This window comes from Cryptomeria japonica, chromosome 7 (genome assembly GCF_030272615.1).
Source record: "Cryptomeria japonica chromosome 7, Sugi_1.0, whole genome shotgun sequence".
NCBI classification, from domain to species: domain Eukaryota; kingdom Viridiplantae; phylum Streptophyta; class Pinopsida; order Cupressales; family Cupressaceae; genus Cryptomeria; species Cryptomeria japonica.
Genome location: NC_081411.1, coordinates 841220505 through 841292593, shown reverse-complemented (window position 1 = coordinate 841292593; position 72089 = coordinate 841220505). Strand labels below are relative to the sequence as shown.

General features: G+C 35.2%; 1 protein-coding gene across 1 annotated transcript; it reads right to left on the bottom strand.

Moving 5' to 3' along the window:
* Positions 1-25149: 25149 nt before the first annotated feature.
* LOC131857029 (uncharacterized) lies at positions 25150-50623 on the bottom strand. Its single transcript, XM_059209017.1, has 3 exons — positions 50374-50623; positions 26473-26712; positions 25150-25169 (listed from the first exon to the last, which is right to left on the bottom strand). The coding sequence occupies exons 1-3, from the start codon at positions 50621-50623 to the stop codon at positions 25150-25152; spliced, it is 510 nt and encodes a 169-aa protein (XP_059065000.1).
* Positions 50624-72089: the final 21466 nt, after the last annotated feature.

Below are 72089 nucleotides of genomic sequence, written 5' to 3'. Positions count from 1 at the left end.
TGACATACTGTTGAATAAAATTACAGAGGAAAGGAAATTGAAGAATATAGAGAAATTATATGACACTCTGACAGTTGATGAAAAAGAACAAGTAGAAAACAATGTTATATTGCATATGGATATGTATAAGAAATTTTTTATGGAAGTAGTAGATGAAGTACTAGATGAACTATTTAAGGGACTAGAAGTAAGGAGACAAGCAGTAGTAGAACTTGACAAGAAAATAAAGATAGAAAAGCTACTTGCTATATACCTGGTGAATTCACCCAAAGAAATTGATGACTTAATTGTTGAAGCCAACCAGTCAGTATTTTCTACTGCACACCGGCACATTGCTTTAATGGTTGGAAGAGTTAATGAGGTAACTAAGGAGACAGAAAATGCATGGGACATTTTCCTAGTGGAAAAAGAAAAACAAGAAGAATATATAAGTCAAAAACCTATAAAGGTATATTAGAAAGAAAGAGACAAGGGTAAAGGTAAAGTTGGTGGACCACCCAGTATCAAGGTTAAAGACAACTTACCCCCACCTCCTTTGATTACTCCACTGGTAAAAACAATAGCTACAAAAGATCAACCAGCAGTTGAAAGTATGGATGTAGAGGATGTCAATCCTAATCTTGAAGTCTTATATACAATGGATGTTGATACTCAAAAGATCAACATTGTGGTAGATAAAGATATAGTTGATAAGACTAACATGGCTAGTGAGCCTCCGGTAGCTGAGCAAACTGATAACACATAGGGGAAACCGGCAGATGATAAAGAACAACAAGTAGAAACTCAGACTCAGACTAAGATAATACAACAAACAAAGAAACAAACAGAGAAAAAGGCTCTGAAATAGAAACAACAATAGAAATAGGAACAGGTTCATAAGGAAATAGTGCCACCAGCAACTGGAGAAATAGAAAAACCATTGCTTAAGGAAATACAAACACAAACAGACCTACCAGAGGTCAATACAAGCTTGGTTACTTCCACTAGCAGTACTCAGAATGTAGGTTCCTCATCAAGCTACAAATCAACTAATGTGACTGAAGTACTATTGGATTCAATTAAAAAGATAACAGATTGCAGCTCACAAGCTTATAAGGCAATAGATGACACAATACCAATTTTGAAGGTAATTGCTCCTAACTATAATATAGACAATAAAGATTCTTTAGGAAAACAAGATACCTTGTGTAAATATATCACAACAAACATTGAGAAAATAAAGGAAGAGACATTGAAGGACAAATTGGAGATTGAAAAGCAAAAATTCTTTGATGAGTAGATAAAGAAGTGTACTAGAGATTTTGACACACTTCTACTAGAACTGTGTAATTTATTGAAAGAATACAAAACTCTGTACAAAGACACCTGTAAGACAAAATTTTTGACTATAGATATAGATAAGAAGATGAGCAAGGCATAGGATGAAATCAATAAACTTGCAGATAATTTTGTTAACTCACCTGATACATTATCAGTTTTTTAACAGAAGATAACAAATTTTGAATAATTACTTAAATTGGAAAGAGAAAAAGAGAAAATAGTGAATAAGGAAAAGCATCTAAGATTAAAACTAAGTCCAAGATTGGACTATCTAGCATCATTATGGAAGGAAATATCTGAGGCACTAATACAAGGACAGAAAACACCGGCAGAGCATTTGCAGCATCTCACCGATACAGTTAAAAGAACAGAGATAGTAAAAAGTTTATGGAGAGTATAAACATGATTTTGGTAGATCTATTTCAAATTGTAACTACTCAGTTACAAGGTTGAAACTACAAACTCTACTGACATCTTGACAACCTTTGTCATTGATACCAAAGGGGGAGTAGTGGGATGAGAAAATTCAAATATCACAGGAATCATATGCTCAGGGGGAGCACACATTTTTGGTAACTTTTTGGACTTCACATTTTTGGATATACTTTTTGAAATTTCTCATGAGTGTTGCCATCAATGCCAAAGGGGGAGATTGTTGGCATATGCACACTCCAATGAGACATTGTAGCTGATTGAAAGTTTTGTCATTGATGGCAACCTTACAATCCTATCATACTGACAAGGCATTACACTGGCAAGATAGTTCACCGGCATCAACAATCACACTCTACACCGTCACTCAGGACACCGACATTGACACAGAGAAAGGAAGTATACCGGCACAAAGGCTGACATGATTTTGTTATATTATATTTTTTTTATTATTATAAAAAATTTGTAAGCTGACTTGACATGTTGTAAAATGACTCTTATATATAAAAGAGATCATTGTAGACTTTTTGGAATGAAGCTATGTAAGTGATGTAAGCAAAATATTAAGGCAGACCTATTATGTGAAATATAGGTTACAGGGTTTATGTAAGAAGCAGAGTAGCAACCGGTATTAGATCATGCATTATAGATGTTATTGTAAAGCAGTACAAGATATTGGATTTGTACAATCTACATTGTAAGTCAGTGAGACTTCTCATTGAGCAGTGAGCTCTAGGTAGTTGGCCTTCCTACATGTGTAGGCCCCTCTTGTAAGTAATATTCTCTTATTGGCTAGTAAGTGGATATTGTGGGTCACAAATCCCACTGAGGTTTTTCCCACATTGGGTTTCCTTGTTAAATCCTTATGTCATGGTGTGCTTTTCATGTGGATGTTTTTAATTCTGTTTATTTCATTATTTCTTGCATACTGGTACACTATTATAATATGTTCTGCATGTTTTAAGTTAAGAAATTCTATATACCAGTTAGATACTAATTCACACCCCCCTCTCAGTATCTGTGGGAATCCTAACATAGAGCACTTAGATGGAGACTCCAAAGGCAACCGGTAGTCAACCCAAACTAGCTGACATTACCAGTCCCATTGACCTCCAGTCTGCAAATGAATCAGAGCTGTTGTGGAGCATTAAGCTTGCTCAAGAGCGATTGGATTCTCTAAGGAGGAAAAAAGAGGAAGATGTTATCTACACTATGGTGGAAACACTCACCAATTTGATACCCGATACGAACCTCCCTAGTACCGATTCCTCACTTTCCCAATTAAAGCTTCTATGTATAGTTGTGGAAGACTAGGTCCAAAGCTTGTAAGAAGTTGTAGAAGCAAATGCCAAGAAGGAGCATGAAAAGGATCTGAACATTGCCTTGGTGAAGAAGTTCAATGAGCTTAGGTCAGAACTTCAGAAGGAATAGAAGGATATCAAAGATGCAATGGATGAGGGAAATCTACTACTTAGCAAGATTTGTCAACCTCATCTATTCTGTGATGATGTGCTCACTCGAAAGGACAAACTGCAATCTAATATGCAGTCATTTATTAGCACCTTCAAGATGCCATATGATTCATTCTCCACATATGGACAAACTACTCACTGGTTTCAACTCCAATCTGCAAGAATTGAAGCAGAGATAAGCAACCGGACATGTAATTTGTAGGAACTTCAATTGGTCCTACTGCCAAGACTGCAAGTTCTCTAGAAATGCTACCTTAATCTAGATGCCCTAACAGTCACTCAAGAGACGAGTACCATGGATGCCATGGAGAAGTAGGTTTATTAGATGCAAATGGAGAATGAGGTTGCTACCTCATTGCTTGAATCATGATCTTTATCCATGAAGTCATTTATGCAGGATTTTAAATCAGTTTTTGACAAATTTCACTCTTTATTGTCATAAACTCTTATTTTGTTAATGCTAATAGAACAGGGGTTCTTCAGTTGTACTTTGTCATTGTTGGCAAAGGGGGAGTAGTATTTGTATTTAAAATTTTGATGAGGAATAGTATTATGTATTTAAATTTTGATGCATGCTATGTATACTTTATTGTCTATCTGTGTAAGAAAGTAGTATACATTGTATTGTTTGCAAAAGGGATAGTGTATATGCTTAGGGGGAGTAATTTTGTTTATGGCATAATTTTGTTGTAAAACACTTAGATGTCAAAATTTTTCCTAAGTGTTGCCATCAATGTCAAAGGGGGAGATTGTTGGCATTTTTTATGATTATGTTGTGATTGTCATTGATAGACACACACTTGCTATAAGATCACTTTGTGAATGTATGAATTATGCTCAACCGGTATTATGTTGTAGTCTTTAGACTATCAATGTTATGTAGAAAGTCTTTACTGATCTCAAACGGTATAAAGACCCAAGCGGCATAAGGAGATCAAGCGGTTTGAAGATCTCAAGTAGAGTGGAGCAAAGGAGCCAGAAGCAGCAGTTATCAGTTTCCCAGTATTCAATTTTTGTCAACTAGAAATCTGTTTGAATCGGTATTACTCTAACTTACCAACTGGTAATACTCTATGATGAGTTACCAACTCGTATATTTTTGTGATGAGTTACCATCCACCGACACTTTGACGGTGATTTTGTGTCGTGTTATCAAATGTGTCTAGATACAATGAACCTAGGAACTTACAATGTAATCCTATTGGACCGACATGAAATCAGATTCCTTTTAAGGACATAATATCTAGGGTTTTGTGTGTGATAGAGAGTATGTAAGTATAGCTATTAGGTTTTGTAGTGTTTGTCGAACTTCTTGAATGTGCGATCTTGAATGAGAAGATCAAGTCTGTGAGCTATAACAGAGTGAGGAGTTACTGAAGACTGAAGTAATGCTAAAATGCATTAGCTATGAGCTACAATGGATCTAATCAAGCAGACTATGCCATTTGCTAGATCATTCACTTGTTGATTACGCACATCTTTGACAAGTTAGAAACCCTTAACCGAGTAGGCCCAGAAAAGCCTTTGTAAATCCTCTAACAAGGTGGTTCACATTTGTGGATCTGAAATCCTCTCACAAGGTAGTCTTTAATCGGACTTATCTCCTAACAAAGATTGAGATTCCTAATAGGATCTGTTTTGGTAAAGAACATTGTATGACCTTAACCAGTTTGACCTTAACCAGTCTAGGTACTATTCTGGAGATAGTTACTTGTGAGTTTCATCTCACTATGGTTTTTCCCATTTGGGTTTTCACGTCAAAATCTCTTGTGTTATGGTGATTGTGCTTCTCTAGGTGAATGCATTGTTTGCTATTTTGTTTGCATGTGTGTTAACCTATTTGTTTGCTAAACTATTTTACAAGTTTACTGCTAGACTGTTAAAGTGTTTAAGTACAGTACTTTTTGGTATACTAATTCACCCCCTCTTAGTATTCATCAACAGTTCTAATAGAGGGACCGACAGTTACATAGACTACACCAAGTGGCAAAGCCACCAGTGTAATTGAGGATGTTATAAAGGATAAATATTTAGAAGGGAAGACAAGGGAATCCGACAGGGAACCAGTAGTTTATCCATCATTTTTGTCAATTGACACCTCATAGTTCAAAAAGAAAAACATCACAGAGATGAGTACTACTGAACTCATGATTATGGAAACACAAAAACTAATGAAGGATTGATCCACAGATAAAGGGACTATTGATCAATCAATCACTATTTTACACCGACTGGTCCCAGAGTGTAAGATTAGAAATGAAGTGAGCCCATCCGACAAGCTTAAGATAATCACTGAGCATATTTCAAAGGATTTTCAATCCTTACAACAAATCTCAAACCGATAAGCACTAGAAAGGTTTACTTAGGCTAAGAGAGTTGCATTTGATCAGGTAATCAAAAATGAGAATAAAAAGATTGATGAGAAGCTGATACTAATAGAATTATTTGAAGCAATGCACAAATATATATAGGGTATGTTGTAATATTGAAATACTTACAACTAATGTGGATAAAAAGAAAATAGAAATTTAGGAGAAAATTGCAAGTATAGCTAATTCTTTTGACGAACTGATTTCATTGACTACATCCTGTTGTTCACCAAAAGTGATAACCCAAGAACACCTGCAAATCTATCTATGAGTTAGCCAATCTCAATCAATGAAACATAACATAGGATCCTAATGATCCTCCTACACTTCAGGTTCTGGTCCTAGGGGGGGGACACCCTTTTGATGCATTGAATACAACAATCACAAACATAAGACTGCATCAACAATGAGCAGACAAACCATTCCACAAGCTCACCAAATTAGGTAACACGTACAGATGGGTTGGATATTATACAAATAATAGGTGAAATAAAGATTTGGAAGGATAGAACATTAACTCCTAAACATAAAGGGAAATAGATTTTCTTTTAAAATGTATATCTGATACCATCCCCAAATCTGTCAAAGACCAGTGCTTTGTTCATTAGGCAATAGAGTCACACATAGAACTACAAAATGGCAATCATAGCTGCAAATTTGTTCTCCTTACAAAATATCCCTACACTAATACCTTATAATAATGCATTACTCAATCCATTCACAAAATTATCAGATCTGGGACACATTCCATTGTTTATGACTAATTATAGAATTTAAACTCTTCATTGAAGAATGCCTACAAACAATCATACAATCTCCTTGAGATGACAAATTATAAGCCTCCTTGAGGATTCAATTCATAGCAATGAAATATATGCATAGAGACAATATCATGGGAAATTTACTCATGCCTGACACAAGTAAGACCTGTAACTTAGAAAACAATTTGTCATCTTGTAATGTAGCCTCTATGCCCTAAACAGATCCATAGAACTTTACAAGTTTGGGTCAAGAAATTCAGAAAATGGAAGACATGAACGCTAGAGCACTTCTCACAGAATTTTGGAACCCTTACAAAATGAGAAGAATTGAGAATAAGAAGAGGAGGGAAAGATCAGATCTGCAATCGAAATTGCCAAGTGTCTATTTTCTCTAACTGAAATTCTTTACCTTCTTCTTTCCCATGGAAGCTACTCTCGAAATATCCCATATTTGTTAAAATTAACTACCTGATTGGATTCCTCACTCCGAGAGCTTTCCAGCAATATAAAACACTTAATATTTTGAACAAAAATGAGACCCTGAGCGAATTAATCATTTATGTGTGCACATCATTTAAATTTTTGAATTTTCGATATAGTCTACACTATATAATTAACATGATTTTAATTTTAATTTTTGCTCCTTTTGTGCCTAACACCTTGCCACATGGTAGTCTCTGATTGGTTGATGGGGTCCACTAGGTGCCACCTCGGATGACACCTCATCACTCTGCCATGTGTCTACTTGCTTGTCAGCCACCTTAGTGCCACCTCGGCACCACGTCATCGCCACCTAAGCTCCACCTACGTGCCATTGGACAACCACCTCACCGGGGCCCGCCTACTGGACCGCTGACTAGACCTGCCACCTATGTGCCACATGGCTTTTGCCATTTCGTAATGCTTATCCGGTGAGCATCTTCCTTTCGCGAAGTCATGTGAGCCGTTGGATCTTTCAAACTTGCAGGGTCTTTAACCATCTCAATTTTTGCATGTGCTTTTCATTGTTTCGCGGACCTTAACCGGCGAGCAACTTTCCTTCGTGAAATAGCACAGATTGTCCGATCTCTTGAAACATGCAAGATCTTTACCTCTTTTCGTTGTTTCATAGGGTTTAACTAGCGTGCATCTTCGGCCTCCGAAATCATGCACTTCGTCGGATCCTTTGCAACCTGCTCACTAGTTAAGCCGACCCTTCTCTACAAAATTTGGGGTCTACCTGGTCACTACTTAGTCACCTCCTCTGCCACCTCGAGATTTGTGCCTGTGCGTGGGCACACCTTGGGCGCCCAACGACACCATCCATCAAAATCCCAGATGGCTTTGACATATTAGATGTGTGTGTTCTTTGTTATAAATACCACAAAAAGCTCCTGCCCAGCCAATGTGGGCCTAAAGACTTTTCTTGGGACTGCACTTTAAAGCTTTCCTCCTGGGTTTTAATGGCGATTTTTGCATTTGATTAAAATGTTGATGCCCAAATACCATGCAGGGGAGGGAAAATGCTGGCAAGGTCATGAACATTAACTTTACACCTGCCAAATGCATTTGCTACATGTTTAATATGGCCTCCAAAAAGCTACGCAGAGGAACACTAGAGGAGGAAATTAGAAGGTTTATAAACCTTCAAACATGCCATGTGAGAAAGGGGAAAATGCATTTGTCTTTGGCGATTTTCTCCAAGCACCACATGACTTACTAGTTTGCATTTGATTTCAGCTCTCCCCACTCTCCACTCCCTTCCACGCAGGGAGTAAGCTATTGTTGTTGCTAGAGGGAGAGCACATGAGGAGAAGACACTGCATTTTCAAAAAAAAAACACGCTCCATACACCCCTTCCAACCCACGCAGAGGATGGCATTACACCTACCATATTGCATTTGCTGGGAAGTTTGTCTGTTGTTCCATCAAAACCACACAAAGGGGGAAAACATCTATTAATTGCATTAACTTGAAGTTCTCTGCATGCTGATCTTACCACCATGCCACGTGAAGGGAGGTTCCAACTCTGTGAAGGAAGAAAAGATGTTGCAGTTTACTTGTTTTACCATGGTAGCAAGGGGGGGAATGGCTTCATACTAGCCAATTGCCTTTATTTAAAAATACATTTCAATGCCCTCCAACAATCACGTCTAGCAGGGAGGAACTGTTTCATTTGCATGAAAATATCTAACTTTCCTGACCTCCACCATCCACGCAGAGGCTGGCAACTTCATTTGCTAAGGTCTAAAAACGCTGAAAGGAGGATCTGGCATTGATATTTTGAAAAAGCTAATTACTATTTGCTGTGTTTCAATACCCTTGCCACATGCCACATGTGAGGGAGGCTTTGTTGACTGAGGTAATATATAAATGACCCAAATTGGCATATGTGCTTCTGGAACAAACATTGTCATTGGAAGAAGAATACGAAATAATGCGAAATGCTGAAGTTTTTATTTGAAGATTCTTAAAATCTTTTAAGACCTCCCTTTCATTTGAGCATATCCAAATAGTTCCTCGCATCCTCATTATGTACCGCTCTGAAAAGCTACAAGCATCATTCCTTAAATCTGGAAAAGATTGGAATCTCTAGTATACCAATGTGGCGTATTCAATTTTGAGTAAGCCATAACATCAACCACTTTTCTTTATTATCTCCAGGGAGCTAAAATGTCACGAAATTTAGAACATTCTGCCACAAAAAATAATGCACGGGCATGAGCCAGGTCGGGCCCCAAAGTGGGTCCGACTAAAAAAAAATTCATTTTCATGCAACTGGCCCCTGGAATGCTTCAGACACCTTAAACTTACCTTTGGAAATGATCGACATCATTTTCGGATCATTAAATTGAAATTTGCAACTTTCAGGTGCCTGCGCCATATTTTTGCATTTAAGCGCGAAGATGTATTTTTCAAGTCAGTCAAAACATCTTTTTGGAGCTCGCCATCTGACAGGCATGTACTCTGATATAAAAGGATGAACTTTACCAAACAGTTTCTCAAAATGAGTCCCGAGAAAAGAGATATTAATTAGCGAAAATGACCAACTGGCTTTGTCGACACTGCAGACCTGGCGAAGTCAATGCTCTGGCAACACATGATGCCTTTCTCAAAATTCCAAACAACCTCCATAGACCCTCAAATTTGAAACATAGGTACCTTAAAGTACATATTAAAACTTTAAATTCTCAATTTGACCAAAAGCTTGATTGGATGCAAATGGTGCACTCATAAAATGGCTACATTAACTGATCTAGCACTGAAAGTACGGATAACTGAAAATAATGGCTAAATGAACCCTTTTGAAAACCGACCAAACAGATTGGCAGAGGCTTGAAAATTGAAACATAGCTAATAATTTATACCAAAATTAGCCTAGAATGAACATTATGTCATAACACTTACTAAGGCAACTTTTACACTTATGCGAAATAGGGCTCCGACTAGCTATCGAAACAGGGACGAGTCAAACCACACAAACTGCAAACAAATTTGGCTATGAAAATTGAGCAAATGGATTCGTTAGGACTTGAAATTTTGTAGACTGACTCACATTTATGCATATAATTTAATCCATTTTTAATTTCTTCATGATGATCAACAGGGCAAAAGATATAATTGCTCAAAGTAGGCTACTCAATAAAAACTGCATTTGTGCCTAAAATGCACTTTCAGCTCACCCCTCAAAATGGGTACCTCATAAACTTTTCCAAACTAAATTTTGAAAGTTGCAACACACCAAATAGGACAAATGAAAAGTGTAGGACATGTCTTTTGAGCCTTACCCTCTGAAAATCAATTGGCTCCATTTTGCCCTCTCACAAACTAGGCCCTTCAAACTGACTCATTTAGGATACCTTTCTGACATGCAGAGAAAAAATTTGAAATGGGCCTCTAAACTTGACTCAATTTTAATGAGTCCCAACACATCCATTGATGGTCAAATTTTGATTTTGGAGAACCAAATTTCTGTTCTTGAGAAAGATGTTGGCATTTTGATGATGTTTTGATTGTCATTGATGGTCACACACTTTCTTAATGTATGAGTTATGCTCAACCAGTAATTGTTCCAACCGGTATTATATACTATAGTCTTTAGACTATCGGTGTTTTGCAGAAGATGTTTACCAGTTGCAAATTGACTGAAGACCTCAAGCAGTATGGAGAACCCAAGCGGTATGCAGAACCCAAGTGGTATGAAGACCTCAAGTGGTTTGAGGATCTCAAGTGGCACAAAGGAACAAAGCAGTAGTTAACATTTTCCAGTCTTCATTTTTTACAACCGGTAATCAGTATATTGTATGAACTGGTATTATTCTATGATGAGTTATCATCCACTGACACTTTGACGATGATTTTGTTCCATGTTACCAAATGTGTCTAGATGCACTGAACCTAGGAACTTGTAGTTTAATCCTATTGGACCGACATGAAATTATTTTTCTTAATAAGGACATCATGTTTAGGGTTTGTGTAGATGAGTAAGAGATGTATGATGTGTGAGAAGGTTATGTGCGATCTTTGCAAAGAAGATTAGGTTTGTATAGAGTGTGGAGATATTGAAGACTAAAGTAATGCTGAAGTGCATTAACAATGAGCTATCAAGGATCTAACCAAGCATATTGTGCTAGTATCTAGATCACCCACTTGTTGATTACTCATATCTTCGACAAGTCTGAAACCCTTAACTGGGTAGGCCTAGCAAAGCCTTTGTAAATCCTCTAACAAGGTGGTTCATAGTTGTGGATCTGAAATCCTCTCACAAGGTAGTCTTTAATAGGACTTATCTCCTAACAGAGATCTAGATTCCTAACAAGATCTGTTCTGGTGAATAACATTGTATGACCTTAACCTATCTGGTTTCTATTTTGTAGATAGTTACTTGTGAGTTTCTTCTTACTGTGGTTTTTCCCATTTGGGTTTCCACTTCAAATATCTTGTGTTATGGTGATTGTGGTTTTGTGGGCGAATGCTTTATTTTCTATTTGGTTTGCATTTATCTTATCCGGTTTATTAGTGAAATTGCTATATTGGTTATCTGCTAAGCTATTTAGAAGTTTGAGTTCAATATTTATTGGTATACTAATTCACCCCCCCTCTTAGTATTCATCAAAAGAATGACACAAAATTATAAGAAGAGCCAGAAGTCTGAGAGGCTTGGTGAGTCCCTAGTTGGATTCACTCAGTGCACATAAGAAAGAATGCATGGATATGGTGGGAAAGCCTACACCGGCAAAGGTCAATGAGAAAGAATCTTTTGCACATATATTGAGTGGACTTGTATCTATTTCTGACATATTTAAAACTATCTAGGATACTTATCTGGAGTTACTAGAGAAGGCTTATCTAGAAATTTTGAAATTTGTCAAGCTCTGGTAAGGCATTTTGGGATATTCATTATACAATTCTTATTCTTTGACATTCCTTTTAGAATTTTTTATGGCATTGATGTCAAAGGGGGAGTAGTATAGATGTGAAAAATAATAAAAATATTTGTATACATTAGGGGGATTTATGGAGTCATGAAGTTATGGAGATATGGAGTATTTTGCATATTTAGCTCATGGGGAGTAGGGTAGGATGAAACCGGCAGATGAAACCTTGACCATTTTTCACATGAGTGTTTCCATCAATTCCAAAGGGGGAGATTGTTGGAAATTGACACTCAATTGGCTGGTTTCACTATGTTGTCATTGATGGCCATATGGTATAGTGTTCTAGCTTCATGTTTTGGTTCTATGGTGTACCAGCAGGCACTTCACAGATACTACATCGACACTGGCACTGATAGGACAAAAGGATTTCTTTGGTTATCGACAATGCAGGTCGACATGGTATAGTAAAGGTTATTAGTATTGAAGGCTGACATATCTTGGATCCAACATCGGCAATTCATTTTAATTTTTATACATTTATATTATTTGGCTGACATGTAATCTCATATTATATATATCTTTGTAAGCAAACATAAGGCATGTAAATTTGTAAAGGGTATATAGGTTAGTTCGATAGATCAATTTGTAATATATATAATAGATATGTGATAGGAGATTATGGATATGCGAATGTAATATGATGCGAATCATATCAGAGAGATCATGTATGTGAGGAAATTCATGTAAGGGTTATTCGAGTAAAGGGATAAGGGTTTCAGACTGAAACAGGAAAAGCTTAAACTAGAACTGTATTCTGGCATAGAGGATTCTATCTTAGAAGTTCACACTTCTTTGGATTGTAGCTTGGATTTTTATGTAGTCAGTGAGGCTCCTTTTGTGATTGAGCATTGTGCTCTAGGTTGGAAGCCTTCCTGCAAGTGTAGGCCCCTCATATTTTGTAATATCTCTTCATATGGCCAATGGATTGATATTGTACCAATACACTAGTCGGTGTATTTTTTGTAATATCTCTTCATATGGTTTATTGGTTGCTTTACTTATTACAATTCTATATGTACTGGTATACTGGTTAGTGTATGCATGTTTTAATAAGGCTGAAATTAATCATTATAGTATAACACTGATTCACTCCCCCCTCTCAGTGTTATTGGATTCCAACAAGAATAGGTCACAATCGGGACCTTGAATCAAAAGATCTATCTTCTAGGAACAACCTATCTATCTAATAGTCAGATTGATTCTAATTGATTACATTCTAAAGCATGATTTTATATATATATATCGATCCAAAGGATATAGTCAGCCCAAAAGGGATCAAAACCCGAAGAACAAGACCTAACGTGCAAAATGAACAAGATCGGCCTCTGCCAAGAGATTCTTGTGGAAAATCCAACGTATGAAATGAAGAAGGTCGACCATATGCCAAGGTACATCAAAATCAATGCTCAAGGCTCTGAAATCTTCAGAATGGGTTCTAGTAGATCACTAGAATAGGTCTCAGGCAATTGATAACAAGAAACTTTCATGGAAACTTGTAGCGATATCTTGTCGAAAAGTGATCCAAATGTAATATAGTCTTAAAGAAATAAAGATGATCAAGTCTTCGAGTAGAATCCAACTCCACAGGATCTAGTGAGCTAAAACTAGGACACACAGAAAGAAAACTAAAACTGCAAACAAAATAGAAAGGAAAATGTTTTTGGTTGATGCAAAATTATTGTGAACTAGGGATGCTCATGCATCAACAACCTTAACCTCTACTTCACCAAGTCCCTTTTTCTCTCCTTCATCCCCTTTATCTTTTGCAGCAGTGTTGCCAATTGGTACAGTATCATCCTTTTGGATCTCAGGGGTTGTTGAATTGTCCACCATTGGAGGATTATCACCTGTCTCAACATAAAATGTTGTGTTCTCTTGATCTTTTGGATGTCCCTCAGCCTAAGTTTCATACTTCTGACCACTGGAAACACCTTGCTTTTCTTCTAGCTAAGAAGACTTTAATGCATATTTATACAGAGGATTATTTACAATTGTCTTTCTCCATATTTCCTTTATCTCCTTCCTCACTTCTTCCACCTTTCCAATCATTAACCTGTTAACTATGTTCTTTCTTCTAAACTCTTTCTTGTTGGCTTCTTCAATCAGTCTTTTGACTTCATCATGAGTGATACAGGTGCAGATATTTATTAGTTCTCTCTCTTTCATCTCTTTATCTATTCTGCTAGTAGTTAGTCTCCTTGCATCAATAAGGTTGTACAAATCCTTGGGAATTCTCTTTTCCAGCTCAATTAATGTTTTGCTAAAATTATGCAAATATAATACAACTGCTTCTTCCACTTTTCTCTGATCACCTTCATCTAGATTCTCATAGTAAGCTCCAAGATTCTTTAAGTTCCAAACAACTATTATTTCATCGATTAGCTGGTTTGTTGACAATGGAGGAAAAATTGTGTACTTACCTTGTAGGTCACCAGACTCAAGGTCTATGTCAAGTTGACTCTTGACCTGTCTACCTCTTTTGGGCCTTCTAATAGGAGCAGGATCAGATTTTTCCTTCTTGCTCTGTTGGGCTCCACCAAACTGCAGCTTCCTCGTCACTCTAACAAAGTCACCTTTCTTCTTTGCCTTGCCATCTTCCTCCTCAAATTTTGTCTCAAAGGCCACTAGAGAAACAACAACATAATTCCTCTTGGACTTCTTCTTCTGCTTCAATACACCTTTCCCGGATGGGCTAGGTCCTGAAGATGGTACCACTGGAGTAGGGGCATGCTTGGTCTCTGTTGATTTAGCCTTGGAGGGTACCAGGTCAGCCTTAGTCTCCTTCTGATCATGTTTTTCTCTAGCTTTATTCACCTCCTCCTGAGTGAATCCCATCTACACTGCTACTTCCTCTACCATCTTTGTAACTTTTCTTTTCCTAGTAGGTGTAGTGAGTTGCATATGCAACTTAAGATCCTTCTCCTTGAATGTTCCAAATATTTCTTCCTTAGGATCCACCGATTGACTCAGAAGGTGTTGAGCATATTCCTTGAGAGTAATAGATTCAACCTCATACCCCATGTGCATGATCCAAATGGTCCTAGGCTCCATTGCTTCCATTTGGCATTGACCCTTGTCGACCATGAAGCAAATGGTTTTCTCATACTTCTCAACAATCTCTATAGGGATTCTCTCTCTATTTTTCATTGCAACTTGGAAACATTTGAAGTATCCCTAAAATGTAGATATTCTCATTGTAGCACCACCTACTCCCCACAATCTCTCTTTAATTTGCATTCCCACCAGTCTATCATAGGTGCATTGGACCTTCCCTTTCACACCATGTATCTCATTTAGTAAATATAAGGCCAAGAAAATAAGAAGAGTTCCATATTTGAAAGTTTTCTTTTTATCTTGCTTAATCGACTTCAAATCTCTCATCAATTCATTCAGAATAACTATACACAGGTCATACCTTTTGTCTTCTTTCAACATCTGATATGTAGAGTAAATTGTAGTACCAAAGATAGAGTTGTATCTACTTGACTGGTAAACCTTGTAACCAACCACCATTGATGCAAACTTTACATCATTACTCAGAATGTCACTAACACTCATTGATCTATTGTCAAACTTGGAACCATTAGTTTTCATCACTGTGTCATTTGATACTTTCCTCAGGCTAGCTACTTCATTGGTTTCATTGAGGCATATCATAGCTCAAATCGCTTGTTTGGTAATATTGTGAGGCATGTCAAGTCATATGAACTCATCATGAACTCAACTAAGAATGTACCAGATCCACTTTTCTTTGTTGAACAACAGAAAATGGATGAATTTCAAAAAACCCTTGTCCTAAAGAACCTTGTACTCTAGTTTGAGGTTTCCCAAACTATCCACCAAGTGTTTGTTATATAGGTCCAACATATTTAAATTAGCAAGCTCCTCGATATCACAATGTATGTATGCCTTAATATCTTGATTATGAGGCATGTCACAAGGTACCAACGAAAATGCACCTTCTGGATCATCTTTAATAGACTTGAAAGGGTGTTTCATAGGTCTAGCCATATCCTTAATCTCCACAACCAATGGGGTAGCAATACTAGAAGTTGAATCCATTATGAAATTAGGGTTTGCAAAAATACATAGTCTAAGTAGATAAATACCTTGATTATCAACCGAGCATTGAAATTCACTTTAGGATTGCTGAAATCGTTGTTGAAATTGCCAAATCACTTTTCTCTACTTCTCAGCACTATACTCTTGATCGCATTGCAATAAATGAAACTTTGAAATGCCTTTTTATCCTTTGAAAACCTAATTTTTCATTGCAATAAATGCAACCGATTACCATGATTTTCATAGAGTAGCTTACTCGAGGACTAAATCTTCTCTGGAAAACAACTGCATATCTGATTTAAGCCTTCTACATCCTTCCAAAATCAATTGCAGATCACTGAAGAGGGGGTTCTTAGAATATGCATGAAAATTTCCCCCTAAGGCCTAAAGCCCTAGTTACTGGATGAAGATCCTGCACTAGATTCGGGTGCAAATCCATTTTTTGCTTTAGACTCATCTTTTCTGATCCACATTTTCTCATTTTTATCTCTAATATCTTCTAGCTTTGTCTTTCCCTTCTCATCTGATTTGTTCTTTGATGATATGATAAATTAATAATGATCTAATCAACTACTGAGAGGGGGATGAATCAGTAGATAGAAAACAAACTAAGCTTTCACCAAACTTAATCCCAACTCATAAACCAATCATTGAACTAACTGGTTTTGATACTATACCATAAACTGTAACTACACTGTCAAGTTTACCGGTTGACTAAAATGTCAATATAATAGTGTAATAGATTTGTAACTTAGATACCTTTTATCCAAAACATCAAAACACTTTACTAACATTAGTAATAGCTCATTTAAGATTACTTCTAGTTAACTAAACATGTCTTAGTGGTTTTACTAGTTAAACATATTAACCATATAAAAAACATACACAAAATCATTCACCACTTGACACAATGATTTTCGACGTGGAAACCCAAATGGGAAAAAACATGGTGGGGATGAATACCCACAAGTATTCTGAACTTTTTTGCAATTCACCCTGTTAGGAGCCAAGCCTTGTTAAAAGCTTTATAAAAATATCATGTTAAGAACAGATCCGATTAAGGACCACCCAGTTAAGGGATTGACTAAAATACCCTTTTAAAGGCAATACCTATTAGGAGTAACCTCAATAGAGGATTTGAAATCCAAGCTAATGGATCATTTGGTTAGAAGATTTAGATAGCACCAAGCCTGTTAAAGTTTACCCTATTAAGGGATTTAACTATTGTAATTGTTAGAGAACAATAGGTTTTTGTTGATCTGGAAATAGCACCACTCTACTTGATCAGATCCTTTTATGCTCCTATCTGCCTTCATAACATTGTGTGGACACCTGTTCTGGTTCAACAATAATCACACTACAAAACTTAACTAAAATTACCAACACTATTACAAAACAACTCATCAACCTTATAAGTAAATACAATAGGTCGATAACACATCAAAAAACCTAAGATCTCATAGAGATTACAAACATATCGATTCAAACATGACCATTATATTTTATAGTAATCATCTACCCATTGTTCTAGACAAGCTCGACCGCTCCTCGATCACCTCTGATCGAATCCTATAAATCATCATGTGGTTTCCACTTCATGCTATGCACTTGCTCATTCCCAAGATAAACAACTATCTTCACATGCTGAAATCACTTTGAAACTCATCACGTGCATCATGCATACGTGGAATAATCATCTCCAATCACAATTTGATCATAGATCATCATAATTGATTCTCCAACCTCCATCGATTAGGGTTTTGTTTATCAATAGGTTAGGGTTACCGGTTGATCACTCTACTATAAATACCAATACCGGTTTCCAACACTACTTTACTATCAGTTGCATTACTACATCACTACCGGTTGTAATACAACTCCATGACTAGTTGCTATTGACATCAATGAAAACACTATACATCATCAATGCAATCTTCATGTAATGCCAACAATCTCCCCCTTTGGCATTGATGGCAATACAAATATCAGTACCACCTGATTGTGATGATTGAGAGTAATGCACATACACAGGTATAGGAAACCCGGTTTACATTTTTCCATGTACTCTCCTTCAATTGTATCTGTATACACCTAAACATGGTCTGAAGATAGTTAATTAAATACGCAGTTATTTGATTAATTCCCCTTCTCAATTAATTGAATTCACAAGCAATTTAATTAATTTCTTTATTCATCTACTAGTAAATAAATCTACATGATTTATTTATATTGTTCATCTCACATTCCCCTTTGATTAATTAATTCTAAATTAATTAATGTCTCCCCATATTAATCAATTCTTCTAATCCTTAATTAAGATTAAAAAACTCAAATTTGTTGAGATTAATCACCATTTTCCAATTATTTGAATTTCTAAATTCAAATGAGCACTTGGCTCCTAACTTTAACCACCTAACCTAACCATCCCTTAAACTTAACCCATTCAATCTAATCTTTGGTCTAACTAACCCTATCCTATCTTGCACATCCTAACCTCCTTATCCTAACCTCCCATGGTGTGGATATTCTCTTCTTGAGACACATGGCACTTTTGCCACATGTCTCCTCCCTTGGACACTTGCCCTCTCATGAACAAGGCTCCTTAACACTTCTCACCACAGAGATGACAAATGTCTCTTCCTCCATCCTCTTCTCCAACTTCCTCAATCTTGGCCCTTGATATCTTCAGATCAGATCTGGATCGTCGATTCCTGCTACCTCAGCTTTGGCCTTGGAAATCCTATAAATACCCCTCATTTTGGAGCAATATGGATCCCATCTCATAACAATTTAGGCATCATTACTATAGGCAATTTACATTTCAATTATCTAGCATTTACCTTTTAGATTTATCATAGCATGGTAATCTAGTTTCTTAAATCATGCATTTCATATCATCTCCATAGTCAATCATGATCAAATGGCTACTCAACTCTTGAGTTGTCACTTTGGAGGTCATTGCTCCGCTGAGAGCCCATCAATCCAACACCTTCAAGGTCCTCAAGAATATAGGAAAATGGGACATCTCAAGGAAGGCTTATGGTTTGCATCTTTGATTTAGTTTTGAAATTAAGCTTTTCAATTATATTATATTGTCTCATTATATGTGTATGCCTCTTATACTAACAATATTTTTAGCATCACATTAATTGGCGCCCACTATGGGGCCTAGCCCCTTTGATCTTTAACAAGTTTGCTTGCAGGAAATTTCATTGATAGGTTGATTAGCCATTTTGGAGTGTAGATTAGCTCTCTTGGGCTCCCGAATCATGTTCTTGGCCTCTTTTGTGGCATTCTGACAGCTCAAATGATGTTTATGGGATATTTCTCAACTCTTCTTTTCTACTTTTTTGTACTTTAGTGCTTAGTCTGTACTTTAGCATTTTTGGTAGGTATGGTGGCATTTTTGGCAAATTTGTCAGTGTTTTCATTATGTTTAACAACATTTCTGGTGTGCAAAATGATGTTTTTGGTTTGCAGAACAATGTTTCTGGTGTGTAGAGCAACGTTTCTGGTATGCAAAGCAGCATTCTTGGCACATATGATGGCGTTCTTGGTCAATTTGATGGCGTTTTTAGTTTTTTTATTAATTTTACAAATATTGTATGTTGCATTTCTCATTTCTGCTTCTGGACTGTCATTTTCCTAAACCTAATTTATAGATTGTTGTTTTTGCAGGTACTTATTTCGTTGTGAAAGACCAGAGTCATAAAGTATTTCACCACCAAAGAATGCAATATAAAATACTAACTTTGTTTGCAGTCGTGGGATTTTGCACTTATATTTGTTAAATTAGGCACATAGACTAATTACAATGGAATGAACAAACATGTCTTATGTGTCTTGATGATAGGCGAGTATTCTCTCACCTTTCTTAATTGATCAAAAAGCTAGACTCATCCTTTGCTTTCAATAGTGCATATCTTTAGCGAGCCTGTCACAGTTGGAAAAAGTAATCACCCTGTGAGAATGACCCAAGTGAGTACAGATGGACCTAAGCATTCCAACTCACTATAATAAATAGGTCTCTAATGATTAAAGTCTCAAAGGATGGGATTATTTGAGTTTTCTCTTTGAGATCTCTCATATCAAGCATTTTGTAGGGCCTCGCGGTCTCAATCATGTTTATGTGACTACAGCTTGTTGCGGTACCTTGTCGGGCTATAGGCCTCAACCATGCTTGTGTGACTTCAAGGGGTAATTTTAAATGGAATTCCTGACTAAGAACTATAAAAATAGAAGCTACCTAATTCACCTCCAAAAGGGTGATAATCTTTGTGCAAGAGAGATAGTAACTCTCCCAAGACACTTTCCATATTGTGCCCCCATTAGCATTTGGAGTCGGATAATAAAGTACTAAGAATCCATTGCGTGATGCTTAGTGGATTAGCTATTGGGTGTGTACCTAAGTCAACAAGAAAAGGTTTTCATTCTCAGCCAATCTCCTTAGGATAGACTGATTCATGTGTTTTTAATTGTTTAAAACCTTTGGGACAAAAATACAATCTGATTTCTGTGTTTATAAGTCAAGTCAAGATCTCATCCATTGAAATACAACAAACATTGAAAACTCAAACTTCAAACTGTCAAATTCACAAGTTTTACAGCAGATTAGCTCTTTCAGTCCAAACAGTCACATCTACAGTCCAAACAGTCACATCTATGGTCCAAACAGTCGCATTTACAGTCCAAACATTAGCTTTTTCAGTCCAAACAGTTTCTCTTTCAATCCAAACATTAGCTTTTACAATTCAAACATTAGCTCTTTCACTCCAAACAGTCGTACCTTCACTCCAAATAGTCGCATTTTCAATCCAAAGGTCAGCTCTCTTGGTGTTAATGACAAATTTCTCATAATTCAACATTAACTCTCAAAGGTTGAGCATATTATAGAGTTGGGTCAAAATTGTAATCTCCTACGTTCAAACACTCAATTTGCTAAACCTACATATCATTATTTGAACTTTAGAGTCACTGTATTGTAGAACAGAGTTCATGGTCTGTCAGTCAGCATTTCTGGTCTATATGTTAGCAGTTTTGGTCAGTATGGTAGCATTTTTGGTAAGTCTGTCAGAGTTTCTAGTCCAAACAACAGCATTTCTATTCTAAACAATAGAGTTCCTAGTCTAAACAACAACATTTCTGGTCAGTATAGCAATGTTCTTGGTCATTTTGTCAGTGTTTCTAGTAAAATGCATCAAAATCAAAAAACAAAAACAACTCATTTCTCAAACAGTCAAACATAGAGTGTAGGTCATATTGTTGGGTAATTCAATCAGGTTATCTTCACACAAGACTCAAGAACAAGACACACAAAGGTCTCAAGTATTCACCTCAAACAAGTTAAAGATCAAACACCTTAAAGTGCATTATCACCCTCTTTGATAAATTGATCACTCAAACATAGTTTCTCATCAGGATCTATCATCCTTTAATCATGAAACTATAACACTTGATTAGAATAACCTCATTCTTTACCATAGGATATATCATTCCAATTTGAACTTGGTCATATCAAAAATCATAAAATTTGCACTCCAAAACTAAGATCGAAAAACTTGCAAACAAGCAAATACTTAAAAAAATCATTTCCTCAACAATTGATCACTTATTATGGCACATTAAGAAAGATTTAATCACAAAAACATTCAAAACATAATGCCCATTTTAATTATAGTGCAGAGACATAAGATCGCTGAAACATTGGAAATACCTGAAGATCATAGAAACATGGCATACCAAAGCAAAAGACAAGAACACATAACAAGCCAACATATTGGAGAAATCAAACAAGTCCAGAATCAAAATCCAACCATGTCAAAACTTAACAAGGATTCAAATACATATCCAAAGAAAGTTGGCTCTTTTCTGCAACTATTAAAAAGATCTGTAAAAGATTTGGATGACAAAGATCACAATCACGCACCTATATCTAGCAATGGTTCATCCCCCCATAAGAAAATTAACTCTCCAAATGTATCTATTCTTACACTTATTAAAAAAGTGCAAAAACCTTCCATAACATCCTCACTAGACAATACACCCAAAGATGATGTTCCCCAAGGGATATTCATAATGGCCATCATCTACTTCATATCCAAGCATTGATTCCTTGCAACATCCCCATAGCGCTTCCTTGCAAATTGAAGTCCTCATTCATAAAATGCTTGTTAAACATGTCCTAATAGATGGGGGAGCTAGCTTAAATATTTTCTCATTGAGTCTTGTTCATGCTCTAGGTTATTTAGAAGATGCAGTTGATCCCTTGAAAAAGATCAAAATCAAAGCACATAATGAAGAAGAGAATTCCTCTAAAGGAGTTGTGGTATTACCCATTAGAGTGGGACCTTTGCAGAGAAACATAGCATGCCAAGTCCTACATTTGGAACTACCATACAACATACACTTGGGAAGACCATGGATAGAGGACATACAAGCTATTACATCAACATGTCATCAATGCTTAAAATTTTCATACAATGGACAGGAAATCACAATATCAGCCGACTTAAATCTAGTGTAGTGTGGTAATAAACTAAAATCAGCTCAAGAGATCATTGTTTCACATAATAAAGAGGAAGCATATTCAAACACACAATCCAAGGAACAATCATTTGCATCAATTTTGTCAAACATGGAAGAACAAATGCAGCTAAAAGATCAAGGGAACAAAGAATATTCATTATCATGGAACAACAAACAAGAGAAACTTGAAATTGAAAGGGAAGAAGCAGATGGAGGTGTTGATGTAGTTCACACATATGCAGAACAAACATTAGGAACTAGCCTACTCAAATCAAAATCACATACGGTTGACATGGACTTAACCGAGGAGGATCAGGATTTTCTTGTAGAGGTCATTCTGATGAGAGTATCATCCTAGACATGGAAATACCTTTTGAAAGCTCTGACATCTCTATCATGACTCCCAATATCTCTGAAACATATCAACCTGAAGATCCTTTATCCTTAAGCTATCCTGAACCTATGGATTGGGAAAATCAAGGACATACTGACATTGATACCTTACCTAATGACCATGCCATATCCTTATATCTTAATGAAATCAAACCTACAACAACTTTCGCTAGGGATTCTGCTAACGTATCTTCAAGTCAAATAGGTGCCAAACCTCCTTGTCGCAAAAATGAAAATAAAGAAAAAAATATCAGGTATAATGCTGAAAACCATTTATTGGCAACATTAGACCATGAAAAAGTAAAAATAAAGGACGCATCTATCAGTGAAAACCTCCTTGAGGCACTGAAAGATGGGAGATTTGACACCTTACATGTGTACTATCAAGAGAAGTCATCTATCCTAATAGAACCAATAGTTATCATTGACACAATCGATCTACATCCAACACCAATCTCTTTATCAGAACCAACAAGGAAAAAATATTTGAAATCCTTCAAAAGATGGCAAATCAATTTTACCTGGTCATACGTAGACATTCCAGGGTTCGATCCATATCTTATAATACATCACCCGAATATCAGTCTAGGAGAAAACATCAATAATGGAACACAACATGGATCAAGAGAAGACATCAATAAAGGAACACAACATAAATCAGGAGCAAGTATTCTATTTATCAAAATGGCTATATAATGGAATATTAAACAACTTCAAGTCTTTGGAGACTCTCATCTTGTCATTAATCAAATCAATGATGACTATCAAACAAAAGATGACAAACTCATGCCTTACAAAAAGATGGTGGATGACTTCAAGAAATATTTTGTTGAAATCACTTTTGAACAAATTCCAAGAAATGATAACAAAGTAGCAGATACTATGGCAACACTTGCTTCTCTATTGCAAACACAGGAAAATCAAGAGCGTTATGAATTCTTGGTTGAAGAGTTGTCATACCATTCTCATAATTGTCTAGATTCCCAAACCATCTGCCAACTTATTGGACATAATAATTCTTCCCACTATGACCAAACTTACACATACCTGAAAGATAACACCTTACCTCTTGACCTATCAAAGAACCAAAAGAGAAACATTATTTGCCAATCTTCCCATTATACTTGCATCGTGGATACCCTATTTAAATGAGGTCTAGACAATACTCTCTTAAGATGTCTTGAATAACAAGAATCTAAGAAGGCCTTGAATGAAGTCCATAATGACATTTGTGGCACTCATTCAAGTGGTCTTATCCTTTCAAAAATACTCATACGCTTGGGCTATTATTGGTCAACTATGGAGCGAGATTCTTTTCAGATAGCTAGAACATTCAAACAATGTCAGATCCATCAAAATTTGATCCATGCACCAACATAAGAACTTCATGCTCTAGCAACATCTTAGCCTTTCTGCCAATGGGAACTTGATCTAGTACTAAAGAAAAATCCACAAAATCAGTCAGATCGAGAAAAGAAAGGAAAATTTGAACCAAACTGGTTAGGTCCATTTGTGGTCACATCAGTATTTGGGTCAGGAGCATATCAGCTATCAACACAAGATGGGGATCAGCTCGAGGAACCCATCAATAGTATGCATCTAAAGAAGTTTTATGTCTAAGAAAATCCAAAAATAGTGAAAAAGTAAAAACAGTAAAAAATAAAAAATGGCAAAAAGTGCAATAAAAATAGATGGTGAAAACCTAGCAAACAGGTGCTATCTGTCAGCTAGCTCTTCTGTCTATTAGTTCATGCATCTTTCAACTTACATTCATTTCTATTAGTGTTGTTCATATTCATCATAAAGCCTTTTGTACATACGCATGCATCCCAAGTGATTTCTTGTCATGGTTTGGATCATTGACTATATCATAATAAGGCTTGTTTCTAGGCTGGGGGCAAAATCCTAAACCTGGTTAGGGGCAGAAAGTTGCAATCATTTTGAGTTTAATCAAAGCAGGTAAAACAATAGTCAGACAATGCTTGTCAAGTGAAAAACTGAGACACGTCCAACGTTGAACATAAGATCACATTGTCAACCATTAACTATCACATATCAATCTAAACATGACAAAACACATATCAATGGATGATATATCTTAACTCCTGAACTTAACACTTTGGCAATAATGGTTCAACTATTTTATTTGGATTTTCGCTATCATGATTTCTGAGTAACTCCAAGATGTCTTTGACTAGAGGAATGAGGAAGGAACATGATATTTTTCTTGTCTACTGTCTATAAATTAATCATTAATATGTGCAAAGTTGTCTAAGGAAATGATCATCAGAATATCATGGAAGACATTTCGGACTTGCATATAGAAATGGTTAATATTGCCTGCTTTACACAAGCAACACTCTGGTCATCTTGGTTCAACTATAACTTGATGCTTGTGCTAACTTGAAATATCAAAACCTAGAAAAGTAGTGCTCAATTCATTATGGTTCAATTATACCATTGATGTTTGCACTCACTTCCCACATTTTAAAGGCTCAATGATGAAACAAAGCAATGACTCCATGATCGGTCTGATCACTACATTGCATTACATTTTAAGATAGATTTGCATTTCATTCTGTATGGGATCACAATGCTCATCTTTTCCAAGGCCAAAGCTAATATGGTGTTATCTCTCTTATTACGTGATTGAGTACATTGGACAATAACAAAAATAATCAATTCATTGATCCTGCATGATAAGTTAGTTCATCTCAAGTAACCATTGCATACCAAGACATCATTCATAGAAAGCATCAAATCATTCATTCATTTAGTAAGATCATTTCTTGACATTCATCTAATCTCAAATCATATGAAATAGAACCATTGCATTGCATTACATCTATCTCATATTGACATGCATGAGAAAATCATAAAAATATATCATAAACATAGACAACATTGCAATCGCACAAACATCACATAGAAATTATAAGCATCACCATACATATTTGCATACATCATGTAAATATTGCATCATCATATATCCATCATCTAGAATTCATAAGCATATAGAAATTAAAGCATACATCAAGCATACATCATGAAAGTAACTGCACAACATAATCATATATCAAATAGAATGCATCCATCATCTCATAGGTCATATAGAGCAAATAGGATTGATTGCATATCATATCATCAAAACAAGATCAAATGTCCAATGTACAATGATATCACAAAATATATGAGACACATCACAAATATACATCGCGAGACTCATCAATATCTCATCACAAAAATGTGTGTACATGAACGGATCAATGTCCCATATTAGTGGGACCACTACGACGCGAAGCGTAACTCAAAACCTCAAAAATTGAAAATAATCAAATCAAATCAAAAATCAAAAAATCAAATCAAGTCATCAAAATTGCAAAAATTGTCAAATCGAAATAAAAAATCACAAAAAAATCATCAAAACGACAAAAAATAAAAAATAAAGAAAAAAACCATCAAAAATAAAAAAATCATCAAAAATTGTTAAAAAAAATAAAAAATCATCAAAATAAAAAAATTCGAAATCAAAAATCGCGAAAAAATCATCAAAATGCCAAAAAAATAAAAAAAAAGAAGAAAAAACCACCAAAAATAAAAAAATCATCAAAAATCGTTTAAAAAAAATTTCATCAAAATCGAAAAAAATCGAAAAATCCACAAAAAATCGAAAAAAAAAATAATCAAAAATCGAAAAAATAAAAAAAAAACAAAAAAAAACCTTCAGCCCTTGTGGCGCTGGCGACTCTACCCACAACGCCAGTGGTGCCTCCCGCAGCGCCGGCGACGGCTGCAGTGGCACCCACGGCGCCTCCCGTAGTGTCGCCAGCGGCTACGGTGGCACTCACGGTGCCTCCCGCAGTGCCAGTGGTGCCCACAATGCCTCCCGCAGCGCCGCCAGCAGCTGCAGTGGCACTCGCGCCACCCGCGGTGGCCGCCGCTGCCGCACCACCGGTTCCCCCTCCCCCCCAAAAAATTGAAAAAAAAAATGATGACATTAAAAAAAAAAAAAAAAAAATTGCAAAATTTTAGAAGCAAAAAATAAAAAATAAATAAATTTTGATGTATTTTTTTTTTTTGGAAAATACATGCATGCATAAATAAAATTTTTGGGAAGTGAATGGATTTTTTTTATTTTTTTATTTTTTAAAAAAAACTGGAAAAACCCAATGCGAATCTTATGCTACCCCCTCAAATGAACCCACATCAGCATATATGTATCTTCCTACAAAATGATATCAACAAACTATCAGTTCTTTATCCAATTAATCTTGTCAATTCTATCAAACTATCTTATTTGATCCTTTCTATCATGTCTTATACAGGATAAATCCTTCCTGAAACCAGACGTTTTGATCAAGTCTTATACAGGATATATCGTTCCTAAAACTAGACGCTTTGATCATCTTTGTCTTATACAGGAGGTGTCATTCCTGAAACCAGACTTGATCTCGATCTCATCAATCCTATCAATTCAATGAAACTCTATCAATCATCACATCAAGAACCACATCAAAGTGATCTAAGAACTCGCACTTTCATCAACCATAGTTGCAGAAATCATCCAATAGTCTATCGGGAAATCAATTTCGCAAAGATCCAAAAGAATCCAAAGGTCAATTATCTCAATTGATCTCTTGAGGGGACATCCTCGCATCAATATCTATCAATCAGCGTCTGGGGCATCATATTGAGGTTTATCATCTCAAACATCAAATCCACATCATATCGACATCATATCATCTCAAAAATTGAATCCAAATCATATCGATATTTATCATCTCCAACATTGAATCCGCATCATATCGAGATTTATCATCAACATCGAATCCACAACATATCGAGATTTATCATCTCCAAAAATCGAATCAACATCATATCGAGATTTATCATCTCCAAATCAAATCAATATCACATCAAAACCAAATCTGCACCAAATCAAGATTAAATCTACATTCTATCGAATCAACAACATCATCAATCAAGTTTTCTTTGAACCAACGCGTCGTCACACATCGCTTCAAAGAGGGGCAAAATGTATACACCTAAAAATGGTCTGAAGATAGTTAATTAAATACGCAATTATTTGATTAATTCCCTTTCTCAATTAATTGAATTCACAAGCAATTTAATTAATTTCTTTATTCATCTACTAGTAAATAAATCTACATGATTTATTTATATAGTTCATCTCACATCCCCCTTTGATTAATTAATTCTAAATTAATTAATGTCTCCCCATATTAATCAATTCTTCTAATCCCTAATTAAGAATAACAAACTCAAATTTGTTGAGATTAATTACCATTTTCCAATTATTTGAATTTCTAAATTCAAATGAGCACATGGCTCCTAACTTTAACCACCTAACCTAACCATCCCTTAAACTTAACCCATTCAATCTAATCTTGGGTCTAACTAACCCTATCCTATCTTGCACATCCTAACCTCCTTATCCTAACCTCCCATGGTGTGGATATTCTCTTCTTGAGACACATGGCACTTTTTCCACATGTCTCCTCCCTTGGACACTTTCCCTCTCATGAGCAAGGCTCCTTGAAACTTCTCACCACAGAGATGACAAATGTCTCTTCCTCCATCCTCTTCTCCAACTTCCTCAATCTTGGCCCTTGATATCTTTAGATTGGGTCTGGACTATCGATTCTTGCCACCTCAGCTTTGGCCTTGGAAATCCTATAAATACCCCTCATTTTGGAGCAATATGGATCCCATCTCATATCAATTTAGGCATCATTACTATAGGCAATTTACATTTCAATTATCTAGCATTTAGCTTTTAGATTTATCATAGCATGGTAATCTAGTTTCTTAAATCATGCATTTCATATCATCTCTATAGTCAATCATGATCAAATAGCTACTCAACTCTTGAGTTGTCACTCTGGAGGTCATTTCTCCGCTGAGAGCCCATCAATCCAACACCTTCAAGGTCCTCAAGAATAGCGAAAAATGGGACATCTCAAGGAAGGCTTATGGTTTGCATCTTTGATTTAGTTTTGAAATTAAGCTTTTCAATTATATTATATTGTCTCATTATATGTGTATGCCTCTTATACTAACAACATTTTTAGCATCATAGTATCTTCATGTCTTCAGCTAGTAACTAGCTATAGTTCCTCTCCCCATTAATCATACAATTCTTCTCCCCCTTTGACAGCAATGCCAAAGTGAAAGTAAAACATACAATGTCATACTTCACTATTTTGCAACTAGCTACTCCACCTTTGGAGTAGTTCCACTCAACACCAATCCTGCTTCAATATTTCCAAAAGGCTCTAGGATTGATGTCTTCCACACCTTCTCAATGAACTTCATGTAGGGGTACAACCTCTAGCGTACCTCTAAGATACTCAAATGTCGCCATAGATAGAGGTTTAGTAAAGATATCTGCAAGCTATTGTTTAGAAGAAACATGCTCCAGTGACACATCTTTACTCTGCACTTTCTCTCTTAGAAAATGATACTTCGGCTCAATATGCTTGGTTCTTGCATGCAACACCGGGTTCTTTGAAATGTTTATTGCCCTAGTGTTATTGCAGAAAATCTTTACCGATTCTAAAATTTTCAACTTGAAACCTTCCAAAATGTGCTTCATCCAGATTGCTTGTGTACAATTCATGTATGTTGCAATATATTCAACTTCGGTAGTTGATTGAGAGATACAACTCTATTTCTTTCTGCTCCAAGATACTAGCCTTCCTCCAAGAAAAAATGCTCCTCTAACTGTACTCTTCCTAACATCAACATTTCCTGCCCAATCTGCATCTGCATAGAATTTAAAATCAAAGTCTCTAGCATATGGATACCATAATCCATAATCAATTGTGCCTTTCAAATATGTAAAAAAAATTTTAGTTGCTACCATGTATGTCTACTTAGGACTTTTTTGAAATTCGACAACTAATCCAACTGCATGAGCAATATCCGGTTTGTTGTGAACAACAAAATATAGTTTACCTATTACTGACCTATACTCCTTTTTATCCACCGATGTAGAATCATCCTCCTTAGACAATTTACAACCTCCATTGGTGTCCCAACTGGTTTATAGTCTCCCATTCCAAAAGTCTTCAATACCTCTTTCACATATTTGGACTGTGTGATAAAAATATCATTCTTCATCTGTTGAATTTGCAAACCTATAAAGAATTGCATCTCTCCTACTAGAGACATCTCAAATTCACTTTTCATCTCATTATCAAAGTCATCACACGTCATCATTGCCTCCAAAAATTATATCATCCACAAATACCTCACTAACCAGTATCTTATCTCCTTCAGTCTTGAGATATATATTGTTGTCTTCACTGGTTCTTTAAAAACCTATCTTCACCAAGTGATAATTTAGTCTTTCATACCTTGCTCTTGGTGATTGCTTCAGTCCATATAGTGCCTTATATAGTTTGCACACCATATCCTTTGCTTTAGTCAAAGCATAACTATCTGGCTATTCAATGTAGACTTCCTCTTCCAATATTCCATTTAGAAATGTTAACTTCACATCCATCTGATATACTTTAAATCCTCTATATGTTGCAAATGCAAGTAGAGTCCTAACTCCTTCCAATCTTGCAACTGGTGCAAATGTCTCACCATAGTCTTCACCTTCTTCTTGTGCATAACCTTTGCATACCAGTCTTGGATTTATTTCAAATCACTAGTCCATCTTTATTTAGTTTATTTCCGACTACCCATTTTGTACCTATTACATTTTTGTTCACCAGTCTAGGTACCAATGACCAAGTATTGTTCTTCTCTATCTAGTCAAGTTCTTCTTCCATAGCCTTGATCTAGTGATCATCTACAAAACTTCCTTTGTTGTTCTAGGCTCAATATTGGAGATCATACATGAATTATCTCTTATTCTTCTTCTGGTTAACACACCAACATCTTTATCTCCAATAAGTTGATCAGGATTATGATTGAGTCTAACATACCTTGGAATAACATGATCATGGTCTTTAGGTTCTTCTTCTTCTTCACTTTCTTCATCCTTTGCAAAATCTACACATTCTGGTTGAACTAGTGTTGTAGTATTCATTTCACCAACTTCTGGCTTCACTGATTCTAGTTCCAAAATCAGAATGTCAGGTTCATCTTCCTCCTCTCCTTACTGATTTCTCCTGAATCTTCAGGAAACCTATCCACTCAAACATTATCACTTTCAATGATTTTTTCATTTGTAGGATTTTCTCTTGGTGGAGTAACCAAGTGTGAGGCCTCACCTCGACTCAGTCTGACATTCAGTGGATTTTATATTTTAGACTATTATGGATACTTTATTTTGATGCATTTTGAGACTTAGAACTTATATGATTTCAGGATTTGGATAACATTGCTATGATTTGATGATTTACTTACATGCTTTGTGAGATAGAACACTATATGATTGTTAGATAGGATGATATTGCAATGATAGATGTCGTTATTGAATTTACAGGACTTTACTCTGAATATAGAACTATGATGTATGTTTAGTTTATGTGAATTGGGATGAAATTGCTTATGTGAAATTGTTTGATAAAAGATGTATTCAATCTGTGCAGATGAAAATTGTATGCAAGTAATGATGTGTATTGTTATATTATTGAATTATATTATATATGGATATTTGGAAGTACTAATGTGTAAATTGAGATGCATAGGAAATTTACCATGTGACCATGGAAAATTACGGAGAATCAAACCTAGACTTATGTATGTTCATAAGCCAGGGTTTGTCTATTTGGAGAGACAACACCCCGTTTGTGTTGTATTTTATTCGTAACAGTATATGCTGCATGAGTGTTAAGTGTTAATTAAATTTATTGTGCAAAAAAACCACAAGAGACAATTTCATGTTTCATTTTTGTAAAAGTGTTTTATTTGTGTCACTTGACACGTGTGGATTTAAATTTAAATGTTTTATTTTGTCTCTTGGTGGGAAAGTGTTTAATTTTAGTTTTCTTAAATAAAATAATGTGTTGTCATAAATACTTTGGGAATATAATATTTGGGGTGGTCAACTTATGTTTGACCCGAAAATAAACTTCAGAGGGGTTTAAAATGGGTTAAATGAACACCTAGGGGTAGTTTAATAGGGTTTCCTAAAGCCCATAAGGTATACCTACGGGTTAGAGGTAATTTTAGGCAAGTTTCTACTTTATAATGATCTTTTTAACGCTTTAAAAATTGGTTTTATTGAGTTGAGCGAAAATTGAAAATTAGAAGTTAAATCTAATCAAGATTTTTCCTTTTGGAATGAGAGTCTTTTTGCATTTTTGCTTTCTTTCCCTTTTGGTTTTTTTAGAAACTTGTGAGAACTCAGAAAGTGAGCTTCTTAAGGAAGATTTTTGAGAATTGGAGGGTAATCACCCACTCTCCATTTTTGAAGATAGAAGAAAATTTGAAAAGAAAAATAATGTTATGGAATAGAAAAATTGATTAAGGGTAGAAGGAAAGAGATTCGTGGATTGGGCAGCTCTTCATCAAATATCATAATAACCTTTGGGCAGATTAAGGTTGGTTTCAATTATTATTTTTAATGTCTTCTTCTTGTTTATGTCTGGAAGTTTGTTGGTATAAGAAATCTATGTTCTTGAAAGTTTGTGTTAGAAAATCTTTTGGTATTTTTGCTTTATGAATTGTTGTGTTTTGGGAGTTTTCTCAAGATCTCTTACTCTTGGGAGAGAAGAGGATCTTGAGGGTGGTAGCAGTGACAACCCTCGAGTGAGAGACTCTCTTTTGAGAGCGATCACAAGGGATCTTTGTGAGACCCTTGCTGCATGGCCTGTTTGTGCAATGGGGGTCATAAGGAGGGATATAAGGCTAGAATGCCTTTGGGGGGCATAAGGAATAAGGGGTTGAGATTCTTGATATTATTATTGTGCCATGAGGTGGCTTCTTGTTTATTTCATACTTGCAGTTCTCTTCAGGGTATTGGTCCACTGCCACCCTTTGAAAATGTTCATCACCAAAGTGTGGTGTTGTGAAAGCCAAGTTGGGAATGTGTCTAGAAAATCTGTATGCATTTTCTTTCTATGTGTTTGCCTGTTTGTTACCTATCTAGGAATTGGTTCTCCGAGCTCGGGGGTGGCTACCAGTTAGCCTAGGCTAGGAGGTGAGCACTCCGTGGTCATATTTGTGTTTATCTATTATGCAGGAAAGTCAGGAGAGAGAGAATAGGAACCATGAAAAAGACACAGAAGATTATTATTGAAGATACTTAAATTTAGTTGCAGATATTTGTTTTAATTTGTTATAGAAGTATGCCTCATTCATAGAAAGGAGAAGCAAGTTGTAATTATTGAAAATACAAAGAAATATCTTGTAAATTGGTAGAATATCTTAGAGTTGTTAAAAAAAAAATTAGAAGAAAAGCTTGTTTTATTTCTACTTCTGGTTTTTAGTAAAAGAAAAAGTTATTTTGAGTTGCATGCAAAAGCTTCTTTGTATTATGGAAACAAGAAAATAGATTTCAATTAAAATTTATCTATATTTTACTTGTGGCAAAGTAGGAGTTATTTATGCTGAAAGATCTTAAATATTATAGAGAAAAAAAAGATGTTTTATGTAAATATTTTATAAAAGGAAAAATCAATGAATCTTTTTATTCTAGTGAAGTATATTGTATTTCTTAAAATGTATTTCTAAATTGTATCTTTAGTTAGTGTTGATTAAAGAGCTTCTCATATATATATATATATATATATATATATATATATATATATGTATGTATGTATGTATGTATGTATGTATGTATGTATGTATATGTATATATATATATATTTCTGAATTAACTTAATGCTTTTCCCTTTGTTATATTAGTTTAAAATTTTTGCATGTAAATCTCTTTTAAAATATATATATATATATATATATATAGAAATATTTTCACCCTTTTTAACTATGATTATAAATTTATATAAATATAAATATATATATATATATATATATAAATATATATTTATATATATATATATATTTATATATATTATATTTTTTTTTAAAAAATAAATTAAAAAAAAAAAGGGGAATTGTTTTTGGGTCCACGCAGACCCCACTATGTGTACGCACAGTGAGGGCCGCGTGGTGCCCACTGTGTGCACAAACAGTGGACGGCCGCGGCCGCCACTGTGCGGCCACACAGTGGGGAGCCGCTAGCGGCGCCCACTGTGTGGACACACAGTGGTGTCGCGGCACCCACTGTGCGCCCACACAGTGGCGCCACGACCCTCCCCGCCTCCACTTCCGTAACCTGCATAAAATCATGGCCGCCTTGGGGTTTCGGCCCAGCAAAAAAATTTCTCTGTTAAAAAAAATATGGGTTAAACCCTAGCCCGGGTGGGGCTAGGGCAAATGGATTTTAAAAATAATATGATAATTAGATTTGATAATATATATATGAGAAAATAGAACCCCAATTAGGGTTGGAGAAATATGGATTAATATTTAGAAAGTTATTGTGCTTTTGAAATAGATTTAAAATATTTAATATATGTAATATATATATGTATCTATATATATATATATGGATATATATATATATATGTATATATATAAATTCTGGTCATAATTTGGATTAAGTATTTAATTATAAATATATATATAAATGTATATATAAATATATATATATATTTATATTTATATAATTCTGGTTATAAATTGGAGCAAGTAATAAAGAGAAATTTAAAAATGGTTGGTTAGGCTATATAGTCATATTGGAGATTAAATTAATCTTTCCTCTCCTATTCCTTTAGCTTGATTGATTTAATAAACCTAATGACTAGGTATCTCTTGGAGATAAAATTAAACCAGTTAGTTTTCCGCAAATAATATTTAACAATCTATCGATGCTTAGTTCATCTCAGAATTAGCTCGAATTTAATTATGAAAATTTCTATAATGCTTGTCGTGTGAGTGAACTTGTTAATTAATTAGTATGTTTTAAAAAAAAATTGTTCCATTTTTGCCCTAAATTTTGGGCATGACACCAAGAAATATGCCTTCATCACTCTTAGCATCAAACTTACCAACATAGTCACCTCTTTTGATGAAACATCTTTTGCCAGAAATCTTAAAGTAACTAACATTAGGTGATCTACCATACCAGTATTCATAAGGAGTTTTATTCTTACCTCTTTTAACCAATATTCGGTTCATTGTGTAAACAGTTGTGCTGATAGCTTCTCTCTAGAATGTATTAGCTACACCTCCTTGTATTAGCATAGTCCTAGCATCTTCAACAACTGACCGATTGTTCCTCTCTGTAATACCATTCTGATGTGGTGTCCTAGGTACAGAAATTTGCCTCTTAATTCCATTATCTTCACAGTATCTATTGAATTCCTCTTAAGTAAATTCACCACCATGATCAGTTCTTAAGCACTTAAGCTTTCTTCCACTTTCTTTTCCAACTAAGGCTCTGAATGCCTTAAACTTTCTAAAGGCTTATGTTTTGTCCTTCAAGAGTGTGACCCACATCATTCTTGAGCAATCATTAGTGAAGATCATAAAATACTGATCACCTTGAATACTCCTAGTCCTTATTGGTCCACAGAGGTCAGTATGAACCAAATCAGGCAAATGTTTGACTGAGAATGAATTTCCTTTGAAAGTTGAGGATGCCATCTTCCCTATCTGACATTCCTTACACAAAGCATTAACTGGTTTGTCCAATTGTGGTAAACCTCTTACCGATTTGGACTTACTGACTCTTACAATGTTATGAAAATTTACATGAATAAATCTCTGATGCCAAAGCCAACTATCATTTATTTTTGAAATTAAGTAGCTATTGACTTTAGAATTTAGGTGAAATGAGTTACCTATTGTTTGTTTTCTGGTTGTGATTAGTTCACCTTTACTTCCATAAATTTTGCACACCCCTTTCTAAATTCTAGTGGATAACCTTTGTCATTAAGTTGAGAAACACCCAAAAGATTGTGTTTCAATCCTTCAACCCAGCAGACATCATCTGCACTTCTCTTTCCATTCAAAGAGATGGTTCCCTTTCCTTTTACCATGTATGGTGAATCATTTCCAAATCTCACAACACTTCCATCAAATTCCTTCAAACTAAGAAACTTACTCTGGTCACCATTCATGTGATGTTAACAACCACTGTATATAATCCAATCATCAAAAATATCCATGCGAGAGACTAATGCCTTCTCATCTGATGTCTCTTCTTTAATAGCAACAAAGATAATGTCCTCATTTGCATCTTCTTGAGACTCTTCATCTATGATTCCTCCATCAACTGCAATGAGAAAATCTCTTTTACCTTTGGCTTTGTACTTCTTATACTTCTCTCATTTTTTCTCATTATCTCCAATAGGATAGTTAGCTGCAATATGTCCAATCTGGTTACATGCAAAACACTTCAACAGTAATTTACCTCTATACTTACCGGTACCTCTGGGTAACCGCTTGGCCAACAATGCTTCAAGCTCAATCAGACTATCTTCATCGTCAACCTCTCTACTAGATCTAGACTCATGACTATAAATAGCTTCTCTACTTTTCCTTACCAGTGGGTTTGAAACTGAAGCTCTAAATGCAGATTTTGATTTCTGAATACTTTCATCATAACCATTTAATTTAAATGCAAATAATTTACCAGTGATGGAGTCAAGAGTTACCTTTAATTTATCAATGGACTTGTGTTCCTAAATGGTTGCAACTCAGATAGTGTAGACTGGTAGAAGGGTTCTCAACACCTTGCTAACCACGGTGGTATCTTCCACTGAACCACCAGCACTTTTGATCTCACTTACTATCTCCTTGATCCTCTAACCATATTGTTAAATGTTTTCACCTTCAGCCATCCGCATATCATCAAATTTACCTCTTAGACTCTCTTCTTTGGCAATCTTAGCATGCTCATCACCATTGTAGATATCCTCAAGTTTCTTCCATACTTCATAAGCAGTCTCCAATCCATGGACATCAACATACTCTGAATCGAACAAGGAACTGATAATGGCCTCGAATGCTTGATTATTCTCTTGTTACTCCTTCTTTTGATCATCTAACAAAATCCCACTAGGCAAGTTATATTTAGTAACAACATGTTCCCAATATTGACTTCCTAAGCTCTTGATATAGATCTTCATCCTATCACTCTAGGTTCTATAGTTTTCCCTATTGAATTTCAGACCTTCTTTCTTCATCATGTTCTCCTAGATCTTTACCTCAAGCTATTAGGATTAAACACAAGATGACTTGAAATACTCTGATACCAATTGATGATATGATGAATCAATAATGATCCAGTCAACTACTAAGAGGGGGGGTGAATCGGTAGATAAAAAACAAATTAAACTTTCACCAAACTTAATCCCAACTCATAAACCAAACACTGAACTAACTAGTTTAGATACTGTACCATAAATTGTAACTACACTGTCAAGTTTACCGGTTGACTAAAATATCAATATAACAGTGTAACAGATCTGTAACTTAGATACCTTTTATCCAAAATATAAAAACACTTTACTAAAATTAGTAATAGCTCATTTAAGATTACTTCTAGTTATCTATACATGTCTTAGTGGTTCTACTAGTTAAACATATTAACCATATAAAAAACATACACAAAATCATTCACACTTGACACAATGATTTTTGACATGGAAACCCAAATGGGAAAAATCACGGTGGGGATGAATACCCACAAGTATTCTGAACTCTTTTGATTTTTTCCTTGTTAGGAGCCAAGCCTTGTTAGAAGCTTTACAAAAATGTCTTGTCAAGAACAGATCCAGTTAAGGACCACCCGATTAAGGGATTGACTAAAATACCCTATTAAAGGCAATACCCTGTTAGGATTAACCTTAGTAGAGGATTTGAAATCCAAGCTAATGGATCATCTGGTTAGAGGATTTAGATAGCACCAATCCTATTAAAGCTTACCCTGTTAGGGGATTTAACTATTGTAATTGTTAGAGAACAATAGGGTCCTGTTGATCTTAAAATAGTACTGCTCTACTTAATCAAATCATTTTATGCTCCTATCTGCCTTCACAATATTCTGCAGACACTCCTTCTAGTTCGACAACAATCACACTACCACACTTAACCAAAATTTCCAACACTATTACAAAACAACTCATTGACTTTATAAGAAAATACAATAGGTTGGTAACACATCATAAAACCTAAGATATCATAGAGATTACAAACATATTGGTTGAAACATGACTCTTAGATTACATAGTAATCATCTACACATTGTTCTAGACAACCTTGACCGCTCCTAGATCACCACTCATCGAATCCTATAACTCATCATGCGGTTTCCACTTCATGCTATGAACTTACTCATTCCCAAGATTAATAGTTATCTTCACGCACTAAAATCACTTTGAAACTCATCATGTGCATCATGCATATGTTTAATAATCATCTTCGATCACCATTCAATCATAGATCATCATAACCAATTCTCCAAGCTCCATCAGTTAGGGTTTTTCTTATCAATAGGTTATGGTTACTGGTTGATCACTCTGCTATAAATACCTATACCAGTTTCCAACACTACTTTGCTACCAATTACATTACTGCATCACTATCGGTTGTAATACAACTCCATTACTGGGTGCTATTGACATCAATAAAAACACTATACTTCATCAATGCAATCTTCATGCAATGCTAACATTCTTGTCTACTAGAGCACTCTTTATGCTTCTGCAGTACTTTGCAATGTGTTTGGTTTTGTTGCATGCATGACAAACAACATTTCTCAACATAGGTTTGATGTTCATTTGATTTGGTCTCATCTTGTACTGGTTAGAGATATTCCCAAATATCCCACATGCATAGCACTTCTTGTTTTGAAAGTTATTCAGTACTGCTCTACAAATATTTGACTTATGACCAAAATTATTGCATATGAAACACTGACCAATAAAGGTAGGAACATTATTCATGTTGTTCATTCTATTATTCATCCTACTTATGCATTGATTCACCATATGATGGAATTTATTGTAAGTAAAGCATCTACCATTGAACTTGCTCTTCTTCTAATCAGGTTTTTCATTTCCTTGTCCAGATCTGAAGGATTCACCTTTCTCAAATTCAAGTCCTCACATATCCTTCCCATGTCTTTGACTTTCTAGCATCTCATCAAACCTTATTGAGCTAGCTTTGAATTTGTCTTTGTAATCATTAGTAGTAGCAAGTTCATCCCTCAAGGTAGCAATCTATCTTTCAATTTCTTAACCATTATTCCTTGACTGTGTCAACTCAAGCTTCAACTAATTATTCTCATAGGTAAGCCTGGAACATTCATCAACTCTTTCCTTCAATTATTGTGCCAAATTCTCTTCATTTTTCTTCCGGTCCTCAATCTCCTTAGTCATCCTCATCACAATGGATTGCATCTCATTCTTCAAGGCAACATTCTCTCTCTCAAGCTTGTCACATTCATCAGCTTTACCTTGATTTTACATAATTTTATCTTCTTTCTCCTTTAGTTTATCCATCAATTCCTTCCTCTTATCTCTTAATGTGCTCACTTGATCCTTCAAATAATTAATAAGATCATTAGCATCATTTAGGTTTCTCTTCAAGGAACTGATCTCATTTCTAGTTGTATCAAGATCCTCAAGTACCACACTGAGCTGTCTTTGAAAACCAGAATCCATTGAGTCAATTTCCCGAACCTTCCTCAATCAGTTAATCTTCCTTAGAGGAACTAGGCTATGATACCAATTGTTGGAATCATGGATCACTGAGAGGGGGATGAATTAGTGATCTACCAGTTAGCATATTTTCAAACTTAAATTTAAACCACTAGAAACATACACATGAAACTGAGATGTAGAAACATAAAACAAACATCCACATAATCATAACACCAGTTTTTTACGTGGAAACCCAAATGGGAAAACCACGGTGGGACTTGAACCCACAATATTACAATATGGGAATGAACAAGAATTCAGACACACTGCCTAGAGATCATTGCTCAAATACAATAAGGGCTACAACCCCAAAAGGCTCACTGCCTTACTGATTAGTTAAAATGATGAATGACATCAAAATGAGCCATAAAATAACATCTATAATTCTTGGATGAGTTCTGGTTCAGTGCCAAATATACTAACTGAATTACATCTACTGATTTGCTCTATTCTGCCTTGTTCACTGTCTCAGTCAACTAGTAGATTAAGATTGCACACGTGAAACTACACCAAAGCTTAACCTCAATCACCGCTCACTTGCATACACTCATACCATTATCCAAAAGGATCATCAACACCAAACTTATATACTGGCTATGAGGTAGGAAAATGAGCATAAGATTCAAAGCACAAACAATTATCCAACCACAATTTCTAAATGCTATGTAAGTAACTCCTATCACAATTAATAAAAGAATTGTAAACAAGACATTCAAAATAAATGAAAACCATCACCAATGTCTCCTTAAATTAACCTCCATTATCCTTCTTTCTCCTCCAAATAGATTGTTTTGTGGATCTCACCTATGAGTGCAATAAGAAAGAAAGCAGGATTGCAAGATGATTTTGACAGCACGAGGATACTAAAAATGTGGTTGATTGAAAAATTGAATAAATGCATCCAATTGATTCAAAAATGGGAAAATTGGATTGAAAAGAGAAGACTATGACACCTTCTATGTCATGATTTATGACACATTTCCAATGCAAAGTGCAAGGACTAAATGCCAAGTTAAGTGCTATGACATGTTGTTATGTCAAGCACTATGATGCATGAGAAATTCATCCTTCCACTCTATGACAAGTGAAGCATGAAAATGACAACATCTAGAGAGGGACAAATTAATTGGAAATTATGAAAAATAGGTGGAAAAAAAAGGAATTAGAAATTAGGAAATTAGTAAATGAGGGAAAATTAAGAAATTAGGAGAGAAGGTGAAATTAATTATTAAATTGTCATTCACTAATTAATTCACAAAGGGGGAAATAATTAGCCAATTAAATGAATATTTAATTATGACAAGAGGAGACTTAGGATTAAATAAATAAATTTATTTAACCTAAAAGGGAAATGATGAATAGGATTAGATGAATAAATCATAAAACCCTAGGAGAAAATTAGAGATGAAAGGATGTTCTGATTAATTAAAAAAGCAGGTTTTCAGGACCCGAAACCTTTAACAAAGGATATTAAGATAAGACACCAAAAAGATCAATGCTTAAGAACCGCATACAAAAAGACTAGCAAAAAGGTCAGTGAACCAAAAGGACAACAAAACAAACAATAGCAAAGAAACAAAGAAGGTGCTACACAGTAATTTTCTTCAACAAGTCCTCTGCCTTTATTCACCAACTCATTGTAAGTGGCCCCAACAACTTTAAGGTCTTCCAGATCCTTGTTAGGTTTTTTGTCCTTCTTTTTGCCTTTGGTATGGGTTCTGGGGCCTTGAGCTTCCCCCATTCCTTCAATTTCTAGGTCAATGTCTAGGATTTCCTTTTCTTCATCCAGTTTGCTGATGAGAGTGTTGGTGTTGTTGGCTAAAATCTTTAGGATGCTTAGGCTCTGTTCAACAATGTTCTTCAGACACTCCTTAATTTTACCGATTTTGCTAACAATTTCCAAGAGAGTGTGGTCATTAGTGTCAGCGAGATTTTTCCTTTCCAGCAAATCCTTCTCAATTTTTTCAAACCTGGGGTTGAAAGCATCTCTTATGTCTTTGGCTTTGGTAATGGTGCTTTTCAGGTCCTTTATGTAGTTGGCCATGGTCTTCCCTTCCCCAGTATTGATGGTTTCTAGGATCAAGATTCTATTACAGATTTTTTTGTTTTCGTCTACAGCTTTCTTGTAACCATTAATAAGCCACTCCATAGTTTCCATGAAACCTTGCAAACCCTTGAGGGGAGGGTTAGAGGGGGGGTCAACTTTTCTAGGGGTTGCCTTTTCCTCTTTAGGGGTGTGTTGGGTGGTATTTGTGTCAATAACCCTAAGAGCCTCTTCCATGGTCTCCTTTTCCAGATTCTGATCAGCTTCCAGGGCCCTTACCTGCTTGTGGGCTTCTGGTTCCTTAACAATCTCCTCTTTCTTCTTGTGCATTTTCCTAGTCTGGGTGTGAGCTTTTGTCTTCTTCTTCAACAACCCTTGAGGGTTCTCTACCTCAGAGTCATCTGAAGTCTCCTCTTCCAAAGAAATGCTAATCAGGGGTCTACCTTTAGGCTTTTTGCCCTTAGAGGATGAAGGTCTAGTTTTGATGTATTTCCTCTTCTTCCCACTTTCATAATCCGAGACATCCATGTTGTCCTCAGTATCAGTTGAAGGGTCACTTTTAGACTCCTCTTCCTCTAAGAAGGCAGGGTCAGACCCCTCATCCTCAGAATCCACATAGGGCTACATCCAAGCAATTTGATTGGCCTTAAGATGGTCATAAATTAGGACCATAAGGACTTGATGCATGGCAGTATCACCCCATGGCTTCTCTTTGTAGGCCTTAAGGGATGCATTCATCGAACAAAGCAGAAAATAAGGGAAGTTAACCTTATCATTGTGCCTAAAGTGATTCAGCAGAACAAAGTGATAACCATACACTTTTGTGAACCTACCGTCTAGAGTGATATAATGCATTAAAACAAAGAGGACCTCCCACCAAGGTTTGGCAAAAGCCCTAGGCGGGTAGTAGGTTTTGCTCAACTTTACCAATCATTTTTTCTCCTTCTTAGTATCCAGGTATCTTTCAATAGCTTCCCTACTGACTTTCCTATCTCTATAGAAGTTACACCCTTCTCTTGTGAGGCCTGTAGCTTGAGCAATTAAATCTTCATCAATTTCTACAGTTTGGTCTCCCATTTTCTGCATGCCCTTTTTCCAATTTTTACAGAAAAAACTAGTGACCATGTCGTCTCAACCATGGAGTCTCTCCATGAATTTCGATAAGCCACCCTTCTGCAAAATACCCCAAACCTCCTCCTTCTATTTCCATTCTTTACAACTACTTGGTTCATATCGCCTCCTGTTACCACCCATATTGTTGCTGTTCAACACCAAATTTTGAAACTTACAGAGAAAATTAGCCGGTGAGCTTTTCAGAACTATCAAAGTTACCTAGAAAGAATGGGAACTAATGGCATTGGTATTATAATGAATGATTCTCTCATTATTATAATGACTTGAAGTACTCAAGTCAGTTCTTTTCATAATTATCATGTCCATCAAGTATTTTTGGAGTACTTCTATAACGATCATAGCAAATGATTTGCCTGACATTTTCGGGGAGTCCTTGTTCTCGCATCCACATGGTAATTGCTTCCTTGTTAACCATCGCATTGGCAACCCAGTTAGTAGAGCCATTGGCCTCTCGGTAAATGTGGGAAATGTAGTTTTTTTTTAAGGTTCTAATAAGGTCTATAGCAGAGATGATTATGTTGTATATCAACCATGAAGGTTTTGAGACCCCCTTAAGATAATTTATAATATTGTTTAAGTCCCCTTCAATCCATAGGTAAGGACAATTCCATTTTTTAGCTAGGAGGATACCTTGGAGAGCTGCCATAGCTTCAACTTTATGGTTAGTTTGGATTCCAATAGGGACAACAACCATTTCCTTGCACATTCCTTTGTCATCTCTTAGAATAGCTCCACAACCTGAATGACCCGGGTTACCTTTGGTAGCACCATCAAAATTAACTTTGAGCCTACCATGAGGGGGGGTTTTCCATTTGGCTTCAAGCCTTTTATTTTGGTTGAGGTTAGGACTGTCGGTACTCTTCATATTCCACACCCTTAAGATATTTGATTCGAGAGAGTTGTTTGAAAAACAAGGACCCTCAATGATCCCTATATTTTCCTGAATCGTACATTGGATTTTCTGGAACACAATATCTTGATTGAGGGAGATATCCCTAAAGATTCAATTATTTCTTTCTTTCCATAGTCCCCATAGGATGTGAGGAAGAGAGAGCTGCCACAAAGATCTCAAAAAAGAAAGTCCATTTTATGTTCCAGGAGAAAAATAGATCATTGATGGTATTGGGAAACACCAAGGCAATGCTAACTTTTGAGAAATCTTTCCCAGACTGAGGCTGAGAAGGGGCAGTGGATGGCAAGGTGGTCCATAGAATCTTCTTCTTGAAGGCATAGAGCACATCTATTAGGGAAAGAAAAGCCTCTGCTTTTTAGGTTGTCAAGGGTCAAGATTTTATTATGGAGGATGGTCCAGAAGAAGAAATTGATCTTGGGGGTAAGGCCTTTAATCCAGACTTTAGACCAGAAGGGATTACCTAAAGGATTGGGGGACATAACACAATACATAGAGGAAATAGTTAGGGTACCTTTAGGATCATGTTTCCAAATTAGGGAGTCAACCTCTTTGTTCAACCATACCACAGACAAATGGATCTTGAGCTTAGAAAGGCTTGGGTGGATTCTTTCAATATTCTGCAATTTGTTACCAGTCCAGTACTCAGTAACTAAGGAGCCAAAAGATCTTATACAAGAGGGAGCATGGGGGGACCATTCATTGATTTCTATCAAAGTTTTATCAAAAAGTCAGGGATCCTCCCAGAATTTAACTTTCTTACCGTTACCAACTTTCCAGATCATTCCTTTGGCTATACTTTCTTTGCATTTAGAGGCATAATTCCATATGTGGGAACCATTAATACTACAATCCAAATTGATAAAAGAAGAAAGGGAGGAGGACTGAAGAGAGTACTTCACCAAATTTTACACCATTCGGTATCTAAATGAAACATTCTCCAGACTTGTTTGGACGGAAGAGCTTCATTTAGGGTTTGAATCCTCCTTAGGCCCAGACCTCTATGGCTCTTTGGTTTATAGACCTGGTCCCAGGCCACCAAGGACATTCTTTTCTTGTCCTCAACCCCAAACCAAAGGAATCTTCTTTGAATTTTCTTGATAGCATCAACATACTTAACTGGAATTTTGAAAAGGCTAAGAGCATATATCAGAATACTTAGAAGAGATGATTTAAGAAGTTGGAGCTTTCCAGCCTGACTTAGGAGGGCTCCTTTCCAGCCAGCTAACCTTTTTGGAATTTGTCCACTAGAGAACTCTAGAAGGAGTCAGGAGGAGCAGTGTCCATTGGGAGACCAAGGTAGTTAGCAAGAAGATCAGCAATCCTACACTCCAGGATTCTACTGATTCTCCGTTGTCTTCTCTTTGGGGTGTTGATGAAAAAAACTTTACTTTCTATCCAGTTGATTAGCTGACAAAAAGCAGAGGCAAACTTACAAAGAGTACTCTTCAAAATTTTAGCTTCAGAAATACTAGATTCCCCCATGATAATAGTATCATCGACAAATTATTGATGTGAACAAACAAGATCCATTGAGGAAGGGTGGAGACCCTTAAAGGAGCCTTGCAAAACCAAATTTTCCATACTCCTTCCAAAACATTCTGCCATAATAATGAAGAGAATGGGGGAAATAGGATCCCCTTGCCTTAGACCTCTAGAAACTTGGAAAAAAGGAGAAGAGGAGCCATTGATAAGGACAACAAAAGATGTGGAGGTGATAAGTTGGGTGATGAGATCCAAAACTCTAGATGAGAAACCAAAAGACATGAGAACCTTCAAGAGAAAAGACCAGTCAACCCCATCATAGGCTTTTGAGAGATCAAGCTTTAGGATGAGACCCTGCTTCTTAGCTTTAACAAGAGAGTGGATGTTCTCATGGACAGTAATAATAGAGTCAAGAATTTGATGACCAGGGACAAAACCATTTTGTTGGTGATTAATAAGAGTAGGAAGAACAGATATCAATCTAGAAGTTAGAACCTTAAAGATAATCTTATAAAAGGAATTGCAAAGACTGATAGGTCTAAATTTGTCCATAGAGTCAGCACCTTGAGATTTGGGAATGAGAGCCATAAAAGTGCCATTGATTTCTTTCAAAATTTTCCTAGCCCCCAAAAATTCCTTGACCCCATTGGAAACATCTTTCCCAACAATGTCCTAGAAATCTTGAAAAAAGAACATTGGAAAACCATCCCGGCCTGACGCTTTGTTACCATCGAAGGAGAAGACAACATTTTTTATTTCCTGATTAGAAGGAATGGAAGAAAGGGAGCCATTCCTATGATCATGAATGAGACAAGGGATGTTAAGAAGAAAAGAAGATTGAGCTTCAGCATCCAGGAGATGAAAGGATGTTGATTAGGTCATGACAAATTGATTCAATTAATATAAAGTCAATTTGATCATTGTTAAATAATGAGAGCTAATAATTGATAAAGTGTTGGCATTGGTTGACAAGGATCAGTGACAAATTGATCAATAATTGACCAAGTATAAAATTTATAGGTGTCGATTGATGAGGACCAATGACTGATCGATCCAAATTGATGAGAAATAATGATTGATTGAGATCAATGACAAATCGATCAAAGATTGATAAAATGGTTGACTTGATAAAGGATGAATGACAAAAGACTGATGATGAATGAGTCACAAATTGATAAGGAGTTGACAAATTAATGATTGATAAGGATGCAAAATGATCCAAAATGACTGATAATAGATTGAAGATTGGTTGAAGATGACAAAGATCAAGGACAAAACCTCAATTTGACATCAAGAAGGGTTGATGATGTCCAATTGACATGATAAAATGATTGACATTGATAAATATTGAGGATAAAAACCCTAATTCGACATGGCAAGGGGTTGACAATGTCCAAATGATATAATAAAGATTGATAATGACAAAAGATTGAAAGTCATGATGATGCCAACAAGACCTAATTGAAAATGTGATAAACACAATCGAAAGAGGAAGAAATGCAGAGGAATAACAAGATGTTGACAAATGATGAAGATCAAGTGCGCGACATAGAAGAAATGTCAATAAGATGTGAAAATCCTAAAATAAGGTCACGCGGACATGTTAGAGTATGGCGCCGCAAGCATTGACCATTTTTAAATGCCTACACCAGCAATCACAAAATAGGTCATTTACCATGTCAGCCTACTAGAGTAACATGTAGTCACATGTTGGCTTGACTAGATCACCAAAGATAAATGTGGATCACTAAAACAACAATAAAATGATGTGTCTACGTCGGTCGAATCAATCCCAACATGTTTCAATGCACCGCAACACCGGAAAGCTTCCTGACCCAGAGCTACTCGGTTCATCCTAAAATACTAGTTGACTGCCTACTGGTTGACATCCGCTTCTAGTTAAGAAGAATTAAGATTGCTAGATCAAATATCCATGAAGAGTTGCCATCAATGACAACCCTAAACCAACAATGAACCATTAGAAGCCACCAGATGAGTGTCAATTGCCAACAAGACTGACATGTATAGAGTACCAAAAGCTTCATCACATTTATTAAACCATTTAATCTTTTCTGCAACATCTTGAGGTTTAGTTTCAAGTCCTATAGTAACATGATGATATCCATGTCTTTTCAAATATATTATCATCTTAGATTTCCATTCAAAGTGTGGAACCATAGATGCATCCATGATAGCAAAAAAGAAGAGTGCAAGAAAGAAGACACAAGAGACACCCCCCCTTTCCACTAGTCTTAGAAATCACCCCCCAAATATTACAAGGTTGGCACTTTATAATTAATGTATTACAAGGATTTTTATCAGATTACAATGATTTTAAGGATCCAATGGCGAAAAATAGAAATTTTAAATACAAATCAATTTCATAAAAGATCTTAGAGAATTATCCTTATATTTGTGTTAAGGAGAAAAATAAGTAGCCAATACAACTTGATATATTTGATGGAAAAAGGAATAATTTTTCAATGAGACCTACAATAATGGAAAGTGCTCATTTCTAAATTTCCGTCAAGTATTCATTTGCAAAAATCCAACACCTGAGGCAAATGTTATGCAACTTTTAAAAAATGTTGTTGAATTTGCATGCTAGAAAAATGTCTTAGGCCCTGTTCAAACTTGATTTCTGCCAAAAAAAATTAATTTTTTGGGAACACCATTAGAATCCCAAAAGTTTTTTGATGCTAGGAAGAAAACCCAGAAATTGTTTTTCCTGAAAAATGAGAAGAAGCTAGAAATCTAAAGCCGAAATGAAAATAGCTTGAGTAAAAAAGATTTCACTTTGATTTTTTTATTGTGTCCTTCTAACTCTAATTTTGGTAAAATAAAAGTCACTTTGACTTTTTCAAGCCTTCTGGACACTCTGGAAATTCTTATTCATCAATATTACCAAAAGGTTACAATCACCTAGATCTTACAAGAACACATACATATAACACCAGATTTAACTAGAAGCTATTTTCCTTTTAATTGTTTTGATTCTCCAGGTCACATGAGAATTCAGGAGAAGAGAATACTTGGTTGATGTAGGAGCATCCCCAGTTCACAACAATCTTGCATCAACCAAAAATATTGCCTTTCTATTTTTCTTTCAGTTTGCGGTTTCAGCATTTCTTTTTGTGTGTCCTGAATTTGGCTCATCCAAACCTGTGGAGTTGGATTTTACTTGAAGACTTGATCATCTTCCTTATTCCCAAACCATGGATCATTCAGATCATTTTTTGTCAAGTTATCACTATTGGTTTTCGAGACAGTTTTTTGTTACCAGTTGCCTGGACCTATTTGCATTGGTGATCTACCAAATCCCCTTCCATAGTTTGTGGAACCTTAAGCATTTATTTTGATGTTCCTTAGCATGTGGTTGACCTTTCCCCATGATCTACACTTCATCCTTTGGATTTTCCAGAGGAATTTCTTTAGCGGAGGCTGACCTTGTTGGTTTTACATGTTAGGTCTTGTTCTTCAAGTTTTGATCCCTTTTTGGGCCAACTAGATCCCCTTTGGATCATATAAATCATTGTAATAGAGAATTATAATGTAATCAATGTTAGGATTATTGACAGTCCCAAAGATAGTGAGAGGGGGGTGAATCAGTATGTAACCAGTTAGCAGAATATTTAAACTTATTAAGAACTTTGCATCCCAAAACTATGTACTAGTAAATAAGAATTAATGCACCAAATAAGAATAATAGAGATAGCATAGAGAACACACCATAACATAAGATATTTTAGAGGAAACCCAATGTGGGAAAAACCTCGGTGGGATTTGTGACCCACAATATTCACTCATTGGCCAATGAATAAATATTACTTACAATGAGGGGCCTGCACATGTAGGAAGGCCAACTGCCTAGAGCACACTACTCAATAAGAGTCACACTAACTACAAAAGTGGATTATGAAATCCAATACAATGTATTGCTTCAAATCAGCATCAACTATGTCAGGTTCAGTACCGGTTTAAGCTCATTCCATTACCAAAACCTTTGTTGTCAACTATATCACCTTATACACACTTTTCATATTTCCATATATGCTAAATGACCTATAAGATCTCATAGATATATATGAGTCTTTTACAATATGCCATGTCAGCTTTGTAGAAGATAATTACATTAAAATACAATAAACAAAAGTTTATTCCCTATCGGCTGGGGTGTCGGTATGCATTGTTGCCGCTACCAGTGAAGTGTCTGCCGGTGTATGTAGATGTCTATTTCCAGTGCCGGTAACTGCTGGTATCTTAACAAATGAATACCAGTTGGTTGCCATCAATGACAACATCAACTATTCTCATAAGACTGTAGAATGCCAACAATCTCCCCCTTTGGCATTGATGGCAACACTCATGAGAAAAATCCATTAACTATTCCAAAAACTGAAGTTCAAAAAGTTACCAAAAAGATGTGCTCCCCCTGAGAAAATTATCTCTTTTGAATAATCATTTTTTTCTCTCCATTACCCCCCCTTTGACATCAATGACAAAGGTTGTCAAAAATAGTCAAATTAGTAAAAAATGTCACCTCAAAGTTTGTAACCGGTTGGTTACAATCTGGAATATTTCTGCCAAAACCAAATTAAGACTCTGCATGAATCTATTGATGTCATTCAGGGTTGCCTTAGTCTATTCGATTGTGTCAGTGAGATGATGCATGTGCTCTTCTAGTGATCGTTCTTCTTGAAGTAATGCCTTAGAGATTTCATTTGTCAAAGAGATTAGATTGTCCAACTTAGGACCAAGTTTGTATTTAAGTTCTCTGGCATTTGACTTAATCCTTGCCTTTTCTTTCTCAAATTTCTCCAATTTCTCCTCAAAACTTGCTATTTCCTACTCAATAATTGATATAGGTTTGTATGAACCAATTATGTTATCAGCTATGTCATCTATTTCTTTCTATACTTTGTTGATCTCCTTTTCTATGTCATTTGTCAAAAGATGTGGTTTGCATGTTTCTCTGTACAGCTCTTTGTATTCTAAAATTGTAGTTTTCAGTGCCCATAATAGTGTATTCATGTGTTTTGTGCACTTCTTTATTGTATCCTCAAAGAATTTATCCTTCTCCTTTTCAACTTTCTCTTTGAAGGTGTCCTCATTCACCTTATCAACCTTTATTACATTGTCAGCAATGAATTTGGACAATGTGTCCAATTTACCTAAAGAATCCTTTACATGATCTATGTTACATTTTGGTGCAATCAATTTAAGAATTGGTATGGTGTCATCAATTGCCTTGTAGGCCAATGCATTATAGTTTGTTATTCTTCTTGATTGAATTCAAGAGTACCTCTGTTACATTAGTAGGTCAAAATTCACTTGATGAAGTGTCGGATGTCTAACCTATTACCTTAATTACCTCTGTGCTTCCAACATTTGTAACCATTTTTCTTGTGTTAACCTCTAATGGATCAGGCTGAGTTTTCATTTCAACCAGTAAAGGTTTGTTTGATTGTTTAGGTGTCTCAGTGATTGCTGGTTCCTCTGCTTCAATATGTACCTCTTCCTCAGTAGGTTTCTTTGTATGCTCAACTATCGGTGTCTCAGACTTAGTAGGTTTCTTTGTGCCAGCATCTATACCTTCAATATTCATCCCAGTATCCAATGGTTGCTCTATTTGTAATGATTTCTCTGATTGTAATGATTGCTTTGTTGGGATCTCAACCTCAACAGTCTCTACCAGTTTTTCAAAAATGTTCCCATTATCATCCTTAACCTTTGTAGTGTCCTTATCCACAAAAATATTCACTTCTTGAGTATCCACATTCATGGTGAATAGTATTTTAGATTCTAAATTAGTGTCATCATGTGTGATACCTTCACTGTCAGTAACCAGTGGATCAATAGTATGTACTGGTGTAGTATCCAAAGGTGGTGGTAAATTGTCAGTGATCTTGATGTTTGGAATACCACCAATTTTACCTATCCCATTGTCCTTATCCTTTTGATACACCTTGAATGTTTTCTTTGGTCGATTCATTTCCTCTTGTTTTTCTTTTTCCACAAAAAATATATCTCATTTATTAGCAGTCTCCTTTGCAATCTCATTTACTCTACCTGCCATCAAACTTACTTGTCGGTGACCGCTAGCAAAAACAGATCTATTAGCCTCACAAATTAGATCATCAATTTCCTCTTTTGAGTTAACCGGATGTACAGCTAAAAGTTTTTCAACTTTCAGTTTCTTATCCAATTCCATCATTGCAATCCTTTTTGCATCTAATCTTCTATATAGTTCATTAGGTAAATCATCCACCACTTCAATTAAAACCTTTTTGTATATATCTAGATGTAAAATTATATTGTTCTTAATGGTTTCCTTGTCAGAATATTTGAATGTGTTATAAAATTTACTCACATTAGCCAAATTACCATCATCAGTTATTTCATTTAACAAATTATCTAATGAGGGTATGACCGGTTTCTATTTCTTCTTAGGAGCTAGTTTCTTAGCCGGTTGCCTTACTTCCTATTGTTTCTTCCTCAAGGTCCTTATTTTTTTGAGTGAAGGAGAGGGTACAATTGAAGGTTTTCTCTTCCTCTCAACTCTTTTGAATTCAGCTGGTATTTCACTATTAGAAGATGTGCCAACCAGTGAAATGTGTGCCTCCAGTTGCAGTCCTTCCAGCTCACTAGCCGTTATCTCAGTAAAGTTTATAACATTTTCTTTGATTTCCTGTACCTTCTTTGATGCATCCCTAATATAATTTTCTCTTTTCTTCCTTTGCTTCATTATTTTCACACCACTCTCAATAGTTTCAACACTACCAAAAACTTATTTTGTTGATTCTCTCGGTGCATCTAACAAGTATTTTGCATGTCTCAATAATGTTGAGATCTACCTCATAGCTCATTTCAGTTAACCATATAGTCCTAGGAAGTACAACTTCCATCCATGTCTCATCCTTTTTTATGACAAAACACATTTCTTTGTCATATTTGTCCACTACACTCTGTGGTAGTCTTTCTCTAGTTTTCATTTTAGCTTGAAAAGCTTTAAAGTATTCAGTTATATTGTTGTCTTTTGTAGTTCCCATGCTGGTAAAAGCTTCCTGTAATTTTTTTCCTACCGGTATGTCATATCCAAAGTCTTTTGGTCCTATAGCGGGAATTTCCTTAGTGAAATACAATATTAAGCATACTAAAAGATTACCAAAATGAAATGTCCCTTTCTTATCTCCTTTAATCTTTTTCAAACTATCAATGAGTTCATTTTTCAGCCATTCACACACATCAATCATTGAATTGTTGTTGATCATTTCATAAGCACTATTAATTCAAAGACTAGAAACTGAATTGAGTTTGTTTGCATGTGTAGTCTTGTAACCAAGTATCATACTTATGAATCTCACATTGATGTCTTTGATGTCATTCACTCTTAGTGATCTACTATCTGATGTTGCTCCAGTTAGGGTCATTACTTTGTTGTTAGGAACTTTCTTTGTTTTGTCTGGTCTGCTGCCAGTTCAGGGTAAACCAATTACTGCCCTAATTGCTTGTCAAGTAAATTTTCAAACAAAATCCAATCATAGAAATTCTCCATGTGCTCTACTTAGGACAATTCTCACTACTTCTAGGAATTTAGGGATATTCAATATCTCAATACCTAAAGTCTCCACAATCTTGTGTTCAGGTGTAACAATACCATTTTCATCACAAATTACCTTTCTAAACATTTTCAACAATTCCTCAGAACCTAATTCTTCAATGTTGCAATGAATATAAATTCTAGGGTCTTCAGCATAAGCTACACCTTTAGGAATTTTTTAAAAAGCACCTATGGAATCATATTGCTTAGCTACTTCAGGAATTATCTTAAACACAGGCCTAGGGCATTTTACATTTTCCACAATAGTAGGGTTCGCAATAAATTCGGGAGAAGAAGAAGAAGCCATTTGAAAAATACCTTTAGCTGCCTGACAATATCAAAATGTTTGAAAGAAATCGCTTCACACCTTCACCTTCAATGCCTTAGCTCTTTTTCACACTCTCTACTAATTTGAATGCTTGGTGAATCAAGGATGAGGGAAATCCAATGATTTATAATGACTTTTCTCTCAACAACCGCATTAAATGCTCGTCGGTTAAGTGAAAACTTAATACATATGTCGGTAAAGAAGATATCTATCTTCTCACCATCGACCGAGGGTAATTTGTATGATATTCAATTTTCTACAATACCTCAAAAGGTTTACTTCTCAGTTGGATGAAGCCTGCTAGTGGAGGGTTCCTTTGTTCTACCGGTGAAGAAATAGTCTCATCAATATTTTGATCTGTCTTCCTAATCTATTGTTTTGAAAATTCTTTCTTTACCTCATCTACCTTTTCTTTGCCTTTCAAACTGGATCCTTTATTATTTGTTGGTGAAGTCTTACTTCTACAAACATAACATTTCACATTCATTTAGCAGTTTTCTGAATAATGACCAACTTTTTTGCATTTGGAACATTAAGCAGTGGGTGCATTAATGATCTGATTGTTTCTAAATTTACATTGATTTTCTTTATGACCATATTTGTTGCAATTGAAACATTTGACATCAAACTTGTAAGCATTAGGTTGTCTTACCGGTTTATTGTGATCATGATTGTTTGCAGTACTAGAACTTTCTCCAACTTCAAATCCAAGTCCATTAGTATCTCCATTTAGTTTTTGACTTTTTAGAATATCATCAAGTTCCTCTAAACTTTTCTTGAATTTCTCTTTGTGTTGATTTACAGTAGCCAACTCATTTTCTAGATTTCCCTTTTGTCTCATAAGTTCAGTTTTATCATGTTGCATGTGAATCAAATCTGTCTTCAACATATCATTTTCATGTCTAAGTCTTAAAATTTTCATTTTCAGCATCATTAAGTCTCCTAGTCAAGTCATCTTCATTCTTCTTTCTATCTTCAATGTCTTTACAAAACCTCATAGTCATATCTTGCATTTCATTCTTCATATTATTGTTTTCTTGTCTCAACTTGTTCACAGACTCATTAAGAGTTTCATTTTCATCATTATCATTCTGCATCTTCTTGTGAAGTTCTTTTTTTTTATTTCAAGCTATAGTAAGATTCTCCTAAAGTCCTTGAATGAATTCCTGTGCAGTCCTCAGATCATCTTCAAGTTTGATATTCTTCAACTTCTCTGCATCATAATCTACAAGGGCTCCTTCCAATTGTTTTCTTAAGTTCTCCATCTGTACTGGTGTCAGAATCTTCCTCAAGTTGTTAGGCTTTTGAAAATAGAGGACTAGGCTCTGATACCAATTGTTAGGATTATTGACAGTCCCAAAGATACTGAGAGGGGGAGGTTAATTAGTATCTAACCGGTTACTAGAATATTTAAACTTATTAAGAACTTTGCATCCCAAAATAGTGTATCGGTAAATAAAAATTAATGCAACAAATTAGAATAACAGACAACATAGAGAACACACCATAACACAAGATATTTAATGAGGAAACCCAGTGTGGGAAAAACCTTGGTGGGATTTGTGACACACAATATTCACTCACTGGCTAATAAATAAATATTACTTACAATGAGGAGCCTGCACATGTAGGAAGGCCAACTTCCTAGAGCACACTCCTCAATAAGAGTCACACTGACTACAAAAGTGGATTATGAAATCCAATACAATGTACTGCTTCAAATCATCATCAACTATGCTAGGTTAAGTACCGGTTTAAGCTCATTCCATTACCAAAACCTTTGTTGTCAACTATATCACTTTATACACACTTTTCATATTTCTATACATGCTAAATGACCTATAAGATCTCATAGATATATATGAGTCTTTTACAATATGCCATGTCAACTTTGCAAAAGATAATTACATTAAAATACAATAAACAAAAGTTTATTCCTTGTCGGCTAGGGTGGCGTTATGCATTGTTGCCGTTGTCGGTGAAGTGTCTATCATTGTATGTAGATGTCTATTGCCGGTGCCAGTAACTGTCGGTGGCTTACCAGATGAATACCAGTTGGTTGCTAGTTGGTTGCCATCAATGACAACATCAACTATTCTCATAAGAGTGTAGAATGCCAACAATCAGGAAGTTAGACTAAGCATAGAAGATAGATCTTAAGATTTGAGGTCCCAGTTGTGACCTATTCTATATTTTGAGCATGTTTTAGTAGGCCTGTGAGCCCGTTTCTGTAACCCGGTTGTTACCAGTTGGTTGTAGTCAATTTTCATGATATAATTCAATCTATTCTACTTTGCCTCCATCATTTCCTCATGTTTCTGATGTGTTTACTCTTGTTGACCGATTTGGACTGATCTCTTTGGGGTCCCTCCTACCTTGTGACTACTTCATTGGTTTTTAAGGAAAATATTAGCTATCTAATAGTAACAAATATCTCAAATAAATCAAAAAATCAATGAACTATACTAGACAACATGACTCTCATACCATGTTAGATTCTGTGAGAAGCGAGAACTGAGCCAGGATCTGATGTCAGTCATAGATCACATGCAACTGCCCAAGAAACGGATGATCGAAGATCAAAATAGCTGAATGAAGATCAATCTAATATGAGAGAAAAATAGAGACAAAGAAGAGAATATGGAGAAGACTCTCATCAAGATATCACTGAACTTGTGAAGGTGAGAGTGTAAAGCTTATTATATAGGAAAATAATAGCATATATATCCAAGGGGTGCATTAACTCTTATTCCCCATAAAAAGTGGGAGGTTTTACCTTTTTGGTAATTGCCAAAAAATGTAGCATAATCTCCTTACATGAAGACAAGAATGAAGTTGAGAAAGTTGGCACATAAGGCTGAAAGAGGGTGAGAAACCCAACTACCCCATAACCTACTTAGGAAATGATAAAATAGTGGCTATGAGAGGTAGCACAACAAGCGAAAAGAGGGTAACTCAACTACCCATGTGAAGTAGAGATTTACACATGTGGGTGAAGTATTTTTACACATGTCCTCATATAAACCACTCCTAATAACCTAATAAAGCTTAAATAATATGTGTAGGAAAAATAAATACTCCCTAACATAAGGAAAATAAAAAACCTACACTAACATGGCTCACCTTACCATTCATGTGAGATGATAATGTAATGAAACTAAAATTACCATGCAATTTAATGACACATGCAACTACATGAAATTATAATAATAATTTTGGTAATGTGCTAATTATAATACTATGATACAAGACTAGACAGAAGAGGAAAAAAGAAGGGGGGAAGTGAATAAATTGAGGTCTCCAAAATGAAAAAGGGTAGGATGGGATAAAATGAAGGTGATATGGATGATGAGGGGAGGTTTGTTGTTGTTTATATTTGGAGAGAAAAGATAGTTTTGATATTGCCAAGGATGATCTATATCATAAATTATAGGAATCAAAATGTTGTGAGGATCCAAGGCATGGACTAGACTCTCAGATAATAGGTTCCCTTGTATGCAGTCACCTCAAAACCATGATGATGTGGATATGGGACTATAGGTTTGTACAAGAGAGACCCACAAACATGCCATAACACAAAAACATGCCCCAGTGTACACCAACCCAAGACATACCAAGGTATATAATGATCCTATCAGCCATAGATAGGAGTAGTCATAGGACATACAAATGCAAATCAAAGCAACAGACCAAATCATGCAAACAAAATGCACATGACCAACTATGATCTCTTTCTAATAGTAGGATTTAGGATGATGGATAAACTTCTAGACATGGAAAGGATACATCCCAATGGGCAAGGTTGACTAACAGGACTGACTAGGAAGTTGAGCAGATGGGATATGAAAGTGCATATAGATGTAGGACTAATTACTTAGACTTGATTAGGCTCATGTTGATAAATATTTGGATGATGCACAAGTCAAGAAGGAGATCAGTTTGATGGGATAAAATCAGAGATTGGGGGAAAGCTCAGTGTGATGGGATGATCCTTATTCATAGTTTGGACAATGACTCATCATCTTAGGGGGGAATTAGCAGGGTCACTAAATCGATTTTCTTAATGAAGATACAATTAACCTTGATATCTACTCATGATGTGTTTGAATATTTATGCAGTGGCATGGATTGAAGGAAGCTCATGAACTGGAATAAGCTAATGTATCTCATAGTATATAAGAAAGCGTAAGGAAATAGCTGGGATAGATGGGGTGGGAGTGGGTAGGTAAGATATTATTCATATTTTGGTTTTGAATAAGCACTGTAGCGAATGGGGGAGTGATCCAAATGGAGAGTCATCATGCAGATGGCTTACATACCTTCTTCCATTCAATTTTCTTGTGAACATTGATAAAATCACAAAACTGCAGGGAGGGGGGGATGGATTTTTGTGTAAGTCATAGTGCTAAAAAGTGTAATGCCCACCAAAAATACCCCAGAGAAATGTAGCTAAAAACATGCTAATTTAATTTTTTTTTAAACAATACATCACATAACATCACTTATGCAATGTAGTGAGAACACAACAATAATTAAGTGTTATGAACATCAAATAATTCACTTAAGCTATTCAAACAATTATGCAATCAAAATACAATAAATCAATACTACTAACTCCCTAGGGTATCTTAATGCCATTACTTAATCTACCTACATAAGAAATAAGCATTTACTTTCTTCCAGATCAATACCTCATAATCTTAATCATTATACACACATAGGTTCAACATAGAAATACCTAACACCCATGATATGCAACCTACCTAATCTTTCATTTAATATGAGTTTCTATCTTTTAATGCATAACTATTTCCCTTTTTCTCTTAGGTTCATTTTATATACCAAGTCCAAATGTTCCTATTAACATTAACCAACCTTTGACTATGAACATAACCATCCATATATGAAGATTAACACTTTCATTGTATTAACATAATTTCAATTTACAATTAACTCCTACATAGTCACTTATAATTCTATGCTCCTAGCATACTTAACACTTCATCATGATTCCAGAAGCACATAATGTAATACACACAAAGTCTCCTTAAACATTTAACCCATAGCTCATTTAGTACTCATAAAATATCTTACACTGTATCAATTAACCAACAATCATCTCATTACAAATCAGGTAACTACATGAATTCATCTCAATACAAACTATGATACAATATCCTAATTCCATAACCACTAACAACATCCACCAAATGGAGATATAATTCTTAAACTATAACACATGATACATTCTAATCCTTTCCTAAAAGACAAGAACTCATTTAATCATCTTCCCATACACTTACTAGTAATTCACATTAATAAGATTAGTAATTCATTCATTAAGAACATCCATACAATATTTTCATAAGGAACATTCAACTACATCCCAAGCATTATAAGATTTTCAATCCTACCATTATATCACTAACTATGAAGTATGATGATATAATTTCAAATTCTTTAATCACAACTCATAAACATGTCCTAAGATATCTTCCAAAATTACTCAAACTCATACATCCTATCAAGACATAACATTTCTTCTACTTAAATCATTAGTTTTGATTAAGTAAAAGTAGGTATTTGAAAGGTACTCGAACCTTGTACAAACCAGGAGAGAGAACTGCTAAGAAAAGTGCCTGGTCACTTCGAAAAACAAAATGAACCCACCGAAAGGGATCAACTAAATAGAACATTACATAATAAAGTATCTTGGTACAGATAGAAAAAGGAAAGCATAAAGACAACAAAGAGACCTAACCAGGGACAACAACAAAAACTAAATACTATTCATAATTTCCTCAGTGTGAACAACCATTTGTTTCATGCTATTCACTGAGGTCTTCAAATCCTCTAGCTCACGACCTTCGATGTCGCCTTTTTTCTTTGTGTTCGCTCTGGTCTTCCTTTCATGCGCTTTCTTGTTCGACTGCTCTTTATCACCATCCTTTTCTGCATCATTCTTGAACCTGTTAATAAGGATGTTCATGTTGTCCACTGAGGATTTGAGGATTTGGAAATTTTGGTCGGCTATCTTCTTTACATTGAGCTCCAACTTGTCAATTCTGGTGCTGAAATATTTCATTTTGTTTTCCATTTCCTTAGGATCTCCCATCTGGTTGACCTTTTTCTCCGTTGCCATAATTTTTCCAACCATACATTCAATAGCTTGTGTATTATGTAGAATGGCTACCAGTTCTTTAACATGTTTCGCCAAGGGCTTGTCACCAACTGTAATTCTTGCAATGGCCTGTGTATCAGTTTTCAAACTATTAACATCCTTCACCATAGTAGCAATGGTCTCACAGAAGGCCTTAGCAATGTCTTTGTCACCATTGTCACTTTTATCCCCTTTTTCCTCCTTATGCAGATTTGTGGTATACATGGTCTCCAAATTATCCATCACCGGGTTACCCTCCCCTTCTTTATCCTGACTATCAACCACCTTGTTTTCTTTAGCCTCCTCTTTCGATTCAATCTGAACATGATTGAAGTCGGAATTGTTCTCCTTTTTAATGTTCTTTTTCTGAGCCTTCTTTCCAGTGGTTTTCCCTTTCCTTTTTTTAGCAGATTTTTCCTCAAGGGATTCAGTTGCAGAGTCTGACATATCAGAGTCCACAATAATCCTCATTTTCTTGGCCCTAATCCTCCCTTTCTTGCCAGTTTCCTCCGACTCTCCCTCAATTTGTGAGTCAAAATTAAAACCACTATCCTTACTTTCTATAGTTTCATCTCTAGCATTTTTTCTTTTGATAGGCTTTTCAATGCACTTCGCCTTTAGCATTTTATAAACCAGGACTATAAGCCCCTGGTGGAGGGCATGATCACCTTTAGGATCCCTCTAGATTTCCTTTATAGTATGATCCATAGAATAGGCTAGGTAATAGGGAAGGCTAACCCTTTCTCCATGACAAAAATGATTAAGAAGAATGAAGTGATGCCCGTAGGCCCTGGTAAACCTACCATCTAAGGTAATGTATTCAATAGAAGCGAAAAGAACAAACCTCCAAGGCCTGCAAATTCTCTTCAAGGAGTGGTAGGAATTGTCAATTTTGATCATCTTTCACCTCTCTCCATCCGTAACTGGAAACCTGTCTACAGCTTTGTTAGATATTCCTCTGTCCCCGTAAAATTTCATACCCTCAGTAGACATCCCCATGGCCTCAGAAATAACCTCTTCGTCGACATTCATCATCTGTGAACCAATCAAAATTTTTCCATTTTTCTAGTTCTTGATGAAGTAAGAAGTAATTGTGCGGTCTTTCCCACTTAGTCATTCCATGAAAACATTCATTCCTTCCTACTGGAGGATATCCCAAACTTCATCATTCTTTCTCCAGTCCGAGCAGGAAGCAGGTTCAAATCTCTTCTTATTACCTCCCATTTTTCTAGCTCCTTCCTTGCAATTCCTTCTCTCGATTTGATCACTTCCCCTCTGGTTTCTGTGGTTATTCTTTGAGAGTGCCTAGAATCCATGCCAATTAATTATGATAAGACACCTATTTAAAAGTTCATTATCTTCAAACGAGCCCTACATCGAAAAAAGTGGAAAGGTCATTAGAAATAATGATTAAAAGTACCATGTTGCCTTGTATAGCTTTAGTCTTGATTGAGCAAGGATTTAATTTCACTTGCAATCTCCATTTCACCATAATTAGTAATGATGTCTCCCAATTGGCAAGCCAGGTTGGTAGCCCAGTCAGCACAAGAGTTGGCCTCCCTATAAACATGTGTAAAAACACACATGTCAAACTCTTTGCTAATTTTCCTAGTAGCTTTAATAGAATTACTAATAGACCAAGATGGCAGGAATTTCATATTTAAACAATTGATAATGTTTAAGGAGTCTCCTTCACACAAAACTTTAGTGCATTTGGCTTCCTTTGCAAGGATCATCCCATGATAGGCCACCATGGCTTCGGCTACATGATTGGTTTGATTTCCTATGGGTATACATTTAATGATTTTACATATTCCCCATTCATCCCTTAGGACCACTCCACATCCAGCAACCCCCGAGTTACTCTTAGAGGCCCCGTCAAAATTGATTTTCATCCATCCTCCGGGTGGGCTGATCCATCTCACTCCCTCTCTAGGGTTGCTCTGAACACTCTCTTGAGCCTTTAGTCTCCACTTTTTATAGATACATTGATCCTCCTTAGTGTGAGGATTATCCAAACCACCTATGATATTCAGGTTTTCCCTTATGCTTCTTCTTATTTTTTCAAACACAATTTTAGCCTTAGTAGTCTTTTCCTTGAAAATCCTATCATTTCTTTCTTTCCAAAGACCCCAACACATGTGGGTTAAAGAAAGTTTCCATAATACCATTCCTTACTTAAATCATTAATTAAAGACATCATTTCAAATCTAATACCATTATCATAACATTTACCTGATTTACTTTTAACATGGATCATCAAGAATACAAAATACATCATTTCATTTTAAACAACAATACTTATCCACATCTCATGCATCCATTTCATTTAATATAAATATGTTACAATACAACTCAAGGTTCATCATTACAATCACATAACATAACCAAAAGCTATTACTATAACTAGAACAACATAATCATTTCTCATAAACATGATCTCTTGTACAACCATTACATAAGAATTTCATTACATAAGTCACATCATAATTTACATTCTTGTTATAATTATTATCCATGAATAATCTAAAGAAGCATCCTCATCCATGCAAGAAGAATCCAAAGACATGAACATCCCAATGGTTTAAAATCACCAACCACCCAACCATGTGGAACCAAAGGAACCACCCCCCATGCTAGGAGATGACACAAGGTCCCAACACACACTCTACATCTAGGCTAACACTCAAAACCAAAGAGACTAACCAACAAGGACTCTCAAGCAAGAACTCACATAGAGCCACAAGAATAAACTCCCAGAGGCGTAAAACTCATCAGGACATAAATGCATCCAATAAGAATAATCATAAATCGTAAAGGGGGAACACATGTAGGAGTGGAGTGTCATCACATGCCATCCTCATAACACAATAACATAATAACACAATGCACTAGCTTGATGGACATGTGGAGCCATCTCAACCTATGCGAGACCAAGGGAGATTAGCTTACCATCTTCACAGCCTTCTCATACTAATCCTAAAACATCCTCCCTAGGACATAATTCATGAGGCTCAAAACTATTCATTATCTTGTTTAAGTGAGCTATAATATTCCCATCCCAACTAATTCATTATCAATGTTATCACTTGTTTACAAATCATGGAAAACTCCAATGTGCCCTGGTGGTGTAGACTTCATGCATCCTTACAAGGAACCTCATGCTAGCTTATCTCTCGTGACCCCGGTCATCACAAGGAAGCCCACTCCTCCTAACATGGCCCAACAACATATCACAAGAGGCTCTACCAATATAAATACATTAAAATAATATTCAATGCAACCAATAACTTCCACACATACTCTCACAACATATGCAAGGCTACAAAAACATCAATATGACAAAATGAGCCTCTTGGCTAGCAATAAAAAAAGGTATATCAAGTCATTAAATTTGCTTCCATTAATGAAAGTAAAACCATAGCAAGGCCAACTCACTTGCTGCCCCAAAACAGTAACACTTCGAACTCACCGACCATAGCACATCAATATGGATGAAAGCACAATTCTTTCCCCAATAACATTGGAAGGTAAATATGCTTGAAACCAAAAAAATACATCAAATAAAATCAGATATAAAACTATAAATCATCAACACCCTCGACAATGCCTCTAGTACAAGAATTAATTCAGAAAGTACCACATAGTCAAGCAACTAGCAAATGAAGGCCTATTTATCAAAAATTCAAAAAATTAAAAAAACAAAACCAAGCAAAACCATGCTCCAATCAAAATATTTCAAAAATATTATATTCCATACCTACCTTCCCAAAGTTCAAGAAAATAAAATATATTTTCTACCTACCATAAACTTCCAGCCAATCAAATCAAAGGGTAGGTAAAATAAATTAAACCATTGACCTGGGGTGAAAATAACTTTTAAATAAAAGAATACAAATTACACCCCTTTTAATTACTTAATGGGTAAAATAGTATTACCCAATAAATAAAATTCACTTCAACATTAAATAAATAACAAACACTTGAAGGCCAATATTAAATCAAAACTCCATGCATGACACAGACTCAGAAAGACACAGAAGGCTTTTAGCAAACCTAGAAATACAAATATTTCCCACAAACTATAGAATAAAACCTTACAACAAATTTATGCCTTCATATATTTCCTCACTAACTATACAAATTTTAGATTCATTTCCCCAAACTCACACATTCAATCTACAGACACGGAGCATACATGAAAACTGTAAAATAAAATATAAAAAGGTAGAATACATCTCCAACTTTCAACCCATGTTATGGAAGAAGCTGAAGAAGAGATTCCACCAGCCAAACCAAATCCAACCCAAGCTCCAGCCAAAATCCAAGAGAAGAAAGCCAAAACCAAGAAGAAACCTTGCTGGAGAAAATTTTTGGAACCAACCCATGAAAACTTCACGGAAAAGAAAATAAAAAGACAAACATTAACCAAAAACCCTAGCCTCAACCTCATCCAATCAAAATATTCCAATCTATAATATATTTTACCAACCCCACCATATAATATAATTTTACCTCGTTTTTTAAATTCAACCAATAAAAGAATAGGGTAGGTAAGGTATATATAAATCATGCTTTTTACAATTTGGTGGGAATGTTTTATCATTTTATTATTTATACAACCCACTTAATATAGAAGTCAAACTAATAAATAAAACATGAGCAACAATTAAATAAATTAAATGGAGAAATTAAATAGAATAAACCAAAGGCTCTTAAATGAATTAATGAACTAGATAAACACTAAACGCCAAATAAATATTAAGCCATAGGCGATTAAATAAATAAATAAATACCAATAAAGGTCAAATCACAAATAAATATAAAACACATCATAAGCTAAACAATAAATATTAAATAAATAAACATTTAAATATTAAATAATCAAATAACCAAAAAGGAAAGAATCCAATAAATTAAATTTAACATTAGATAACCAAATAATCAAATCGCTACTAATCAAAATAATTAAAATAAACATCATTAATTATTTAATCTCGCTTCAATAATCAAATAGTCAATCTCAACATAAAAGGAATAATCAACCAATACTAACATACTCACAACACAGAAGAAACCCAACTTACTAACTATCATGACGACTTGCACCAAGACACTGATGACTCACAGTGAACAACTTAGACCTAGAGTATGTGAGGGGAAATTATGCCAACTTTGAACCATATACCATTGGGATTTAAAGACATGCTCAGACCTGTGGAGCTAGATGGAGTTGATGTCTGGTACCTACAAATCCTGCATCCACAAAGCAACGATACGACATATGCATATATATATATATATTATAATAGACAAGGGTTAGTGAATTGCAACGACACATCCTGCTCGCAATGAGTGATGTGGAATTGTCTCTATCCCAAAGACAGTCATACAACAATCAAACACACCATAAGATCAACTCATCATAGATAATCATTAAATATGGTTAGTACATAAAAACATCATCAAGTGCATGATTAGTATAATTCACAATTATAGTAAGACATGTAAAATCCATCAACAATTATGTTCATCAAATCACTTGATCAATATAATATTTTGATAGTCAATCATATAATAAGCATATAGTGACTAATAAATCACACGATCATTAATGATAGTATCAACATCCTATAAATCATCTGAAATAGCCTATGCCCAAAAGTGTCTATCATGCATGCATTAAAGGTCAACTCTAGTCAAACAAGTCAAGTCAGGGGTGGACCCTACATCCTCCCCCCCTTAGACTCGACTTACTCCTGGAAGTCATCAGAGTGAGGGTGAAAACTAGCACACATAAATCAAAAAATTCCTCTTAACACAAACATATTATAGTATTTTCTAACTCCAAGAAAGATAACAGAAAATAAATTTCTTCTTTATGCTTCAATTATTCGAAATAAACATGTTACACAAGAGGTAAATGAATCACCAATTGTTATTAATTATGATATGTAAACTAATTTGTTAAAATACTTATAAGGGAACTTCATTTTAACCACACTTGCAATACAAAGTTGTAATTTCAATCACTGATTCAAGCATCAATAAGAAGAAATCACTACATTTTGCACCAGTATTCATAATAATACTCTCTCAACATCTAGTTGCATGCAATATATATATATATATATATATATATATATATATATATATATATATATATATATATATATATATATAATATCTTACACATATGCACCTATTATATTATATTATTGAACAAATCATGTCATAAGCCTAAATGAGTGAAATTGTCTTAGAACTAAGCTTCCTCAAATTAAATGTACTCAAGAACTCACACAATAACCAAGCATAAATAATCTATTTATTTAAAAGAACGAATTTCATGACATTCAAATGTCCTAATTTCCCCCATGCTTACACTACGCTACACTTTATACAAACATTAGATGCAATCCTTATCCAATCAAATCATTCAAAGGGCATCCTTAATCCAATATGTGTACACAAAGATTTGAAGGCAAGAAATCAGCAACTGCTTTTTATTTAACTATTCCATAATTTTAGACTTCACAATTCCAAGGCACTTCTATCTACTATAAACTTTTAGAAACTTACCAATAAATTTCACCTTATTAACACTTTTCATTTACTCAGCTAATAACAACATTATCTACTTGTTTTCTTAGTCTAGTGCACTTTTCCGCAATGTCCTCCCTCGCACACACTATCAGCGGTCCAGAATGAACATGATAGAGACAACACTGGCTCAAGATTTGGGCCCACAATACATCGACACTCAAAATGACCACCATAGACAACAAAAGAGGTCAAGCAAATATCCTCAAATCCTTTCATTAAATTAAAAGAGAAGAAAAGTTGCCGGCAAAATCAATCAAGAAATTTAAGTGTGACAAGTGCCACCACAAGGGAAAAATAAAAGAAAGAAGAACTCAGTGGTCATCCAAAAGTAAATAGATCTAAAAAAAAATACACATTAATCCTTATGACACATCACATAAGTCATAAATTTATTCAAGGCAAAATAAATGATTCATCCAACTCACATCACGAGGTGACCAACATTAGTCACACTAAAGAGAGTAATCACTACACAACATCCAAGGGTGAAATGCCTTGAATGTGTTAGAGAGTGCACACCATATTTAAGACTTCTATTTTATCCATATGTCCGTATTTCTTTCATTATTTTTATGCAATTCAATATTTTCAAAAATCTAGGCAATTATCCTTTATGAAAGTTGACATAGGTAGGAAGAGATAAAGCAACTACACACTCACACATGCACAAGGAATATACTCATACCATGACTAATGTTCAAGATATCTTATCTATACCATGATCATACTCACCAAGTTATAATAGAAACAAAGGTTAGAGATTCAATTACTCGATAGTAAACTACAACACTCATTATTTCCATTAATGCACAACTAATAACCTATAGAAGATTAGAAATTCCTTCATAAGGTCTTTAAGCAATTTAGTCAATCATATATTTAAACAAGCAAAATAGGTCTCATTACAAAATCCAAAGTTTAATATCAATTTCTACTCTTACTAATAATAATCTTCTGACATACTTCTAGTTATCTAAGTTAAGAATATCTCAGTCCCACTTCCAAAACTTAGTTTTCTTTTCATCTAATACCACTTAAATTACAAGAACACACACATCATTCTATTTAAAATCACTTCCTATTATTACTTGATTACTATCATTCATAGACAATGTATTTTCAACATTTCAAGAAAAATTGGCATTTATAATCCCAACACAATTCCATATAACTAATTATTATTTTATCTCATTAGAATTAGCTAAGGAAGCACTTCTTAAAATTCAAATAAGGTAATGATATAGTAACCTTTCTTAATTTATCCATCTAGTTAAGATAAATATTTATTCAATGCCACACAATTCCTACACAAAGCTAAAACTTTTATCTTGCCAAACCAAATAAAGACACAATGATATCATTTCAATTTCTTCATATGCAATGCACCAATCCTTGCTTCGATACACATATTTATCTCCTTTTAGTTTCGCGAGATATTTCCTAATTAAATGATGGGATATTCTATTTAATCAATTCTTCCCTTAAAGAACAAGGATCATGAATGCAATACCCAAATTTCAGTTTCCAATGCAAATTAACTTCATCTAATCTTCCCTTTAACGTTTACGAGTCATATTCATAAATCATTATCCAATCCTTCTACTTAATACCAATAACCCCCAAGTATTTGAATCCTTTACCCCAAAGAGAGAAGAGGAAGGAAGGGATATTGCCACACAAATCAATACACATAAATTTATGCAAACTCAGTTTGAATTTCCTAGTCATGCCAAATGCAGCTACCACTTTTAAAGGTATGCAATTTCAACTTTCATAAGATCCCCTACCAATACACGTGCAACTAGCAATCCCAAATCCTTTGATAGCTATGATTTCCTCAAACAATCTATTATTAAATACAAAATCACACATATACCAAAATAACCAATAGTTCTATGTGGTAATCATTACATTACCAACTAACTTCCTTACATTTCACAAAGGAGAATAAAATAAGGGAAAAAGGCATTCCAACTACTTTTATTAAGCACCACATATAATTCCTTCGATTTTCACATCATGATATATACTTAATTCTTCCTAAATGTATAATACAAACACTTCACCCTTCTATTCATAGGAAGATCAACATATCAGACTAATTTTATGATCATCGCATTAGTTAAGAGGATACACATATTCTTTTCTCAATCTACCACAAAATTAATTATGTATAAGGAAAACAACCCTAATCATCCAAGTAAGCACTAGAAATTTACAAAGCAAGTAAGAACATATAGACACTTCTCTTATTCTGAAGACATGCATATGGGATAAATACACCTTTTCCTTAAAGTTATGATTCCTAAAAGGAATTAGAGAGAAACACCAGGCATAGATATCTAAGATTCCAAAACTTCCAATAACACTTCTTCTAACATGAATCTCAAAGAGTAACTTAATTCAAGGAACATCAAGGCATATTCACAAGACTAATAGCAATATCCTTAACTAGAGGTCCCAGTGTTGCAACTTGGGCTCCGATACCAAATGTAATGCTCACCAAAAATACCCCAGAGAAATGATGCTAAAAACATGCTAATTTAATTTTTTTTAAACAATACATCACATAACATCACTTAAGCAATGTAGTGAAAACACAACAACAATTAAGTGTTATGAACATCGAATAATTCATTCAAGCTATTCAAACAATTATGCAATCGGAATACAATAAATCAATACTACTAACTCCCTAGGGTATCTTAATGTCATTACTTAATCTACCAACATAAGCAATAAGCATTTACTTTCTTCTAGATCAATACCTCATAATCTTAATCATTATACACACATAGGTTCAACATAGAAATACCTAACACCCATGATATGCAACCTACCTAATCTTTCATTTAATATAAGTTTCTATCTTGTAATGCATAACTATTTCCCTTTTTCTCTCAGGTTCATTTTATATAACAAGTCCAAATGTTCCTATTACCATTAACCAACCTTCGACTATGAACATCACCATCCATATATCAAGACTAACGCTTTCATTGTATTAACATAATTTCAATTTACAATTAACTCCTACATAGTCACTTATAATTCTATGCTCCTAGCATACTTATTACTTCATCATGATTCTAGAAGCACATAATGTAATACTCACAAAGTCTCCTTAAACATTTAACCCTTAGCTCATTTAGTACTCATAAAATATCTTACACTGTATCAATTAACCAACAATCATCTCATTACAAATTAGGTAACTACATGAATTCATCTCAACACAAACTATGATACAATATCCTAATTCCATAACCACTAATAGCATCCACCAAATGGAGATATAATTCTTAAACTATAACACATGATACATTCTAATCCTTTCATAAAAGACAATAACTCATTTAATCATCTTCCCATACACTTACTAGTAATTTCCATTAATAAGATTAGTAATCATTCATTAAGAACATCCATACAATATTTTCATAAGGAAAATTCAACTACATCCCAAGCATTATACGATTTTCAATCCTACCATTAGATCACTAACTATGAAGTATGATGATATAATTTCAAATTCTTTAATCACAACTCATAAACATGTCCTAAGATATCTTCCAAAATTACTCAAACTCATACATCCTATCAAGACATAACATTTCTTCTACTTAAATCATTAGTTAAAGACAACATTTCAAATCTAATACCATTATCATAACATTTACCCGATTTATTTTTAACATGGCTCATCAAGAATACAAAATACATCATTTCATTTTAAACAACAATACTTATCCACATCTCATGCATCCATTTCATTTAATATAAATATGTTACAATACAACTCAAGGTTCATCATTAAAATCACATAGCATAACCAAAAGCTATTACTATAACTAGAACAACATAATCATTTCTCATAAATATGATCTCTTTTACAACCATTACATATGAATTTCATTACATAAGTCACATCATAATTTACATTCTTGTTGTAATTATTATCCATGAATAATCTAAAGAAGCATCCTCATCCACGCAAGAAGAATCCAAAGACATGAACATCCCAATGGTTTAAAAGCACCAACCACCTGACCATGTGGAACCAAAGGAACCACCCCCATGCTAGGAGATGACACAAGTTCCCAACACACACTCTACATCTAGGCTAACACTCAAAACCAAAGAGACTAACCAACAAGGACTCTCAAGCAAGAACTCACACAGAGCCACAAGAATAAACTCCCAGAGGCATAAAACTCATCAGAACATAAATGCATCCAATAAGCATAATCATAAATCATAAAGGGGGAGCACATACAGGAGTGGAGTGTCATCACATGCAGGAGTGGAGTGTCATCACATGCCATCCTCATAGCACAATAACATAATAACACAAGGCACTAGCTTGATGGACATGTGGAGCCATCTCAACCTATGAGAGAACAAGGGAGCTTAGCTTAACATCTTCACGACCTTCTCATGCTTATCCTAAAACATCCTCCCTAGGACATAAGTCATGAGGCTCAAAACTATTCATTATCTTGTTTAAGTGAGTTATATTTTTCCCATCCCAATTAATTCATTATCAATGTTATCACTTGTTTACAAATCATGGAAAACTCCAATGTGCCCTAGTGGTCTAGACTTCATTAATCCTTACAAGGAACCTCATGCTAGCCTATCTCTCGTGACCCTGGTCATCACAAGGAAGCCCACTCCTCCTAACATGGCCCAACAACACATCACAAGAGGCTCTACCAACATAAATACATTAAAATAATACTCAATGCAACCAATAACTTCCACACATACTCTCACAACATATGCAAGGCTACAAAAACATCAATATAACAAAATGAGCCTCTTGGCTAGCAATAAACAAAGACATATGAAATCATTAAATTTGATGCCATTAATGAAAGTAAAACCACAACAAGGCCAAGTCACTTGCTGCCCCAAAACAGTAACACTTCCAACTCACCAACCATAGCACATCAATATGGATGAAAGCACAATTCTTTCCCCAATAACATAGGAAGGTAAATATGCTTGAAACCAACAAAATACATCAAATAAAATCAGATATAAAACTATAAATCATCAACACCCTGAACAATGCCTCTGGTACAAGAATTAATCAAGAAAGTACCACACAATCAAGCAACTAGCAAATGAAGGCCTATTTATCAAAAATATAAAAATATTAAAAAAAAAAACCAAGCAAAACCATGCTCCAATCAAAATATTTCAAAAATATTATATTCCATACCTACCTTCCCAAAGTTGAAGAAAATAAAATATATTTTCTACCTACCATAAACTTCCAGCCAATCAAATCAAAGGGTAGGTAAAATAAATTAAACCATTGACCTGGGGTGAAAATAACTTTTAAATAAAAGAATACAAATTACACCCCTTTTAATTACTTAATGGGTAAAATAGTATTACCCAATAAATAAAATTCACTTCAACATTAAATAAATAACAAACACTTGAAGGCCAATATTAAATCAAAACTCCATGCACGACACTATACAAATTTATGCCTTCATATATTTCTTTCCTCACTATACAAATTTTAGATTCATTTCCCCAAGCTTACACATTCAATCTATAGACATAGAGCATATAGGAATACTATAAAATAAAATATAAAAAGGTAGAATACATCTCTAACCTACAACCCATGCTATGGAAGAAGCTGAAGAAGCGATTCCACCAGCCAAACCAAATCTAACCCAAGCTCCAGCCAAAATCCAAGAGAAGAAAACTTGTTGGAGAAAATTTTCCAGAGAGGAACCAACCCACGGAAACTTCACGGAAAAGAAAATAAAAAGACAAACATCAACCAAAAACCCTAGCCTCAACCTCAGCCAATCAAAATATTCCAATCTATAATATATTTTACCAACCCCACCATATAATATAATTTTACCTCCCTTTTTAAATTCAACCAATAAGAGAAGAGGGTAGGTAAGGTAAATATAAATCATGTTTTTTACAATTTGGTGGGAATGTTTTATCATTTTATTATTTATACAACCCACTTAATATAAAAGTCAAACTAATAAATAAAACATGAGCCACAATTAAATAAATTAAATAGGGAAATTAAATTAAATAAACCAAAGGCTCATAAATGAATTAATGAACTAGATAAACATTAAAAACCATGTAGCATCCTAAAATTGTGACACTTGCAATTTCGACTGCATTTGGGTCTTCACGATGGCGGCGCAACATTGAACCTGAATGGAGACCCCGAAACCTATTTACGACATCAAAAACTGCATATTTTTGCACCTTGGCCTGATCCTCCTTGCACCCTACTGTCCTGAGAGGTGGGAGCATGGTGCCCAGCACCCTGGTCCTTCAGGACCATGGCGCCTAGCACCCTGGTCCCTCAGGACCATGGTGCC

Excerpts from the sequence above, each read along its gene's own strand:
- LOC131857029 (XM_059209017.1), bottom strand. The coding sequence starts at position 50,623 with ATGAATATTGAAGGTATAGATGCTGGCACAAAGAAACCTACTAAGTCT. Across the intron at positions 26,713-50,373 it reads AGAGGTAATTAAGGTAATAG|GGGGAACCGGTGGTGCGGCA; the intron begins GTTAGACATCCG and ends TTTGGGGGGGAG. Across the intron at positions 25,170-26,472 it reads CAGCGCCACAAGGGCTGAAG|GTTTTGATATTTCAAGTTAG; the intron begins GTTTTTTTTTGT and ends CTACTTTTCTAG.